General features: G+C 39.8%; 2 protein-coding genes across 2 annotated transcripts in view; one reads left to right on the plus strand and one right to left on the minus strand.

The window, feature by feature from the left end:
* Window positions 1-3,974: 3,974 nt before the first annotated feature.
* On the plus strand, window positions 3,975-44,757 carry SCG3 (secretogranin III). The gene is made up of 12 exons (XM_075207998.1): window positions 3,975-4,499; window positions 4,966-5,018; window positions 5,733-5,772; window positions 5,868-6,083; window positions 7,403-7,545; window positions 11,091-11,252; window positions 14,247-14,412; window positions 14,597-14,713; window positions 32,215-32,298; window positions 37,007-37,138; window positions 41,210-41,290; window positions 42,625-44,757. Exons 1-12 carry the CDS (start codon window positions 4,412-4,414, stop codon window positions 42,741-42,743), a joined length of 1,401 nt encoding a protein of 466 aa, XP_075064099.1. The 5' UTR covers window positions 3,975-4,411; the 3' UTR covers window positions 42,744-44,757.
* A 5,358-nt stretch (window positions 44,758-50,115) lies between these two features.
* Window positions 50,116-72,089, minus strand: part of LYSMD2 (LysM domain containing 2) — a 27,760-nt gene continuing 5,786 nt past the window's right edge. The window contains exons 2-3 of the mRNA XM_075207996.1: window positions 63,778-64,118; window positions 50,116-50,692 (exon numbers count right to left, since the gene is read on the minus strand). Of these exons, the coding sequence (XP_075064097.1) occupies window positions 50,647-50,692; window positions 63,778-64,118 (387 nt within the window). The 3' untranslated portion in view covers window positions 50,116-50,646. The remainder of the gene's footprint in view (window positions 50,693-63,777; window positions 64,119-72,089) is intronic.

Here is a 72,089-nt window from a genome sequence, read left to right on the forward strand (position 1 = left end):
GTGGGCTATCCACTGAGCCTACACTTAACCACTGGGCACTGCTTGCAAAAGTCACCCTGGCACAGGTGATATTGTTCAGTCAAAGAAGTGAAGGGGAAGTTTCCAAGATGTTGCTGACTAGCTTCTCTTCAAGAGATACTTCGGATCTCCACAAAGATGTGGCCCTAGTGCTTTCCAAGGTTGAAATTAAGCTCTGTTGGCACTTCACTCGCATTGAAATCCGGGAAAACAAGGGAGAAAAGTCCCCATCCTGCTGACACCAGCCATGCAAGTTGCAATAGAACTTCTCACAGAGAAGCGAGTAGAATGTGGAGTTGATAAATGAAATGTCTACATGTTTGCCAGACCAGCTGCCTTGTCACACTTCAGATGCTCTGATTGCATACGTCTGTTTACCCAAGAGTGTACGACCAAACATCCCCCCCCACACATGCTGTCTTTCATGAAGTTTCAAAAGCATGATGCCAACGATGCCAACCTAAATGACACAGAACTGGATCAGTTGGTGGACCTCCTTGGGCAGGACATCAGGGTGCACCAGCAGTATTACTGCTTCCCAGATGGTACCCTCCAACTCTCCAAGATCAGCAAGCTATTAATGGTTCTCGAGAGGGGCAGACTGTCCAAATTCAAAGGCAAGAATTTGGATGAGATGCGCATCGATCGGGACGGTAAGTAGGAAATCTTGTGTCTGATGTATGCTTTTGAATTTTACCTCGGTCATTTACATATGTGTTTCTTTTAAGCACCAGTCCAGCTAAAGAGCGACATGTCAGATGATGAGTAATCCCTGTGAAAGAGGGACAAGTGGGAAAGCGTTCAGTCGACACTTCCACTTCAGAAGAGAAGCGGTGTAGAGACCAGGCAACATGGGACCAGTGCCCAGCCATGGCTTCCACAGTTAGGTGAGCACACAGTTCCGTTAGGAAAAAGCATTTTGCCTTCTCTGTATTTTGCAGAGCCGTATTGGACTGCTTTGGGACAGAGAGGAGGTCCAGGCTATGAAGAAACACCTGGTGAAGTTTATACAGACATGCCGGGTGCCCGGCAACCGTGACTGTGGTGCGTGCCTCATGGCTGAACCATCCTGTCACAACCACGAGTATGAAGATGGTGACACCTACCAGCAGTTGGCGCTACTGAGTACTGAAGTGCAGAGTCTAACACACTTTTTCACCAGGGACCCTCCCCCCCGCAAGAAAGTATGGACTCCGCTGCAAGAGGCGTGCAGGTCGCGGACCTTAGTATCAGTTAGCTGGAGAGGTGACCAGTGAGGCAGAGGTGATGTTGCAGCAGAATACAGGATTGAGGCCTGGATGCAGCAATGCACACACGAAGGATAGTTAGCAGAAATGGGTCAAAACCAGAGAGACAGTCTACAGCCAAAATCAGAAGCAGCAGAATGGTCTGGAAGCCAAGTCAGAACCAGTGTATCACTCTAAGCCAGAATCAGGAGCCAAAGGAGAAGTCAGGAACAAGCCAGGGTCAGAATCCAAATGAGCATACAGGAAGCAGGAACAAATGCTGGAGCAAGGCAAAAACCAAATACTCTGGCACCCTAATGGTGTCAGAGTGATCTTTAAATAGAGGGAAATACTCCTTGATTGGTGCTGAGGTTTTCGGCGGTAAGAACGCAACCAACCGCTAAACAGAGAAAGAGTTTATGTTGTCACTATGCGAAGGAATGCGATGCTCTGCGCATGTGTGCGGATCAGGACCGAAGAAAGTGTTGTTGCTATGCAATGGAATGCGATGCTCTGTGCATGCGTGCGGATCAGGAGCAGAGTATGTCCCGGCACTCTGCAACGGGACGCAGGCATCGAAAGGGGGCAGGCGTCCATCTAGAAGCAGATGCAGGACGGCGCCTGACACATCCATACTGAAAGATCGGAACTGGTTGGGATTCTACATAAAGAACCGCATAACAGCTTTGAGGAGGGATCAAACTTGTTGAAATGATAAGCAACGGTTGAATAGGGTTGTAATCTCCATGGCTAGGTGTCGGTGTAGGCGGGCATGTGGATGTCCTCAAACGGCCAAGATACATAAAACTTTCTCCGGGCATTAGAAAAGAGGTGTCCCTATGCGCTCAGGATGCAATAAAAACAAGTGTGTGTGTGTGTGTGTGTGTGTGTGTGTGTGTGTGTGTACTTGCATTCCTGTGCTTGTGGGGACAGTGACCTGTTTACACACTAACACTGTGAGAACCTTAGTCGAAGTGAGGACAAAAAAGAGGCCCCACAAGGCTTCCCAAGGCAGGGGACCCTGCTGATATGCTCGGCCAAAGAGGAGGTCCAGGCTATGGAGAAACAGCTGATGGTTTATACAGACATGCCAGGTGCCCGGCAAGCGTGACTGTGTTGCGTGCCTCATGGCTGAACCATTTATACTGACAGATCGGAACTGGTTTGGAGTGAAATTCTGCATAAAGAACCACATATCAGCTTTAAAGAGGGATGAAACTTGTTGAAATGATACAGAGTGGATGCACAGGGCTGTAACTTCCATGACTAGGTGTTGGTGTAGGCGGGCATGCGGATGTCCTCGGACCGTCAAAATACATGAAACTTTCCCCACATGCAATAAAAACAAGTCTGTGTGTGTGTTATGAAATTTAGACTGTAAGCTCCAATGGGACAGGGACAGATGTGAGTTCTTTGTACAGTGCTGTGGAATTAGTCGTGCTATATAAATAGCTGATTATAATGTATATTTAAGATAACATAAATATGGATAAAATGTCTAGCAAAATATAAAATAGATGGCATTGGCACAAACTACTTGTGTTGCAAAGATTATGGCGCACATAGTTTGTGGCTGTGAACTACACAGTGCACTGCTATCATTGGACATCCCCTGGCTCTCATTAGGTAGTGCTTATGGCATTCATAGTGATTGCTATTTGCACAATGCATGGGTGAGAGGTTTCATATTGTAAAATATCATGGGACCATGGCATGGTAATGCAATTGCACAGAGTTCTCATGATATTCAAGAATGTGTATTCCCACAATCTGGCAGCAGTTTTCAACAGATGCAGGAAGGGGGGTAGTAGATAACTGGGGGAATAGTAAGAGACAGCAGCATTGCCCCAAAGTTATGCTCCTGAGAATCTTGTATGGATCAGATTTAAAATATGTTTTAGGAATATGGTAAAGGGGATGTGAAACAATCTGGCATGTGGATGAATTACTTTACTAGAATTTGCTCTCAAAACCAGTACATATAATATTGACAAATTTCCTCGATCTGGACAGCAATGACCCAAAAGGCCTGTTAGATAATATTCTAATAGTGACAAAAATTATGCATATTAAAACATTGAAGAAAACCACTTGCAACATTTCTTGTTATGCTGAAATATTTCTCTTCATCAGATGGTACAAGGAAGGTAAGATTGCATAATGCATGCAAATTGTTTGAGAAGTGAAAAAAAAGTTAATGCTTACCAAACTTTAAAATAAAATAAATTAAAATATTTTGTCAACATTGTTTTTCTCTGTGGTTGCTATGTTTGTAAGGACCACTTATTAAATAGTGATTGTATTTTTTTCTCTATTGTTCCTTTTGTATTATGATTTGATTTTGTCACTAAAAATTCAAACTGTACTCGATTTGATTTAAAAATATACAATTTTAATATCAGTATGTAATTATGTACACAAAGCAAAGTTATATAACAGCTCTGTACCTGCAATAAAAATATTTATTGAGCATTTGAATAAAAAAAGACCTTGCCACCACACAATGTTGTTTAAGGTTAAGACTATAATAAAACAAAACGGCTGTAATTAGGAAGTCATTTAATACATGTATTCCCACTCTTTGCTTGTAAAGAATTAGACAGATTAACCAGTCATGTGAAGATAAGACACAAACTCGAGCATAGCATCTAAAGAGGTGTGCTTACAATGACCAATCAGACTTCCCCCAGGCTCCAATCAGACAGAGTTTTACATCCCAGGCTCGTATGCAGTTGTAATGGTCGCAATGTCCCGCATACCAGCATTGGTGGTGCCAGGCTGTTCTCTACAAACATCTGACGAGCTCTTGGGCAGGTGACGCACACTGGAGCATTGATTCTTCATCTCCAAACACCTTTCTTCTGCTGTCAGCAGGAACATAGAGAGCACATCCCATTCACACGATGCTGTCTGCTGATGAAAAATAGAGAGAAGCCAGGCTCACTCCTCAGTCATCCCAGCTGAATACAGGTTCAGCACCACAGCTGTGGACAGCTCTAGTGTCTATTCTGCCCTCAGCACCAGCGCTACTGCCCGCTCCCCTATAGTGATAACATCGATTTTAGGTAAATGTACTGCTCATTGGCACAAGAATAGCCGCATCCCCTTAGCTTAGAGCAGTTTGTGTATAAAGCAGGGTTGGACAAGGACACTAGTCCTGGTGGCAAATGGCTCTCAACTATATATTTTTCTCCACTGCCCTCATCGGGGTAATGTGCTGTGTACAGGGATTTCCTAAACCCGACAATACTCAAGGTAAGATGACTATTTCCTACTAAATACATTCTGATTATTATCATTAATTTTGTGATTGCATCAGATATTGCATGCATGGTATTTTAAAGCGTTATCGTTATGTACCGGGTGTACTGATTACAGATATCATGCAACAACAGGACAGTTAAGGTGAAGTGTTTTATAAGGATAAATTGAGCCCCCTGAAGATGCAATGGATAATGGTTTTGAATAGAGTGCAGCAAAGATGTTCCATTTAATCCCCCGATTAAAGTAAATCCGATTAAACATGTTTCCCCGCACCAACTCTTAAAGGAATATCATATTATAATGCATTCTTAGAAACGTGAACATTGACTTATTAACCATCAATATTCACCTGTAATTTAGAATTTTCATCAATGTTGTCCTTCTCTCTCTATTAAATACATATTTAGGAAGTAGTAACAACTCTATAGTAATTAGTCTGTCTCTTTATCCACTCTAGACAAAGCTCTGCATAACAGGGAATTAAGTGTAGAAAGACCATTGGAAGAGCAGGTAAGGTAACACATTTTCTAACTTTACATCACATCTATTTTGTTTGTCATTTCTAAAAGAGACTATTTTGTAAGCCATGTAAAAAAATACAGCAAAAAATGTTTTGAACAGAATAAGTATCATTGTATATATTTAGTAATATATGTAATATTATTAATGAACACAGTAAATATCATTCTGCACAATTAGTAAATATTGTGATAACAGATGCTTATTATAAGTGGTTTGAAGGTCTGAATTCAAGCAGTGTGTTAGAACAGATGTTATAGCTACAATATCAAAGGATTGTAGATGCAAATTAAACATTTTCAACAGCTACATTCATACTCGACATAGATTGTGGAATTAGTAAATTATCATTTGTTGATCTTTGATATACTATTAAAGACAGAAGTGCACTTTTTATGGTATTTCCTGCAAAATGTACATTATCAATACAGGTGTTTTCAAGTATGTCAAACATTTTTCTAGCATGCACTACCTTTAAAATCTGATATATAAATGTAGTTATATAGACAGTTTCTTACAAGAAGAGGATACAGTTTGGATTCCGCATGTGAGCATTGCTAGTACATACAGATTTTTAACATCTCATGCAGTTAGCTATGTTAAAGAACGGTTTAAGTCACACTGAGAGATATATATGAAAAGCAAATAAAGCAGAAAATTCCAGAATATACAAATAATTTTTTCTTTCACTCATTTCCTCAAAAGATTGCGGAGGCTGACACTGTCAGCAAAGGAACAAGCACAGGTAAGTCGCTATGACCACAGAAGACATTCATTGTTGCTCCTATCAATAAGAGGGACCAGGAACTGCCATGTTTGTTACTTTCTATTACCATGCAGATACCAGAGAAAAACTAAAAAATGATTCCCTTGTGGATGACTTGAGCTTCTTGATGTCAGTAGCTGAGAAAGAGAAACATGTGAAAAGAAGTGGACCTACCAAGAGCACAGTCAGTGGCCACAGGACCACTCTGGATGATGCAGATTCAACAAAGAATATAAAACCAGTGGAGTATTTTGACTCCACTAAAAGTGGATTGGATTATAAATATGAAGGTAATTTTCTGTTGATTAGAACCATATCTTGAGAGCAGTCCATCATTTGTATTTTAACATGTAGTTCTGTATTCATCCAAACGTCTTTCCATCTAACTGTAATACAGTATTTTGAATTTCTGCTTTGATTATTAATCAACAAATTTCTAACCCTGCCAACAAAGAGTATTTTTCCCTGTGAGAGCGGCACCCGTGAGTGTTAGAGAACCAACTGCCTTTTATTTTTTCACACATTTAATGTCTAGGAAGTTGTAATTCCCATATAATGACTTAATTTCCTACATGAAGACATAATTCCATTGATCTTCTTTTTCCTATATGCTACCCTATCATCAGGATATTCATTTCTGCAGGAAAGTAATTTAATGAGTAAATACTGTCCACATGTATGGCTTCTCTCAAGAGCACAACCCAGCCAAATCTCAATAAGCATCTTGTAAAGTATAATTATATTTTATTTTTAGAACTAATAACCCTATATATTATGTGCATAGTTTATGACAAGTACAGTGGTGCAGAAACGTTTAAGAACAGCACACCAGACTCAGTCTGCACAATCTACAACCCAATATGAAACTATTTTATGAGATGGTCTGAAATATTTTTACTGAAAAATGTACAAAGCTGTACTACCAACCATCACTTTTCACCAACATTAGTCATGTAATATGTTTTTTTTATGAGCAAACATATCCAAATGTGGAAATCTTGTTTTCACAACTCTATTAACAGACACTTGTACATAGACAGCTGAGTTCAACACAAATGTTTTTAAATAATATTTGTATGTAACTTAGTAAAAGTAATGCTTGATACATTTTGGGACCACAGATGGGATCTTTTGTACCCCAATCTATACCTAGCCATACATAAAGTGACCAGGTTGGGCAATTAGGTTGATTTTGCCCAATTTGCCCTGATCTCGCTCCATGTGGAGGGACAAATCAACTAGCTAATCAAATTGGGAATGCTGGAAAAGTTGGTTGAAACATAATCTCCAAGCAATGCTGTGTATATGTTTGCTTATTGAATAGCTTCCAATTTTAAGCTTATTATTTCCTAAATGCAAAGACGTTATTTTAGATGTATTCCTTTCTACTGCATTATCTAATGAGCAATACACTTGATCTCTCAGATTTTGCCTTTATGCGGGCTTGTGTGTTTTAGGAATGGAAGTGAACAAAATAATTGCAGTAATAGGGACTTAAAGTTAAAATATGCACCAGTAATGATTTTAGTATCATTAAACCTGATGTAAGTTATCTTTATAATTAGTTGGCTGAAAGTAGGGCAGATTAAAATTTGATTTATTCTTTTAGATGATCCTGATGGTCTTCACCAATTAGATGGAACGCCTTTAACTGCAGAAGACATTGTTCAGAAGATTGCTATGAGAATTTATGAAGAAAACGACAGAGGGGTATTTGACAAGATTGTTTCCAAGCTCCTAAACCTTGGACTGGTAAGTGGAACGTTATAATATACATAGTTTACTTTCCATACTCTCAAATCTGTTTTTCTCCAAGCTCTGGTGCTACATTCTCAGACTTAGGGGTATATTTATTATACCGTGGGTGTGAAAAAGTGGAGATGTTGCCTATAGTAAGCAATCAGACTCTAGGGGGTAAATGTATCAAGCTGAGAGTTTTCCGGCAGGTTTGAAAAGTGGGGATGTTGCCTATAGCAACCAATCAGATTCTGTCTATCATTTTGTAGAATGCACTAAATAAATGATAGCTAGAATCTGATTGGTTTTTCAAACCCGCCGGAAAACTCTCAGCTTGATACATTTACCTCTAGCTGTCATTTTGTAGAATGTACTAACTAAATGATAACTAGAATCTGATTGGTTGCTATAGGCAATATCTCCACTTTATCAAACCTGCAGTTTAGTAAATATACCCGTTAGTACATTATAATGTCTCTTCATTTTGGTTGTGTTTGTTGTTACAATTCAGCCAGCAGTGGTTTTTGACAAAGCATGATGCATTGGAACAGTGACTTACATTATTAGATAATTAGCGGTATATTCCAGATAAAATAAGATGGTACTCAGCATAAATACAAGCGGCAATACATATCAGTGAGTCAAATTATGCGACTCCTTAATGACAGTTGATGCACCAGATTGTGCCACACGCACCCCGCCATAACCCCTCTATAGTTACACCTTGGTAGCGCAATGTGGTTAGAATTAAATGGCACAAAAGACGTCATAGTGACAGGTGCGTGATTGTTCTTTATCTATGAGAAGCATTCTTTATCTGTAGGTGATTATTGACTGAATAAATACAATCTGTTGCTGTGATATATGTATTTCAGCAATAAAATACCAAACAATCAAAGTGCATACAGTTGTTTCTTATAATGTATAATAAATAGTGGTAATACTTCTGTTATTATTAGGTGAGCATTAATTCCGACAGGAAGAAGGGGATTAAGTAATAACTTTCAGTTAGTCACTGTTACAGTCCTCTGGCTGCAGGAAATCTTAAATGTATCAGAAGTAAACAGAAGAACAGACAATTTATAATAGTATTAACGTTACATTTTTTAGTGATGAGTTTTATCAGTGACCTCTCTGATTTCAGAGGTGACAGAAACTTTGCTAGTTCAATGGACAGTTACTTTCAGAATGATACATATACAGTTTAAGTTACAGTCAATGGGTGAAACTATAGAAGCAAGAGGAAAAAGAGGCAGCACGTCTCAGCTAGGTCTGCAGACAATACATGAAGATATTAGACGCCAGCAGGCTTAATAAATCAATTCTACCAGCAAGAGGGAGATGATAAAGTCAATGCTGATCCTAACATGGAGAAAATGAGCTGGGTGACTAACACAGAGGAGGGAAAAACATAGGAAGCAGCTTTATTAATGGCTACATTAATAAAGCTATAAAAAAATATATCAATCACTCATGCTCTCCTTTTTTTGTATGCAATAAAAATTTTGAGTTAAAAAAAAAATATATCAATTATGTACATTACACAAAATAAAATATGCCCTAATAATATATTTTTCCATTACCTCCAGTAAAGACATACCTGTTATCATCAACTCCAGTTGGCAGAGTTTATATCTAGCACTATGGATGCAAAGGATTTGCAGCAAAGATTATCCTATTTCTCTCTGTATTTATATAAGTTGTGTAAATACCTATTTGAATTACCTAAGTGCAGGGGGAAATGGCAGTCAATTGTTTTATCACTGGAATATGATGAAGAAAATGAGGCATGATACTAGCGTTCAATTTATTTTTTTCAACAAAAGATAGTTTCTTTACAGGGTTAATTCAACTTCTAAGATATGGCCTAAATTTAACTCTACTTTGTATATCCTTTGTGTTAAAAATGTTTCACTCTTATATATGAGAATAAGACACCCCAGACCTACCAACTCCTACTACCACCTCCTACTATCTCAGTACCACCTCTGGGAATAGGACACCTCAGATGTGCCACCTCCTACTATAGCACAGGAGTAATTCTGGGAAAATGTCACATCAGATGTGCTACCTCCTACTATTCCAGGATTAACTCTTTAAATAATACACCTCAGATGTGCCATCTCCTACTATCACAGGGCTGCTTCTGGGATTAGGGCACCTCAGATATGCTACTTATTACTATCCAATGATTACCTCTGCCACTTCCTATTATCACAGGTTTACCTGTGGAAATAGGACACCTCAGATGTGTTTGCTTCAATTATCCCAAAACTACCCCTGGAAATAGGACACCTCAATACCAATCAGACCAAAGTAATAATCAGCTGTAGTCAGAAATAACCGAGGTCAAAATGGGATGATCCAAAGATGCACAATCAAGAAGGTGATGCAGAGTAGGGTCAGAAGCAAGGATCAAACCAAGATCAATCCAAATAGCAGTACGAGTGCAGAAACAGAACCTGAGCACAGACAATTGATACTCTGGCACGGAAGTACCAGAGCAGGGAAGGAGGAAAAGGCGAACAGCAGAGTCAGCTTAGCACCCTGCTTCCGCGCTGCACATAACACATAAAGTGTCCCGTTGCTTAGCAAAGAAATGCAACAACAGGATGTTATGATCTACAAAGCAGAAGGAGCGTGCAGTTGCCTAGCAATATGGCATGTCAGTGGGTATAAAAGGTGTATTTCCCAGGGATGGTGACTGACAACAACACAGTTGGGTGTCCATTGCTCAACATACCATGTGCATCTATTTACTCACACTTTTATATCAGATTATGGGAGTGGGCAGAACTAGAGCAGCAGGGATCTAAGCACTTCTGTCATTTCAGTGGGTTCCTGAGTATCTGTATTTATGGCAAATACTCCAAGTTTGGATCCACGAGGGAATGCCCATATCTAAAAAGATAAATAATGTAAAAAAAACTCCATCAGGAGGATACATATATAAATAATTAATGTACTATTGTTCCTGTACCAGAAATATGTTAAGCTGTAACCCACTGTACAAGCCTCCCTATTATTATTATTATTATTATTATTATTATTATTATTATTATTATCGTAGATTTGTAAGGTGCCACAGTGCTCTGCAGCGCAAACAGTAAACAATTGTTTTTATTAAAAGTTTTAAATCATATAATAAATGTATTGTAAGAATGCATCACATGTCATACACACATATATGTATATATATATACATATATATATAAAATGCATATAACCACTACATTGTACTATAGCAAAGAATGTAGTGCAGTAGAGTAAATGAAGTGGTGTTTTATATGCTGGTGAATCAAATATAAGCTGATGTCATAGAATAAAACCTACAAACACTTTTGACCTCCATGAGTTTGCTGGAAAGTTGTTGTTTGATTATTTCTTATTTGGCAAACATGTATAATTCTATGGTTGTATTTATAAAGATACTAAAAGGAATGGGCTATTTGGCTTGACCTGCATTTGGCAGTACTGCCGATGAAATCAGGATTGACTTGATTGGACTGTATGATGTAATGAACTAAGTATAGTTTAATGAGCATTGTCTTCTGTACCAGATTACAGAAAGCCAGGCATACACATTAGAAGATGAAGTGGCCCTTGTTTTGCAGCATATAATTGCTAATGAGGCTAAAAATCGAGAAAAAGAATCAGAAGGTTTGGATTATCCTGCCGTCAGAGCGGACGTCAATGTAGAGGAGAAGCAAGAGGAAAGAATGGTAATTTTCTTTACACATCCTGAACGGTGAATGCGGAGACTGAGGAGTCTTTAGCCTCAGGAAATAATTACTTTGCTGTAGCGCACTATACATGATGTTTAATGTAAGGGTATGTGATAGTGGCCAGAAATTCAATTAAGTGATGGAAACTAAACTAGACATTCTTATAATAATAACAACTCATATTTTATTTCTCCAGCGCATTGTGATACAGTATGTGAAAAGAAACAGCTGATTATTTCAGTTTCTTTATTTTACTCTATACACTTGTTAATCTGAAAAGAATATTTGCCAATGCATTCAAATAATTGGGGCAATTTTTAGAAAGCAGAGTTAAGCCATCACGATGTTATATCCCCACTGAGTATAATGTATCATTCAGGACAAGAAATATAATCGTCCAGAAGTTCACAATGGAGGTCTGTCTATGTTAGAGTAACTCCAAAGAGTCCTCTGGTATTTATTACGCCCTTGCACATAGACTTCATCCTAAACAGCGCTCCACTCATCAAGATACACTCAGGGGCAAAAGTTTGTTCATTGGCACCCAACTGAGACTCACTCCCAGGGGGGAGGGTCAAGTATATGGCCACTCCCACATTGTTGTAAGCTCAATACAGTTTTTATTCTTTTATTATTCTGTGCTTTATTGCGGTACCACATTAACTTTGGTAATGTGCACTCCGTGCGTTACCGCGATCACGGAACCTAATTAAATATGCCCCTATGTGTTCTATGGGGCATAATCGACTAGCTTTTTGGTCCACGATTACTCGTAGCTGCGCGTGTATAGTGACAATACGGTACCGCAACATAGCGGATTTCCCTTTGCAATCCTATGGGGTGTGCACAGAAATGCACCATGTTGCAGTATCAGGACTTGTGCAGCCTCGCATAATAGTGGAACAAAAAGCTAGTTAAATATGCCCCTATGAGTTAATAATTATAAAAGGGGGTATTACTATTAAATAATATTAGTAGTACTCTGAGGTAGCTGTAGTGTATTATTGGGGAAAATCCGTCAATGCTTTTCTAAACAGAACTGTCCAAAAGAGTCAATATCCAACCCTAACCATTGTTTTTACAGCCCCATTACTGGTGCTTGGGCTATTGTCCTGTTCAAGAGGAAACGGTGCAGGCGTTGTGATTTGAACCATGACTTTGATAAAGTATATTTTTATGATGTTGAACATTTCATTTCAGTACAGCTACTGATACAGGCATAGGCACCATATGTCATTGCAGGTGGTGTTATAGCTTTAAACTGGGACTTATAACTCAATAACAGCTGAACACACAACCAGCATATCCAAGCACTAAGCATATATACAGGGGAGTTAGTAATACGATAAGCATGTCTGTTATTACAACAGGGACCACCCTGAGCTCTACATAAACATATGTTATGTGTAAATAAACAGAATTTAAAATTTGTATTTACTTTTTATATGATCCCACAAAACAGTGAAAGGGACCACCATTAATTTTTTTTAGTGTTCCCCAAATATATATAAATGTATCTACCATGTCAGCCAAACTTTGCTAATCCACCCACAGCCCTTTGCTCAATTACTTCTGTGAAGATACCGGGTTTTCTGGCCCAATTGTATCCACGTCACGCTGGCTTGCCACCCAGGGGTGCTTCCTATGCCAGGGAAGCCTACCTCAGTACCTTCTAAGGTTCGTATAGTCACTCAGGCAAATGCAGTTAGAAAGTAAAACAATACATTTATAAAAACAATCGCTAGAATATTGTATACACACAGTAAATAAATGCCAGGCAGGTTCACTACATCATCTGTCCCTTACCCCACTAGATTAAGGAGCTACAGTCACCTGGGTGTCCTAGCTTGACGATCCATGAATCTGCAGATGTATTTCACTTGTAGAGAACGGCAACTCAACACCAATCTTGCACCTTCCAGGAATCAAATCACAGAATGACCAACACCTCCCCCCTGTAGTGGCTCCTTATATCTAGGGTCAAATTTCCAAAGTGTTTTTCCCTCCCTGGGCAAACCCGTGGGTCTCTCCTTATTAAACATTGGGGAGTACTGGACTAGGGGGGTTGAAGGGGGAGTGGAGATGAGCTGTGCTTCCACAGAAGCTCCTTGCTGGGTTGCAGACAAACTGGACTAGTCCTGTGGAGGAACAATAGATACTAATTGGTCTTCCCCTCACCTGTATCTGCAACCTGATACTTACACATAACCCCCCCTGGCTTCACTTTAAGGACAATGAATAACAGCTTCACTGCAATCAACAATATACATATTTATAATGAGCTACAATGTCCCGTTATCCACATGTAATTAGACACTGCAATTGTACTCTGTTAAGCTGCTGAACAAAAGAAAGGGCTATAAAAAGTACATACTATAATCCACATTTTGAGAGAAAAAAGAGGACTAAGGTGGTTAAGGTGTTATCAAACTCATTTTGTCACAACTTCTATCTTAAAGGTTTGTGTACATGGCAACTTTGGTCTATGTATTGTTATGGCATCACATATGTAGGGGGGAAAACATTAACATAAAAATTTAATAGCTTTGTTTTTGGACACATAAACTACATACATTGAGTAAAGTATATGTATGTCATATGCCTATAATCAAATCAACGACAGTAGTTGAGTATATTTTGCAGTATATTTCCGCTAAATTAGTTAGAATATACATGGACAGAATTCTGTAAAAACTGTTTTTGTCTTCTTTTGTCTTAAACGTGCCTGTTTTTTCCACTATATACATTATTTATTTACACTACCAAAAGAAAGCACTATCAGTTCTGAAAATAAAAACATCATTTCAGAATGATCCCTAAAAATGTTATTCCAACACATAAAACATATACAAGTAGTGTTCTAGTCCTGAAGGACTGCGTATAAAGGGATTGATAGAAAAATATCTTCTAGTTTTAAGAGTTACTTAAAATTGGATGGTTAATTCAGTGATCGTGAATTATTATCACATATTTTGCATCATTTTAATATAGGAATCTCAAGATAAAAAATTGTCTGAAGGGAACAACAATATAGGAGAAAATGATTGGACCCCTGTAGCTAATTTGGAGAGGAGGAATGAAATGTCAGTTGAAGAAAATTTTGAAGATCTCCAGTATTTCCCAAACTTCTACCGACTCATAAAAAGCCTAAATTCAGGTATATATAGAAGAAAATAACACCCATCTTTCCAAAATGTACAAACCTGTTGAAAAGAGTAAATAAAAGATATCATCATTTTTATGTCACAATAAAAAAAGGTGCTGTTTTTTTATTTGCATACTTTATACTTTTATATATGTACTTTTTATATATATGTTTCTCCACCTTTTTCATTTTATAGAAACTGATGCTAAAGAAAAGGAAACATTGATAACCATAATGAAAACTCTTATTGACTTTGTGAAAATGATGGTAAAATATGGAACAATTACCCCTGAAGAAGGAGTCAATTATCTGGGTAAGCAATATACAGGTTTTTTTTATTAATATGTTATTTTTGTTCTGACTGTCTTTCCTGGTTCCTTGTAATCTGAAGAGGAGCACATCTCCTAAAAGGTAAAACAAATTTTGAGAATATATTGCAGTAAACCTGATGGGTTTCTGTTTTCAAAACTGAAAAAAGAGAGTTGTCAAATACCATTCTTTCCACAATTTTTTTGTAGATGATTATATTTTCCTATCTTCCTTTAAAAATATAAAATATTTTTTGTAAAATACCAACATATTCCACAGTCCTGCATTTTTTTCTTAGATATAGACATTATCATACTGAATGCTGCAATATTATGGTATAGTGGGAGTGATTTTTTTTTTTAGGCAGTGATGTCCCAAGTCATCCAATCAGATTCTGTGTATTTCTTTGTCAGATTTTAAGATTCCAAGATTGGAACACTGTGTGCCAGAACAACAACGAATTGCAATAGTGGGGAAATAGATTAAATAAAGACTGCTGTCTGCATTTTAGGTCACTTTGAAATCTAGGACAGCTTAGTAGATAAAGATTTTAAAGGCTTTTAGAGGGAACAGTTCTGATTATTAAATTAAATTAAATGAATCTCATTAACTTTTCTTTGATTAGAATCACTTGTAACATTTAATAAAATAAATGGGTACACTCATTATATTGCTGAGGTTTGCATTATGAATTACAGCACTTGCCATTACTGCCTGCAATAAGAGTGTATCAGCGCTTGTGTGACAGGAACCCAGTGTTTACACCACTTGCTATGTGCAGGCAAATCAGGGATGCTGACCTTTGTTACTGACAAATTAATATAATCCAAACAAGAATCAAAACTCTATTTAGACCCAAAACATTTGGTGTGTTGAATACTTGCAAGATTTAGTATTGTCATAGTGTGTCATATTTCTACTTGCAAATAAATCATATAAGTTCAATACTTAGAAACAGAAATCACTCATGTGACACTAGTTTTATAAAATCTGACACCAGCAACTGTATAGTATATAAAAAGTGTAATTTATGTTTGCATTTATTTGTTTTTATTAAACAATAACCAATACACTTATTATTAGTTTTTAAATGTTAGTGCAGTGTCCCATTTAAGGAAATGTTCATTAAAAAAAGCAATACTTCTTCCTGTTCATTACTGTAACATGTACACTGCGGCAGTAAAACTGATAGTGGTAATCATATTGTTTCAAAATCACACAATTTAATATGCAGAACAAACACTAGTGATTTGTTTCTGTTCATTAGAATTGTCATAGGTAAAACCAGCCTGTAGGATTAGGACATAATTGCTCAATCCTTTCTTTAGCTGGTACTCCACGTGTCAATATACCATTGTTTTGGGAACCCAATAAAGATGCCTCACAATAAAACAAATATGTATATTTAACAATCAAGGCAGGGGTGCACACAGGGGGGGTTTCTGGTTCTCCAGAAACCCCTCCCCTCTGCGAACGAACGGGGCTAAACATTGCCCCTACACAGCAGCACTGTACTGTACAGTGTACAGCAGTCGCGGCACTGTCAAAGAAGTGTCCACGGCGGTGCTGTATTGTACCACAATACCACAATACAGCACTGCCGCGGACGCTTCTTTGACAGCGCAGCGGCTGCTGTACAATTCAGCATCAATTAAATGGAGCTGCTGCGCATGCGCGGCCGCTCTATATATATTTTTTTCAAGTTTTGTTTTGGGGGGGGAAACCCCCCCTTAAATATTCTGCGTTTGCCCCTGCAAGAGCATCCAAAAACAGATTATGGAACCTCACTTGGTTGCACATCTATGGGCTAGACCAACCTGTAGCCATTCAGAACATTAGAAAGTACATCTGTAGTCAATCATTACCGATTGTATTAGAAACAGCAAGTAAGTATATGAATGAATTGCACCTCCATATCAATCATAGTTCATATATCCAACTCTTTTTCTTCCTTGTGATCTTTTTGAGTTTGTTGATCCCTGGTTTCTACGTGACAGCCTACACTTAGGGGTATATTTACTAAACTGCGGGTTTGAAAAAGTGGAGATGTTGCCTATAGTAACCAATCAGATTCTAGCTGTCATTTTGTAGAATGCACTAAATAAATGACAACTAGAATCTGATTGGTTGCTATAGGCAACATCTCCACTTTTTCAAACCTGCAGTTTAGTAAATCTAGCCCTTAATGTATCACTATGGAACGTTTTTTAATTTGTTTTTGAAGTACACGTTTTACTTTTGCTAGAATCTTATTTTGCCTGTAGGAAATTATACAGGTGCTAGAGGAAAATAAATAATGTATGCTACAAAGGCCTACATATTTACATAGGATGGTTATTGATTCCTTCAATCCCAGAAAACAACAGATAGATGTAATTTGATGCCATGTGCATAATGGAAAATAGTCTGCAAAGAGCACAGCAACTGTGATATGGATATGAATATCAATAAGAAAACACCTTCATCTTTTTGACTGCACAGCAATATTGTAATGACCCACTAAAGCTCAAGGTCTCTCCTCTCCCCTTGTCAATTTATTTCTAACAGAAAATTGTGATCTGAACAATAAATACCAACTGTGCTGACTGAATGATGGAACATAGAATGTCCTTGTCAATCTCCTTTTATAACCTGGGTTTCTTTTCTTTCCACACAAAGCATCTGCTGGAAAAATATTTATCTGTATTTCAATAAGTTATACATATCTAAAAAAAACTATTTTATGCTTATTATATACAGAGTGGATTTACTGATACTTGTCAAAAATACTCTAATTTTGCTCAGTGAAGTGATGTTGGCATAACTGGAGGCACAGACTCAATAAGAATTCTATTGTCATTGGGAAAGTGGTGTGAAAGTGTACCATTCATACAAACAAAACCAATTTTGTGTGTTTAAGGATTTGTGCATTTGTAATTTACTACAAAGTGGAACAGACACGTCACCCCCCCAAAAATATCACACTAGTGTTTTCCGTTTTACTAGAATACTGAGGCATTTTCAGCCTTACACTTGCCACTTGCATTCTTTAATTTTATCTGACTGGTGGAAAAACACAAAATTAAACCTTAGAACTGAGTCACTGGCAACTTCATTTAATTTCTTATTCCAGAGTACCTTCAGTTGTAATCAATTAGCTATTCACTTGCCCTCGGGGTGATATATAGCACTTATGAGTACTTGTTTTTGTAGCAGGAGTGATTCAGTGGGCCAAGGTCACTTTAAAACATTAGTTTGCTCTATTCAAAGAAAACATTAGCTTGTTCTATTCAAAGAAAACATCAGACCACTGTTTAAAACATGCAAGCATTAATCTGTACCACAAACTACAAGGAGTAGAGTACACATATATGAATAATTATACTCTGCAAGTTTTCTCATGCATTTTTTTTAGAGTTCAGGTATGAGATCCCTAAACTTTTATAGATATGGATACTCGCTTAAACTACTTTGATGACTAGTGCTTGAATTTGGTCCTAGGCTGTGTGACCTAATATTATGTATAAGGTTATATTGTCATATAGTTTGGGTTAGACTTAGGTTTCAGGCTGGTGCTTGAGCTACCGTTAGTGACAGAATTATGACTGTGTGTCAATGATGTATCTAGCACATGAAATAGGGTTAGCAGAAGTAGCTTTTATTAAAAAAAAATGACCCAGCAGTTCTGTGAATGGGATGGGTTAAACAACCTATATGCCACTTCTATACAAAGGAAACCTCTCTTTGATTATTGACCAGTTATCTAGTTTTCATGCTGGGTGGTGAGATATAGGCTTCTTTAAAGCTCTCCCAGCAGGTTCCATCTGGTGGTCCGAAAGCAATAGTCTTTTTTTTCCCCATCTATTGAAACGGACATGTCCTTTGTTCAGTCCTGTACCTCACCTGCTCAGTTCTCATTAATAACAGTTGTGGGTTTCTGACCTATACTGTAATAATGGAGTCAGAGCTGAGAAGGAGTTAGAGGGAGAATTTCAGATGATGAAGGTCCAGTGAACAAATGTGGGAAACAGCATTTATAAATGCTACATTTTACCTATAAGTAACAAAATGTAACTAACATGAGGAATATTGATTAAAACAATTTGGTTTGGGGATGTCAGTTAAGATTAAGTTAAATACATGACATGAAACTCCCTACTTTGTCCTGTCACTTGGGCATGTCTTCCTATGAGGCCCCATCAGAGTTACTGAACCATGGATATAGTGTTTACTGGCAATGTTATAATCATTTACCGACAGTGGGAAATTGTACAAACACATTATTATGTTTGCTTTCAAATTTACCCAGAAGTAAAAGTAGAAGCAGCTTCTACAGCAAAATGTGACTCAGGAATTTTAAATAAAGCGTTCACAACTGTACACAATCCCAAAATAAGCTTGTTAAAATGATGTGTGTATTACTGAGATGGCAGTAGGGGGTCTGATATTTACCAATCAGTGTCCAGGAAGTCACTTCCCTGTCCTTATATTTAGAGGCCATCCATTCAGCATAGGGATTAATCATCTCTATTCCAAGTATCATGCATTCTGTTCACTACATCCAGCACAGCTCAGACAGTGCTCTATGATTGTTAGGATATATATTCCTTTAATGTTATTTATCAGAGCAGTCATAGATAACACCATCTTGTTATCTTTGGACCACATTAAACCTACATGTACATTTAATAGTCCTAAAACCTGAGAGATCATTTCCTGTAACTATCTTCAACTACTGTAATTAATTATCTAAGAATGAGAATCCAGCCAGATGAAGGCAGTGTATTAAAAATTAAGCACTGTATTAAACAATACTATCAATGTCAACACTTCTCAAGTTTCATATCCATTACCATTACTAAAAGAGTATGGCTCAATGTATTTGGTAAGAGAACAAAGAATGAATCCATTACTAGAAGTGCTGTCTCCAAAGTATATTTACTCTTGTATTTTTTGAAAATATATTCTAAGCACTGTTTGTTAGATTACCATTCACTACATCCTTCTGCACCATTATCATTACCATTTATCTAGTACCGTGGCAGGCAACAGCCAACCCTAGGGCCACATGCAGCCCTCCGAGCCACATGCAGCCCTCCGAGCCATCACCTGCCCCCCCCCCCCCCCTCCCCGGCTCCATCCTGATCCACTGTCAGACTTGTTTGTTACAGCTTGTAACATTTGTTTAAAATCCCTGCTAATGTGTTATTACAGGTAGGTGGCTATTTCTTAGATTAAATGTATTGTTTTAGCTTATTATAATGTAGAGCCCTCTTGAAGGTTAGACGGCTGCACCATGAGAATCCTGAAGAGTATCTTATTGTCCATACCTTATCTAGTACATTCCAGACAATGACACCTAGAATCTGATTAGTTGCTATGGACAACATCTCCACCTTTCCTTTTTAGAAGGTTTAATAAATCTACCTTCATGTCTGACTTGCATTTTTGCACTTACAAACACAGGAAATTGTGGAAATGCTGTTTATTCTTTTTTTATATCATATGCCTATTGCTGAACATTTTTATTTATTTTATAGGTCCATGCATAAGATAATATGGCTATTTACTAACACATAGCAACCAATCAAACACTTCTTTCATTGTATAACTTGCACTAGACATATACAAGCAAATTGCTGATTAGTTGCTGTGGTTCTGTGCAAATTTTGGTCCTAAATAAATTAGCCAAGATGGTGGCTACTGCAAATTATTGCTGCTTCTAAAAGAAGGTGATGAGCCGATTGGGCAGTTCTGTACTGAATGTAGTTTATACACAATAATTCAACTCTCTCTGCCACCAAATAAATACAATATTGTTTAGCAGCAAAAGATGAACTTTAGGATGGATACTACACAGTTTGGTTGCGATAGTGGGCACTGGTGATAGTAGGCAGTGGTGAAAACATGCATTGGTTATATAGTAGGCACTGGTGATAGTGGTCACTGGTGACAGTAGACAGTGGTGATAGTGGTCACTGGTGACAATATGCAGTTTTGTCAGTAGTCAGCATGAAGATAGTGGGTACTGGTGACAGTAAGCACTGGTGACAGTAGACAGTGGTGATAGTGGTCACTGGTGACAATATGCAGTCTTGTCAGTAGTCAGAATGAAGATAGTGGGCACTGGTGACAGTAAGCACTGGTGACAGTAGACAGTGGTGATAGTGGTCACTGGTGACAGTAGACAGTGATGATATTGGTCACTGGTGACAATATGCAGTTTTGTCAGTAGTTAGCATGAAGATAGTGGGCACTGGTGACAGTAAGCACTGGTGACAGTAGACAGTGGTGATAGTGGTCACTGGTGACAGTAGACAGTGGTGATAGTGGTCACTGGTGACAATATGCAGTTTTGTCAGTAGTTAGCATGAAGATAGTGGGCACTGGTCACAGTAAGCACTGGTGACAGTAGACAGTGGTGATAGTGGTCACTGGTGACAGTAGACAGTGGTGATAGTGGTCACTGGTGACAATATGCAGTCTTGTCAGTAGTCAGCATGAAGATAGTGGGCACTGGTAACAGTAAGCACTGGTGACAGTAGACAGTGGTGATAGTGGTCACTGGTGACAGTAGACAGTGATGATATTGGTCACTGGTGACAATATGCAGTTTTGTCAGTAGTTAGCATGAAGATAGTGGGCACTGGTCACAGTAAGCACTGGTGACAGTAGACAGTGGTGATAGTGGTCTCTGGTGACAGTAGACAGTGGTGATAGTGGTCACTGGTGACAATATGCAGTCTTGTCAGTAGTCAGCATGAAGATAGTGGGCACTGGTAACAGTAAGCACTGGTGACAGTAGACAGTGGTGATAGTGGTCACTGGTGACAGTAGACAGTGGTGATAGTGGTCACTGGTGACAGTAGACAGTGATGATATTGGTCACTGGTGACAATATGCAGTCTTGTCAGTAGTCAGCATGAAGATAGTGGGCACTGGTAACAGTAAGCACTGGTGACAGTAGACAGTGGTGATAGTGGTCACTGGTGACAGTAGACAGTGATGATATTGGTCACTGGTGACAATATGCAGTTTTGTCAGTAGTCAGCATGAAGATAGTGGGCACTGGTAACAGTAAGCACTGGTGACAGTAGACAGTGGTGATAGTGGTCTCTGGTGACAGTAGACAGTGGTGATAGTGGTCACTGGTGACAATATGCAGTCTTGTCAGTAGTCAGCATGAAGATAGTGGGCACTGGTAACAGTAAGCACTGGTGACAGTAGACAGTGGTGATAGTGGTCACTGGTGACAGTAGACAGTGGTGATAGTGGTCACTGGTGACAGTAGACAGTGATGATATTGGTCACTGGTGACAATATGCAGTTTTGTCAGTAGTCAGCATGAAGATAGTGGGCACTGGTAACAGTAAGCACTGGTGACAGTAGACAGTGGTGATAGTGGTCACTGGTGACAGTAGACAGTGGTGATAGTGGTCACTGGTGACAATATGCAGTCTTGTCAGTAGTCAGCATGAAGATAGTGGGCACTGGTGACAGTAAGCACTGGTGACAGTAGACAGTGGTGATAGTGGTCACTGGTGACAGTAGACAGTGATGATATTGGTCACTGGTGACAATATGCAGTTTTGTCAGTAGTTAGCATGAAGATAGTGGGCACTGGTCACAGTAAGCACTGGTGACAGTAGACAGTGGTGATAGTGGTCTCTGGTGACAGTAGACAGTGGTGATAGTGGTCACTGGTGACAATATGCAGTCTTGTCAGTAGTCAGCATGAAGATAGTGGGCACTGGTAACAGTAAGCACTGGTGACAGTAGACAGTGGTGATAGTGGTCACTGGTGACAGTAGACAGTGATGATATTGGTCACTGGTGACAATATGCAGTTTTGTCAGTAGTCAGCATGAAGATAGTGGGCACTGGTAACAGTAAGCACTGGTGACAGTAGACAGTGGTGATAGTGGTCACTGGTGACAGTAGACAGTGGTGATAGTGGTCACTGGTGACAATATGCAGTCTTGTCAGTAGTCAGCATGAAGATAGTGGGCACTGGTGACAGTAAGCACTGGTGACAGTAGACAGTGGTGATAGTGGTCACTGGTGACAGTAGACAGTGATGATATTGGTCACTGGTGACAATATGCAGTTTTGTCAGTAGTTAGCATGAAGATAGTGGGCACTGGTCACAGTAAGCACTGGTGACAGTAGACAGTGGTGATAGTGGTCACTGGTGACAGTAGACAGTGGTGATAGTGGTCACTGGTGACAGTAGACAGTGATGATATTGGTCACTGGTGACAATATGCAGTCTTGTCAGTAGTCAGCATGAAGATAGTGGGCACTGGTAACAGTAAGCACTGGTGACAGTAGACAGTGGTGATAGTGGTCACTGGTGACAGTAGACAGTGATGATATTGGTCACTGGTGACAATATGCAGTTTTGTCAGTAGTTAGCATGAAGATAGTGGGCACTGGTCACAGTAAGCACTGGTGACAGTAGACAGTGGTGATAGTAGTCTCTGGTGACAGTAGACAGTGGTGATAGTGGTCACTGGTGACAATATGCAGTCTTGTCAGTAGTCAGCATGAAGATAGTGGGCACTGGTAACAGTAAGCACTGGTGACAGTAGACAGTGGTGATAGTGGTCACTGGTGACAGTAGACAGTGATGATATTGGTCACTGGTGACAATATGCAGTTTTGTCAGTAGTCAGCATGAAGATAGTGGGCACTGGTAACAGTAAGCACTGGTGACAGTAGACAGTGGTGATAGTGGTCACTGGTGACAGTAGACAGTGGTGATAGTGGTCACTGGTGACAATATGCAGTCTTGTCAGTAGTCAGCATGAAGATAGTGGGCACTGGTGACAGTAAGCACTGGTGACAGTAGACAGTGGTGATAGTGGTCACTGGTGACAGTAGACAGTGATGATATTGGTCACTGGTGACAATATGCAGTTTTGTCAGTAGTTAGCATGAAGATAGTGGGCACTGGTCACAGTAAGCACTGGTGACAGTAGACAGTGGTGATAGTGGTCACTGGTGACAGTAGACAGTGGTGATAGTGGTCACTGGTGACAGTAGACAGTGATGATATTGGTCACTGGTGACAATATGCAGTCTTGTCAGTAGTCAGCATGAAGATAGTGGGCACTGGTAACAGTAAGCACTGGTGACAGTAGACAGTGGTGATAGTGGTCACTGGTGACAGTAGACAGTGATGATATTGGTCACTGGTGACAATATGCAGTTTTGTCAGTAGTTAGCATGAAGATAGTGGGCACTGGTAACAGTAAGCACTGGTGACAGTAGACAGTGGTGATAGTGGTCACTGGTGACAGTAGACAGTGATGATATTGGTCACTGGTGACAATATGCAGTTTTGTCAGTAGTCAGCATGAAGATAGTGGGCACTGGTAACAGTAAGCACTGGTGACAGTAGACAGTGGTGATAGTGGTCACTGGTGACAGTAGACAGTGGTGATAGTGGTCACTGGTGACAATATGCAGTCTTGTCAGTAGTCAGCATGAAGATAGTGGGCACTGGTGACAGTAAGCACTGGTGACAGTAGACAGTGGTGATAGTGGTCACTGGTGACAGTAGACAGTGATGATATTGGTCACTGGTGACAATATGCAGTTTTGTCAGTAGTTAGCATGAAGATAGTGGGCACTGGTCACAGTAAGCACTGGTGACAGTAGACAGTGGTGATAGTGGTCACTGGTGACAGTAGACAGTGGTGATAGTGGTCACTGGTGACAGTAGACAGTGATGATATTGGTCACTGGTGACAATATGCAGTCTTGTCAGTAGTCAGCATGAAGATAGTGGGCACTGGTAACAGTAAGCACTGGTGACAGTAGACAGTGGTGATAGTGGTCACTGGTGACAGTAGACAGTGATGATATTGGTCACTGGTGACAATATGCAGTTTTGTCAGTAGTTAGCATGAAGATAGTGGGCACTGGTCACAGTAAGCACTGGTGACAGTAGACAGTGGTGATAGTGGTCTCTGGTGACAGTAGACAGTGGTGATAGTGGTCACTGGTGACAATATGCAGTCTTGTCAGTAGTCAGCATGAAGATAGTGGGCACTGGTAACAGTAAGCACTGGTGACAGTAGACAGTGGTGATAGTGGTCACTGGTGACAGTAGACAGTGATGATATTGGTCACTGGTGACAATATGCAGTTTTGTCAGTAGTCAGCATGAAGATAGTGGGCACTGGTAACAGTAAGCACTGGTGACAGTAGACAGTGGTGATAGTGGTCACTGGTGACAGTAGACAGTGGTGATAGTGGTCACTGGTGACAATATGCAGTCTTGTCAGTAGTCAGCATGAAGATAGTGGGCACTGGTAACAGTAAGCACTGGTGACAGTAGACAGTGGTGATAGTGGTCACTGGTGACAGTAGACAGTGGTGATAGTGGTCACTGGTGACAATATGCAGTTTTGTCAGTAGTCAGCATGAAGATAGTGGGCACTGGTGACAGTAAGCACTGATGATAATTTGCAGTGGTGACAGTAAGCAGTGGTGATAGTGGGCACTGGTGATAATATGCAGTGGTTATATAGTAGGCACTGGTGATAATATGCAGTGGTTATATAGTAGGCAATGGTGAGAGTATGCAGTGGCATTTTTAGTTGTATGTTTTTTGATATGTACGTTCTTACTACTTACTGTAATTCAGCAAATCGTCTTGCAAGTTGTTTGCACAGAAGCACTTAAAATTGGAATGTTGGTATTTGTGTAAAAAAACATATATGTGATATGTTATCACAGTGTGGTCAACATGCAGCTTTGGGCTTACAGAAGGATCACCTTATGGCCTGATGGCTAGACAGGTCCTGAATGAATACAAATGTCACATATAGATCTATGGAGTTCAATAGCTTACTGTAATAGATATTTTGCCTGTGCCTGTCTATTGTATATAATCTATTTTAGCTCTGACTGCTCTCAGTGACGTCAAGCTGTTCTTTGGCTCAGAACCCACTACAAATAGCAGCAGAAAAGGAAGCTAAAGTAATGTCTTGAACTTCCGTTAGTTAATGTCACATTAACCATGGTGCTTTGAAAGGCCGGTGTGTGCTCTCATTGCCAGCCACCTCCTCAGTGGCTTCCTTTCTCGTTATGTGCAGAATTCATCTTGATTACAGTTTGTGGCTTTGTGCCTCTGTAGACTTCAATGACATTAGCAGCTCACGCAAAGGACAAATGATCCAGTCTATAAAATCCTCATCATGATGTTTAATATTTATGTTGGTGGAATGGCAAGGCCATGCACATGATAAGGATTTAACAATAAACTTACAGCAGAACAAATGATACAGATACAAAATACGTATAATAAAAGCTAAATGTTTAAAGTGAAAGACCATTGTGGCTAGATATATTGTAGAACAGGACAAAACGCAGGCATTGGTACAGGGCCACTGTCACTAGAAGGGTCTGATTTGTCCAGGTTTCAGTATACAATAATTTACACATTGTTATAACTGCGTTTATTATGTCATATATGTTTTATAAATAATACAATTATTTGGTGTTTTTGTTCTAAATGTCATTTTTAGCTTTGTTTTCCTCTCTGACCATAGCCCTATATAAAGTAAAGTAATAGACATTATTGTAATGTTTGATTTCCTTTGCATGTTGTTTATTAAGGCTAACATTTCTGTATGCTTAATGTGAAATAATAGCTGCTTAATTATTTTTCCTTTACAGAAAAGCTTTATCTAACATACGAGTAGGTTCATATGAAAGTGCTAGCTGGGGATTTAAAACTTATACGTTTATAGACATTATATATTTTAAACTTTTGTACATTTACTATTAGGTTGGAATAAAATAAAAAAAATGTTTACAATACTGAAGGTATAACTCTCCTTCTCATGTACAAATAAAAAATAAATAAAATAAAACATACACTCATACAATCAAATAATATATGCACTAAATAAAGAAAGCACCTATCAGCTTAGGAGGTGAATCTGCAATCAGCCAATCAGAAAGGGCTAACCTGTACTGGATGGTGATGACGGTTGCCGACAAGCGTACATGGATCTCTGTGCAGTTCTGCATCTGTTTGCATTTATGCAGACACGTCCTTACTGTACTTAGACTATGTTAGACTGCCCCTTCCCTTCCCTGTCACACCTCTCCGGATGCACGTGTCAGATGTGAGCAGATCTAAATACACGCATAGATGTGCGGCTTGTTTTGTGCATATGTGCAGTACTAATTCGCGGGAGTTTCACTATGCAAACTGGCATACGTCACACTCAGCATCAGACACAACATGTCTTAGTGGAACCTATTGGATTTGTGGATGACAAAGTGAAATCTATCTTACACGTTCTCTTCGGCTGGGGATACACTACAGGTTTTTCACCCGATTACCAGGCCAATCACACAATAAATGACCATTCGGCCCGATATCGCATTAGTGTGTACGCTCCCACAATCAACGATTATCGTTCCAAAGCACTTTGTATCGTTTGACTTTATTTTATAAACAGACTAAAAATCTCGGTAAAAGATGGAACAATGTTGTCCCAATTCTGCAGTGTGTATGCACTCAGGACCAGCAGTGTAGGCAGATCTCCATAGAGTTTACAGAGTCACTATCTTTTCAGCCAATGGTTATAACAGATGAAGAGCACAGATCTGAAGGTAAATCTTGTAAAATCGTGTAAGTGTGTACACTTGAATCGGCCTGCTGATTACGACTTTCAGTCGTTAGTAAAATCGTTAACGATATTGCATTGGGTGAAATTTTCTATACTGTGTTCCCAGCCTTACTCTCAACTCATTAGCAATACTTACATGATAGCTAATTGGTTTCCGCAGGTTGTTGCACAATGCAAGTTTTGCTCCTATGTCAGTAAATAACTTCCATTATCCAGTAGGAATATATTGTGAAGCTAATAAACCACATAAATGGTTGAAGCTTTAAAAGTTTAGCAACAATTAACAGTAAATCAGGGGTTAAAAAAGAGATGTATCTGGAACTCTTTATACTCAAAAGAATTTAAAAAAAAAAAAAAGTAACATAGAATATCAGAATGATAAGATCCTGCAAAGCCATTAGGGCAATCAGTTGCTTGGAAACGAGCCACAAACTGAAGCCTGGTGCCTGGGATGAGTCACCTCCAGCTTTGCCTTAATGTTCCTCAAAGCAAACACTGTCCACCTGTGCAAAGATGACTGTGATCCTATTATGTGTCTGATGTAGAGACAAATGAGGTATTTTGTGAGCTGTATTTAGAGAATACAGCAGCTGTTTTTTCCATTCTTGAAAGCTTTGCAACTACAGTGGAAAAACAGAAATAATCTGTATTATAAGGCCAAAATTCTAAACTAAAATTGTTTTTTATTTTTAGCCAGAGGTTTAGTACTTCTAGTCTCACATTCACATCATTGCTTAAGTCTTCACCAGTCAATTATAACTTAAAGTGTTGATACATTTCACAATCTCAGTGCTGGGATAAGTGGGATATGCCTTTTTTTTTTTTTCAAATAAAGACAATGGGGGTCATTTACGTTACTTAGGTGTAATGACCCCAACTCCGCTGCCTGGGTGTCACTCTTGACTCCTCTCTCTCTTTTGCCCCCCACATTCAATCCCTCGCCCAAGCCTGTCGCTTCCAACTCCGTAACATTGCCCGCATCCGTCCCTTTCTCTCTCAGGATGCCACCAAAACCATCATCCATGCACTCATCATCTCCCGCCTCGATTACTGCAACCTTCTCCTTACTGGCCTCCCCCACTCCCACCTTGCCCCCCTCCGCTCTATACTCAATGCGGCTGCAAGACTCATCTTCCTCTCACGCCGCTCCTCCTCCGCCTCTCCACTCTGTCTCGCCTTACACTGGCTCCCCTTCCCCTACAGAATCCTTTTTTAACTCCTTACCACCACTTACAAGGCTCTCTCCCAGTCTACTGCCCCTTATATCTCTAACCTCCTCTCCATTCACACTCCTGTCCGCTCCCTGCGCTCAGCCAATGATCGCCGCCTCTACTCCACACTGATCACCTCTTCCCACTCTCGAATCCAAGACTTCTCCCGTGCTGCCCCCTTCACTGGAACGACCTCCCTCGCTCCATCCGTCTCTCTCCCAATCTGTGCTCCTTCATACGGGCACTTAAAACTCACCTGTTCCTCAATGCCTACCAACCATCCATTTAACCTCTCATCTCTTCTGCTCATCCTCCCTTGACCCTCATCTCTCTCCCCTTTGATTCACTGGCTCCCTTTTGTGCCTGACTTTGTTTACCCTCCCTTAGGATGTAAGCTCGAATGAGCAGGGCCCTCTTCCCTCTTACCTGTTCTTCTGCTCCGTCTCTACTGTATCTGCCCTCCCGGAGTTTCTGAAGTACTGGTACTGTGTGTTTATTGTTCTGTACTGTTCTACCCTGTATAGTCTACTGTATAGTCTACTGTTTGTACAATGTGCGGCGCTGCGGAAACCTTGTGGCGCCCTACAAATAAACGATGATAATAATAATAATAATAATAATAATGACGGTGCATTGGGTATAGAACAACAGGAGAGTATTTGTGTGTATTCAGTTATAGTCCTGTGCTCCCTAGCTTCTATCTACCAAAGGCAGCTTCTATATCCTTTGTCCTAGTGGTGCTCTCTGTTTCATTGTACATCCATACATCAGTCCTTAGACGTATCTATTCCTTATACATATAACATATTATGCTTTCTGGTTTCATTCACTATAAGAGTTCAAGAATGCCAGGTCTCGTTCACTGGTGTTCTGCAACTCTTATAGGGAATAGTCACGTTAAATACTTTTGTGTCAAAAAACGGGACTATAAAATCACTGACACATTCTCATGTACATCCTCCAATGTGGTGTACATGATACAGTGTACAACGTGCCCTGAGGGAATTTAGATTGGAGAGACCAAGCAGGAACTACTACGCAGGATGAATCTACACAGACACACAATAAAGAAAAGTCTGGACACTCCCGTGGGTAAACACTTCTCTGGACCAGGACACAGTATGACAGATTTAAAAGTCCTAATACTGAAAGGTCTTTTTAAAAATGACAGGGAATTTAACCACATTTAAGAACATTCCAGTCATTGACACAAGGGCTCAACCTAACACCTGGATTTATGACCCACTACTTGGACACACTTCACACCCCACAGCAAAATGACTCCAGGGGGTAAATGTATCAAGCTGAGAGTTTTCCGGCGGGTTTGAAAAACCAATCAGATTCTAGTTATCATTTATTTAGTACATTCTACAAAATGACAGCTAGAATCTGATTGGTTGCTATAGGCAACATCCCCACTTTTCAAACCCGCCGGAAAACTCTCTTGATACATTTACCCCCAGATCTCTGAACTCATAGGACTTTACACTTCCATCCATAACGAAAACCTCAGTTTTATTACTTTAGCTTATCTTAAGGATATATTCCCCTCCTCCCTGTACAGATTTCTTGATGTAATGGCTCTTAAATGTTGTGCCTGTTTCTTAGCCATTCATTTGTAAAGTTACCTGATGAAAGGGCCTCTGTGCTCCGACAGCTAGCAAATATAATAATAATTTATTTTGGTTAGCCAATAAAGGTATCACTCCTATAATACTTTTGTCTTTTTTGACACAAAAGTATTTAACATCACATAGATTTTTCTGGCTAACACGGTACTGCAATCATTTTTTATTACACATCCAGGGAATAGTCACCAAACACTCAGCCTGAGTTAAGCTGGTATTCCCCTGCAGCTTTGTTAAAAAGAAAGCTATTTCCTCTCCTTATAAAACTATTGTTACACTTGCTCATTGATGTGTCTTACTACGTCACTCTGTACATTTTAGCTACCCTTTATTGTATTGTCAATATAAATGTATATTTGTTATATTTATAGTCCATTGCATGTAATGTTAAATATTTGTTGTCGTCATCTTCTTTCTATTGTATTATAAACTTTAAATTGCTGCTGCCACGTTTGATCAAATTCTCTGGCCAAATAATAAAAACTCTGTGGTAATATTTGCAGCATGTGTGTGAAGAATCCTGTGTAAAAGTCTGTGTAAGTACAATACTTCAGACATTGACTTTTGTAATGAGATAGTAGGAAAGGTTTACTTCTGCAGACTCTTTGCAGGGATATGTCAGTTGTGCTTTGCTTAAATAACAATTTACTAGAAATTCTATCACAGATCTTGCCTTGACGTCACTCTGACAATGGTGTTTATAGCCTTTGTCTGCTTTTTAATAGTAAATTATTATTTTTCAAGCCCCCAGTCTGCTGTTTAAAGGAACCCATGGTTGTTGAAAGTAGGCACAGGGTCCAAAACACAGACCAATGGTTATATTTACTAAGCGGCGATTCCAACGAACCAACGATTCCCGGCGCTTTACCGTAAAAAAAAAATTAAATGCTAATTTTATTGAAGACAAAACCTGATGGGTTTTGTCTTTAATAAAATTGCCATTTTAAAAAATTACAACAAAGTGCAGAGAATCGCTTACTAAATAAACCCCTAGATCTTCAAACCAGTTCACACTTTAGGTATCTCTGAAAACATTGTCAATTCATACAGTAAAGTTTATTTTGCTGTTTTGGGAAAAAGAATCACAAAAAAATAAAATTTTTACATTTTTCTGTAAAAATCTAGTTAACTAAAGCTAAAAATATTCAACTAAAGTTCCAAAGGAACAGAAAACAATTTACAATTTTCTTGGGTGCAGTAAAAAAAAGTTCTTCCCGGTGAAGCTGATGCAGTGCAAGAAAGTAAAAGACAATATGAAATCAGATATAAATTTGGCCACTAGCAGCAAAGGGGTTAAATAGGGGGAAAATGAAATGTACTGCAATGACACATTTTTTCCTGGTTTCTAAATGTATCCCAGTATGTGTTAAACACGCCTCTATAGAACACAAACAGTTGTACAACCAGCTTGCTGTTACTCATTAAAGGTTGATGAGCTGAGTGGTGGAAAACAGTGAACATAGTTTAAATATGTATTTGACAGTGAACAGAAAAAACAGCATTGAGACTTATTTGTGCCTATCCTGAAATATTCAATTGCACTCAGATTGCTTTGATTGGAATAATTGGTAAAAAAAAGTAAAGAATTTAAGTCTAATAATATTTCTTTGACCGTGATACTTGTCTATTCTCCATCATAAATCACTTGAAGGGAGAATTGTTTTTTATTGTAATTTTAAAAACATATGTAAATAAATCATAAACACTTCATTGTTATATGTGAAGGATGAGCAACACTACCACCATATAGCAGATACCAGAATCTCAGACCCAAATCTATTTAGTTTGCACCATGCAGGGGCGCACGCAGGGGGGGTTTCTGGGTCTCCAGAAACCCCTCCCCTCCGCTAACTAAGTGCCCCACATAGCGGCACTGTACTATACAGCAGCCGCGGCGCTGTCAAAGAAGCGTCTGCGCCCCTGCCATGAAATATAAAATTACTACTAAAATTGTCATGAAATTATTAGTATAAAACACATTGTACTGAAATCATAAAACGTAATACTAACTTTTAAAAAATGTTTTATCTGCAGAGAACCTGGATACCATGATAGCCGTACAGACAAAGAACAAGCTTGGAAAAAATGCAGTGTATCAGAGTAACAAGGTTTCTGCAGGTATTGTTACTTTCAGCATGTTCTATTTGTCAAAATTGTGCCATTAATGTTGTAATTAATGTTGTAATGAACAGGACACCCAAACAATGATGTGATTGGGCTGCTTCCCTATTCCCTTCAAACTATTATTAACTGTGGAGACATCATTTAAAGTGTCAGAGCAGGACAATGGCAACATTGCATTTGCAATTCTTACCAGTCCTTTATACCGTAGCCAAAGAGAGAACAGTTATCTGCATCATTTGCAATTACTGAAAATACATAAATCATAAATAAATATAATAATGCAACCTTTAAGGGATATTAGTACTCAATAATGAGTTCCGTGACCATGTAAAACAAAGCTGCTATAATAGTATTAGTTGTTTTATGACAAAGAAAACAGTGTAGTATTTTAATTTCTCTTGTGTTACATTTTGCTTTGGTATACTTCCTTTTTTGTTTAATTATGTATTTATTATTTTATGCGATGAAGACAAGGACTATCACAAAGATGTGTGTCTTGTCAGGAATCTATGTGTGGCAGGATGCTATACGGGGGGAGGGCTGGGAGGACCAGGTGCAGGGTTGATGTGAAGTGTATTTGTGATCAATACAATCTCTAAAAGGCAAATTTGAAGGACAAAGATATGAATGAAGGAGATAAACTGCAAGTATTGTTCAAATACAGCATATGTGAAGTATATTATCTCTGACATGGCCAGTGTAGTGGAAAACAGTATCTTTGATACATAGTGATGCCATAATTTGGCAAAGATAAAGATATAGGGCCTGATTCAAGACTCATCCTGCCCAGACACAAATATTACACAACTGCAATTGCACAGAATTCATATCAGCACGCATCTGACACTTAGGACCTCTTGCGACTTCAAAGGTGGAACGGGGGAGAGAAGGACTAACATAGAACATGTACACTAAGGGGCATATTCAAATGTTTGTTTTCCCGCGCCGCGGAAAAACTATTACCGGTAATACGGTAATAGTTAGCTGGATTTCAGCTCGCGGCTTAGGAAGCTGCGAGCTGAAACCCAGCGAGTAAATTACCGTATTAACGGTTTTTCTGTGCACAATTACCGGAATAATGGTAATCGTGCGCAGACTGCGAGATTCTCTGCGTTTCCGCCGAGAATTGAATATGCCCCTAAGGGTATGTTCACACAGTTGAAACTAATTCAAGTCCTGTGTGTAGAAGAAATATGCCTGTTTTCAGCAGTACAGGACAGGGGTAAATGCTGGATGATAGCGATGACCGACATGACAGTGTCTTTGTATACTGCCTTTCACATGTGTCTCATTAGCTAACACAGAACCACTGTACGCACTGAAGATTTATTTTAAATGAGCATTGTATGCACTGTTCACATTGAAGAGTCATTTAAATATTTTAAAATAATAGATAACATTTTAAAAAAAATCTTAAATAGTCTATATGGATATTGAAAAAAATTATAATTAAATTTGTTGTATTTTTTTTTTAGTTGGTTTGTTATTATATTGTTACTAATTATTATTTTCATTTATGATCATATAAAATTTATGAGTGTTCTGATGTGAATTCATTGTTAATATGCGTGTAATAAACATTTGCTCCTAAAATACTTCAGGCTGTTGTGTGTCTACGCTTATGGAAAATACACACTGTTTTTATATATATATATATATATATATATATATATATATATAGAGCATACTTCCAACCCTAATCAAATCATGACATATCTTAAGAAACTTTTGGAATTGAATACGGGCAGAACTATGCCAACCTTGAGTCCTCTTCTTTAACACAGACATAATGCCCAGTTTGCTTTCTGACTTGAATCAGGTCCACAGTATCGATCTATCTATATATAGTATCCAGGTGCTTGTCACTCCAAAATAACAGATGTACATTACCCTTTTGCCTTTCTCCGTACTTCATTGTGTGGATAGTACAATAAATAGATTCCAGGTGAGGCGGCATTCAAAGATTTAGGACAGACTGTACTTATATAAAAAAAAAAAAGCTGTATTTAATCCATTCCCAATGGATTAAATACACCTTTTTGATACAACTACATTCTGTCTTAAATCCTTGAGTGCTGACTCACCTGGAATTTATATAATATATAATATAGTGCAATTGGACCAAATAGTTATTGTCTCTGTTTTGCTAAAGGATTTGAAAGTATTTACATAATTGGAATATCAGCACTGATCAGTGGTCTTTATTGGAATTGTAAAATCAAATCTATGTGTAATGTATGGTATGATAAACTACAGCATTATGTATTATTCATCTCTCTGACTTCTTGGAAGCAAGGCCAGATTAACAATGGGTCTGATGGAGCTCTAGGCCTCCATACACAAATAGGCCCATCAAGATTAGTGCCTTATTTTATTAGATGGAGGTTTCTGCGTGCGATATTTGACTGGCAATGCAGATATCAGTGCAACATATGATCGGCTATACAGGTAGCTGTGCAATTTATGAGAGGTAATGAGGGTATCGCTGTGTAATATATGTCTGAGAATTGGGTATCTCTGTGCTACTTATGACTACCAATGAGGGTATCTGTGCTTTAGTTGACTGTGAATGGCCATATATGACTAGAAATAGGTATATCTATGTGCAGTATATGGCAGAGGGTTATATCTGTAATATACATGGCTGCCAATTGGGGTTTTTCTGAGCTATTTATGACAGACAGAGGAAGTATCTCTGTGTAGTGTGGCTATCAATTGGGTTAATATAATTTATGGGTGGCAACGGGGATCTTTGTGCAATATGAGTTGAGATGTCACTATGAAATGTATGGATGACAACTGTGGGAAAGTTACCTCTGTGAAATAATATGGCTGACAATGGGATATGTCCTCAGCACACTTTTAATAGCCTACGAATATAGCTATAGTCCAAGCCTAGGTATACATAATTTTTTAGTCTCTGTATATAGCTATATGCCTGGTCTAGAAATATGAGGAATTATCCTATAATTAATGTGTGCAGATGGAAAGACTTACGGTACAAGGAAGATGAACGTTTATTGTATAGAAGCATGGCAGACATTTAACAGGGTATACTGCTCACCAGATGATTGAACTCTGCCTAGTATACTGATAACCAGATGGCGGGGCTCTGTATGGCATCCTGGTCACTAGATAATGGCGCTGTACCCAGTATAGTGCACAACAGATGGTGGTGTTACATTATATACTGTTCTGATGGCACAATGTTGTATTTAATTATAACTCTTCAAAACAATAATTTGTCGTTACATTTATTGGGTGTGTAAAACCACACATACTTCCAGAAAGCCACAACCATTGAAGCATCACATGACAGGCCCTGCCATCATTTTCACCTCCAGGCCCACAAAGCCCTTAACCTATCATTACTTGTGAGGAAGGAAACAGTGTTCTATTTGGTCATTGTCTGGAACAAATCTATTGAACTACACTATGCCGGGAGAAATAGTACAAACCTCTCAATGTAAATAGATGACTATCTATAATATAAAAGCCTTGCGGCGTGTGTTAGTCTGTGTGTGGAAATAACTACCGGGTGACAGAGTGCTCAAGCTGCAGCGCCACCTGCTGGGCGGAGTTATATACTACACCGACCTACTAAATTCTTAACATTATCTAATATATAAAAGTAAAAGCCTAGCGGCTTGTGTTAGTGTGTGTGTGTGTGTGTGTGTGTGTGTGTGTGTGTGTGTGTGTGTGTGGAAAAAACTATTTCCTCAGAAAGGGCTCATCCAATTGACCTGAAATTTGGTATACTGACATTATTTGACAAAAAAATTAGAATAGTGAAGTCAGTTAACTTCCATCAACCCCCTTTCCCCCCGTGGGAGGGGTAGTAAATGCTAAATTTATGAGTTGAGGGGTCAAACTCATCGTGAGGTAATTTTACCTCATGAACACACATTAAAAAGGGCGCTTGCATCGGGAAGTAACGCTCTTCCCCTGAGGAGGCCTGGGCTAGGCTCAAATGCATGACAAGAACCTTTTTAAGACCTTTAGTAGCTTGATTTGACTAGAATGCATGAGTATCATGCACGGGTTAACTTGTTCTTTCTATAAGTATGGTATCAACATCAAGCAGTGATTTTGGTGGCTTGTTTGCTCCTCATGAGTGTTTCTTCACACACCATTTCTTATTATCATGCATAATCTGTCATTTCTCATGTTCACCAATCACTCTTCCCATGTCTCAACGCTCAATACTCATCACTAGTTGTTCATTAATCATTACTTGTCAGACATCAATTCTCCTATTCGCTCTTCACACACCACACAATTTTTTGATTGTGACAAATGATGATGTCCAGTATAATTCTGATTCTTGACTCTGGTAAATGATGATGTCCTAAAATGTAAATTTGTACGTTAGTTATTATGGACATTTAGATGACAGCTAAAAGTAATATAAGTTACCTTACAGAAAAGGGTACAAATGACTCTCACAAACATAAACATAAAAGTTTCAGGAACTGAAGATCTATGAAATACAGTGGCGATCATGGGAGCAGTTGTTTGACACTGCAGTCAGACAGAAGCTTAGCATACATAGGGCATTAGGAGACCATATTTTCTGGCATCAAATTAAATATTTTAAGATAAAGGCTTGACAAAAGTATGTGTTCCTTGCCAAGAGCTGAATTATATAATTATATAGTCAACAACAGTCTCTCAAGATAAGTCCTGTCATTTCTCCACATAGCTGACAAAACAGATGAAGAATCTGATAGCACGAAAGAAGCTGCAACCACTATGGAAAAGGAATACGAAAAAGTCAAGGATTCTACAAAACTACCGGAGTCAAAAGATGCTACAACCAGTGAGAAACCCAAAGGTAATTATAGTGTGTGTGTGTGTGTGTGTGTGTATACACATACACACAGTGGTATGCCTCTCTTCCTACTGGCTTCATTGTAAATCAATCAAATTCCAATCACTTACACCTTCCAGTCCGCCACGTCTAAAGTTCTACTTTGACCAATGCATGCATATATATATATATATATATATATATCTATATCTATATATATATATCTATATCTATATATATATATATATATATATATATATATATATATATATATATATATATATATATCTATATCTACATGCACACTATTGACAGAACAAAGATACAAAACAAAACTATAACATATATACTATTTTGTTTTGTTCTGTGAATCATATCAATTCTTAATGTGTTAATAATGTATTTTCACCATTGGGGGTGCGTTTTAACTATTTTTTTTTAAACCAAAGTAAATTTTATATTGTTTATTTTAAAGTCTGTTATGTAAGGTAGAATGTGCCACATTAGGGAAAAATACACCTTTTCACAATTCTATTATTATTATTATTAATATTTATTTATAAGGCGCTACAAGGCATCCGCAGCGCCGTACAGAGACAAACAAAATCACAATACAATGGGAGACAGCACAGTACAGTAAACACAGCAACTCAGTACGCTCAATGCACAGCTAGAGAGGGCGGGGAAGGGGGAGGGAGGATCCGAAAATGACGGGGCCCAAGAAGGGGGGCGTGGAAGACAGGGAGACCCCCAGGGGGGAGGAGGGAGCGAAAGTGGATGTGGGGTGGAGGACCTTTGAGGAGGAGGGCTAAGTAGCTGGAGAGCAGAGTTAGAAGTGGTGGAAACAGGAGGAGAGATGGCCCTGCTCAGAGGAGCGTACAATCTAAGGGGAGGGGTGGACAGACAGAGAGACGCAGGGGAGAGAGGGAGAGTAGGGGGACAGAGGCAGAAGATAAGGTAGGAAGTTAAGTGGGAGACAGAAAGGCTTTAAGAAAAAGGTGGGTTTTTAGGGCCCGTTTGAAGCTGGACAGATTAGGGGAAGTTCTGATGGAGGGAGGGAGCTTGTTCCAGTGGAGGGGGGCAGCGCGGGCGAAGTCTTGGATACGCACGTGGGAGGAGGTTATAAGGGGGGAAGAGAGGCGACGGTCAGAGGCAGAACGGAGAGGGCGGGATGGAGCATGAATAGAGAGGAGGGTGGAGATGTAGGGCGCAGTGGAGTTGGCGAGGGCCTTGTAGGTGAGTGTGAGGAGCTTAAAGAGGATTCTGAAGGGGAATGGGAGCCAGTGAAGGGCTAGGTAGAGGGGGGAGACAAAAGAGGAGCGGCGAGAGAGGAAAATAAGCCTAGCTGCAGCGTTAAGGACGGATCGAAGGGGATCGAGATGAGAGTGGGGGAGGCCAGTGAGGAGGAGGTTGCAGTAGTCCAGGCGGGAGATGATCAGAGAGTGGATAAGGCATTTGGTGGCATCTTGGGAGAGGAAGGGCCGGATGCGAGCGATGTTGCGCAGCTGGAAGCGGCAGGATTTAGCAAGAGAGAGGATGTGGGGGCCAAAGGAGAGAGAGGAGTCGAGGATGACACCAAGGCAGCGAAGTTGGGGGACAGGGGAGATAGAGGTGTTGTCGACAGTGATGGAGAGGTCAGAAGGGGATGGGGTATGAGAGGGAGGAAAAACTATGAGCTCAGTTTTGGCAAGGTTAAGTTTGAGGAATCGAGAGGACATCCAGGAGGAGATGGCAGAGAGGCAGGCGGACACCCTAGAGAGGAGGGAGGGAGAGAGATCAGGAGAGGAGAGGTATAGTTGAGTGTCGTCAGCGTAAAGGTGGTAGCTGAAGCCGAAGGAGCTGATGAGTTCACCCAGGGAGGAGGTGTATAGAGAGAAGAGTAAGGGTCCCAGAACAGAGCCCTGAGGGACCCCGACTGGAAGGGTGGATGGGAGGGAGAGAGACCCAGAGGTGGTGACAGAGAAGGAACGGTGAGTAAGGTAAGAGGTGAACCAGGACAGGACTGGGCCGGAGAGGCCGAAAGACTGGAGGGTGTGAAGGAGGAGGGGGTGGTCAACGGTGTCAAAGGCTGCAGAGAGGTCAAGGAGGATGAGAAGGGAGAAGTGGCCTCTGGCTTTTGCAGAGAGGAGGTCATTGGTGACTTTAGCCAGGGCAGTTTCAGTGGAGTGGAGGGGGCGGAAACCAGACTGGAGAGGATCAAGGAGGGAGTATTCAGAAAGGTAGGAGGTGAGACGGCTGCAGACGAGCCTCTCAAGAATTTTGGAGGCAAATGGGAGAAGAGATATGGGGCGATAGTTCGAGAGAGAAGTGGAGTCGAGATTAGGTTTCTTAAGAATGGGGGATACGAGAGCATGTTTGAAGGAGGAGGGGAAGATGCCAGTGGAGAGGGAGAGATTAAAGAGGTGAGCGAGGTGGGAGCAGGTGGTGGGGGAAAGGGAGCGAAGAAGGTGGGAGGGGATGGGATCCAGGGGGCAGGTAGTGGGGGGGGATGATAAAATGAGAGAGTGGACTTCCTCGCCGGTGGTGGGACGGAAGGAGTGGAGGGGAAGGTGGTTGGGGGGGGAGGACAGAAGAGTGGGAGGGGTGGAAGAGAGAGTGGAGGAGGAGATTTCAATTCTACTTTTGTTTACGGTTGACAGTTCGTGCACGTCCAGTAAAAACCTTAACTTTTATCAGCATCATCATGTGTACTTTACTTTACATTTATAGGAGTAATAGGACTGTTAATACAGGCTGTATATTTTAACTTTAAAAATAATATATGGAATTTTTTTTTAATTATCCTTATGTTTAAATTGGAGGTTTGTTGGAGGGGTATTTTCTTTGGTCAACGCTAATGGATTCAATGCAAACTGGATCTAATAGAGATTCTAGTTTACATGGATCTGGAAAAATACGTGTACAGAAAATACATGATACAGTTCTCTCCTGCACTGCATTGGGAGTATCCTCTGCTCAGAGAACTCCTCTGATGTCACAAGATCAAGTCTACCCTTGGACCCAATGATTACCTGATGATTGGAGACATTCTTTCCTGTTTTCCATCATGAAGAGTGCTTAGCTGTACATGACTGGCATGTAATTCAAAATGTCTAGTGCTGGGAACAAAGAAGTGAATATGGCACATGAGTAGAATGCCATGCCATCTGTCCAGTCAGATGGTTCACTTACTTCCTCAATTCCTTTCATAGCCATCTTGAAATACCGGTCCCATCCAGTCCTCCAATATGCAATGTGAATACTCTCCATGCCACAACAGAGCCTGGAGTGCCAACAATTATCAGATAAGAAGGGGTTTCAGGATGGTACCTTTATCATTGCTACATGGGGGACATGACTATAACTTAGGGGAAGGGAGTGGGCTCAATAGGCAACTGCTTTATTTTATAATAATGAATCAGAAATGCGGACAATTCATAATAAAATTAAATTGGAATCTGATTGTGCCAAAGAATAGCTTGGCTGTATAGCTTAGAGGAGGTGTGCATACATTTTTAGATTTTTCTCCTGCCCTAGAATGCTTACAAAAAAAAGTTACGGCCCACCAGACAATGGTTATTTTTTTAGTTTTCTCCCATCTTTCAGGGGCTGCTGTGTAAAGAACACAATTTAGTGTTTAGTGTTTTAAACTTTCAATTATAATTTCACACCGGGGCAAATGACCAGGCATACTTACTTTTGATGTATTTAAAAGGAAGATGAACTGTATAGGACATGTCGGGCAGACCAATAACAAAGTTAATTAGGAACTGAGGCCTTGTGTGCATTTAGTAGATTTGACACTGGGTTATTAATTCTTTAAACTGTTTTTTTTTTTTCCTCTGTCAAGTAAGAGTTATTAGCTTATGTTTAGATGTTGCTGGGAAGGCAAAAAACATTACCAATATCTGCCTGCAATATCCGCAAATATGATAACATCATACTTATTGTAAACACCATATAAATCACAGCGAACAATTCCTAAAACAATGTTATTTTCTAGAGACGAGGAAGAACACTTTTCTATTAAATGCATGCTGAAAATAGAATAGCCGCTTCAAACTGCTTTTTATCCAAGACATCAATTATTAATGATCTCTTTTTTTTTACCCCCAGGGAAAGCAGAGGCATATCTAGAAGCAATCAGAAAGAATATTGAGTGGCTGAAAACCCATAACAAACAGGGAAATAAAGAAGGTAACACAAACATTACAATATTAACCATCATTAAATGATCACCTAAATTTATATTCTAGACAGTGGCTGTCCCGCTGACCTACGGCAGTTTTATTAGAGGAAGAAACATTAAAAAGATTTGGAATAGCAGACACAATTGCACGTTCTATTGCTTAAAATGGGGTGCATTGTTTTTGGTATTTATCACTGTATGACTTGTGTTTTTTATAGCCTATTATCGTCTCTTTGCTTACCAACATAAACAGGTTTAACCTAGGACTAAAGTGTTTTCACAGTTATCTAAATTCTAAAGATGGATATTATATTTCATATAAACCGAAAATTGCTATAAAACACTAATTTTACATCAGTTTCTTTGAAGCAATGGCTTGTTGGCTGTTAAATGATCAAAACCCTGTTATTGACACCTATGTTTTAATGGATTATTACTTTTATAATATGAAATTATATACACAGTTAAATTATGGTTCATCTAATGGAACAAGGAGGTACAGAAATTGTGGGCTCACAATACTACAAACCACTGGTGTTGTCCATGTTTATATACATTTAAGTAGTTTCAGTAAGGGACACCTTTACCAATCAGGGGCAGGCTGGGCTGGGGGGCAACTGCCCCCAGGCAGGTCCCATATTGGGCTACCTTGAGCTGGGTCATCTGCATTTTTTCCCATTGAAAACAGGCTGCTGAGTCGAGTCTTGACCCCAGGCCAGTCCTCCCGTTACCAATGATCAGCAATGTAACGATGGTTGGTCACATTGTTCACGGACACATATAATTCATGTAGTAATAGTTGAATAACATATATGTTTATGTTATATACAAACCTGACCCAAACAAGTCATATATTTGGAATAACTTGATTATTTTATTATTATTATTATTATTAATATTTATTTATAAGGCGCCACAAGGCATCCGCAGCGCCGTACAGAGACAAACAAAATCACAATACAATGGGAGACAGCACAGTACAGTAAACACAGCAACTCAGTACGCTCAGTGCACAGCTAGAGAGGGCGGGGAAGGGGGAGGGAGGATCCGCAAACGACGGGGCCCAAGAAGGAGGGCGCGGAAGACAGGGAGACCCCCAGGGGGGAGGAGGGAGCGAGAGTGGACGTGGGGTGGAGGACCCTCGAGGAGGAGGGCTAAGTAGCTGGAGAGCAGAGTTAGAAGTGGTGGAAACAGGAGGAGAGATGGCCCTGCTCAGAGGAGCGTACAATCTAAGGGGATATCATATCCTTATTATCATATCCTTCATGTCCCATATACTGTATTGGCAATTATAGATTCATCAGTAAAGGTAATTTGTAAACATCAACACTTATTTTTCCAGATTATGATCTTTCAAAACTGAGAGACTTCATTGACCAGCAGGCAGATGCCTACGTAGAAAAAGGAATCCTGGACAAGGAAGAAGCCAATGTAATAAAGCGTATCTACAGCAGCCTGTGAGGAAGAATTGGAGGAATGCTCTTTACTACCATGGGAAATAAGCTTTAGATTTAGAAACTAAATCCCATGATCTGAAAACCACTCTTTTCCAATGTATTTCAGACAGGTTTATTTACTAAAGACGTAACTTTCTTCACAAAGGCAGCATAGGCCTTGATTTTTTGGACTCTTTTCAGTTGCATTCGTTTCCCCCCTTCCCCTAAACTGATTGTAGGGATAGAGGGGAACACGGTTTACACTGGCTGGAAGGAAGTTATACATTTAAAGTGCACCTGTCATCTCCACATAACGGAGGCAGCTATTTTGTGAGCTAAACAAGTGTTCATGAAAATGCAGTCCATCGTTTAACTAGGAACTAGTGGTCCATGAATATTTGCCATGAATTGGCTCATCATAATCATCATTTATTTGTAAGGCACTACAAAATTCCACCTTGCTAGACAGTCATTATAACAGATCATGCATAAAAACTGCAAGTACATATGAGGTTGACGGAGAAGGTGCAGAGGTGAGAAAGAGGATAGAAAGGGCTTGTGAGAGAGCTTACAGATTGGAGGGAGAGGGCAACACTAAGGCGATATGAGCTAGGAAGACTCGGAGTGGAGATTGGGACAGTAGCTGGTAGTAACACTCAGTGGTGACTAGTATGATGTGGAGGAAGGAGAGCCTATAGTGACAAAACGCTTAAAACATTTAAGGTTGCCAGCAGAGTGGTTATGAGGGGTAAGGACTTCCATAAGTGGAGTGCAGCATAGGAGAAGTTTTGAAGGCAGGAGAGGTGGTAATCAGAGAGGAGACAAAACGTAGATCTGAGGCAGACCCAAGAAATCATGAGGAAAAGTATCTTGTGACAAGGTCAGAGATGTATGAGGAAGAGGTATAGGTGAATGGCTTGAATTGGATTTTAGCATTATGAAGAGTCAGTAGAGGAATATACAGTAGTAGTGTAGCAGATGTGAAGCAGTGAGAGAAAAAGGCCAGTCTTGCAAGAGAAGGTCAGATAGGGGGGAGTTGCAGTAGTCAAAGCAGGCAAGGTTCATTGTGAACTGACCGGTTGCTTTCTTGTAAGCATTGGTTCAGCCTACACAATGGCTGCCTTTATTATGTGCAGGTAAGTAGAGCACTTTAGTAAATAAACCTGTTAAATTCTACTCTATCAGTCTAATTTGTAGGTGCAACAGACCCTTTGATAGGGCAGTACTTCTCTGTTATCACCATCCCATGTGTTTGTGTTTACAACGTCAGTACACAGATTCCTCAGAAAAAGAAATGTAAAGAGCTGAAGAATCCTGTATTTTCGGAAGCATATTGTATAGAAGGCCAGCACACCACTGCACTTGTCTTGATCTAACCTTACATTTCTGATCTGAATTAAAGAATCTTTGCTTACACAGAAACATATCAGAAAGGATGATAAGTAAACAGGAACCCTTTGTTATCACTAACACAAGAAAATGTAAAAGAAAAGACCAAAAAGCATTCAACATTTAAATTCTAAAATATCTTGGTATCTCGTAGCAGAAATTGTAACGCTAAGCACCCAATATAAGAGTCTATCTGGAGATGAATGGATAATCAGGAGGCTCCCTTAAAAAGCCTATCTACAGGGCCTTTATGTTAATTTGAGCCTTTTGTGACACCACCACATTCTAGAAGGTACATCACCCATAGATTAGTAGTAGACTACAAGAATATTTGTATACTGCAGTAGGTTTGTCACAATATATACAGTGTTATACATGTTAATGTGCACTTGTTGAACACAAGCGTGCAGATACAGCAATTTTGTGGGGTGAACCAAGATGTAGTCTGTCAAATAACTAAATACATGGTGCTCATGCCTCAGAGGTGTGACTAGTTCCTAGTACATTAATAGACTGCATTCTCAATTTCTGGTTTGCTAAAAATTGCTGCCTTCATTGTAAGTAGGTAACGGGTACATTTTAAGGTTTAAAAATGTTTTTTCTTGGTGGAATAAACAGTCCTATACTACACAACATTTTATACTCTACACTCCAAATGCAGCTTTACGCATCTCCATGCTATTATCAGTTGTTTGTGCTTTGAGTTTCATCCTTAACATGTCTGTGCCATGCAGCAGGTCACTGATTTAGATCTATGCATAAGTAGAATTCATTCTTTGTCTAAATCTTGATAAAGCCTAGAAGAATAGAATGGTAGTTCGCCATATGATGAAAGCCAATCCTTTTTCCATCATACTGTACATTGTATTGAAAACTGCACTTTTCAGAAAGGATTCTTCTGTAAAAGCATCGATTTATTAAAATTTTAATTATAGTTATGTTGTTTGCTGTTATCCTTTGCTTTCTTGTAATTTGTATAAAAAAAAAAAAAAAAAGTAAAATAAACAGTGTGGAATTGTTTATGTGCAATAAATACATGAAGCTATACAACATACTTCAACACCAGAAACCATTACATATTTACAGTACCTTTCAACCTATACTATACATTGGATCATTTTGGAGGCTTTTTTTTTATATTATATGGTTAAGTGGTGAATTTACACCAATCAATACATATTTTCATATTAAAAAAAAACCTGCATATTTGAAATTAAATCAACCTTTCTTTACTCTATCAGCAGTGCTATTTATTTACACATTGTTCAAGGTATAAAACATGGCATTGGTTTTATGTTATGTACTGCTCATTTGCCCATGGTGTGTTGGCCCTGAACATAGCATGCAATGAATGATAAATATAGAAATATAGGGGCGTATTCAATTGTTCCTCCGGCCGCCGGAAAGACGAGCGCTCTAAAACTATTACCGTTTATACGGTAATTACTCGCTGAATTTCTAGCTGCGAGATGAAATTCAGCGAGTAAACTACCGTATTAACGGTTTTTGCGCGCAATATTACCGTATAAACGGTAATAGTTTTAGAGCGCTCGTTTTTCCGGCGGCCGGAGGAACAATTGAATACGCCCCATAGAGTGAGAACTGAGTGTGTTCTATGGTGTTGAATCACTTTTTTTGAGGTCCACCCAGGCTGTGCTCACACTGCAGTAAATACAAGGCAGAATGCCACAAGAAGATGTAAATCTGCCTATGTCTTTGTTCCCCAAATGTAAACGAGATAGCAACATGATTTCATTAACATAGGCATCATTAGCATACGGAGGATTGGTAGGCACTGAAAAAGATAAAAAATGGGCAGGCAAATAAGGTCTAAAAAAGACCAAAATAAAAACTAAAAATACTATAATTTCAGCACTAAACATAAAAGAACACATTTCTTTATTAATGACTTTCTTTACTAAAAAAATAAAAGAGAAACAAAAAAATGCAAGTCTTATCAATGAACAACATATTTGCTTAAGTTTTCAGTAGTAAAATCACTTTACTACTGAAAACTTAAGCAAATATGAATTTTACAGCTCAAGGCATTCTTGAGTCTTGGACTGAAATGAGTGGACAGTTGTTTCGACTAAGCCAACTCTGCCCTGCTATTACCACTTGAAATGGCTTTTAGAGAGGGCCGGATTTCCCTATAGGAAAATGGCCATGCTACTAACAATTAAAAATAAAATTTTGTTGACCAGGAATCGACTAATAGAATTTAAATTATTATATTAAATTTAACAATAATTTATATTTTTACTGTAATAGAAAAAATATATATTAAACCATTTCATTTAGATTCCAGCTACTAATGTTTTGCCACATGCTTGGCAAAAGAGGACTTTACCATCTGTAGTAAAATTCTTGTCTACAATTATCCACTGTTTATAGAGTATTTTTTTAGAAGGCTTTTCATTCAGCATTATGTGCAGTAAACTTCGTTTTTAGAGCAGGCGAAATAGCGACAACTTAAAACACTAAGGGGCATATTCAATTAACTTTCCGGAAACCTGCGCAGTATTGGCGGTGATACGGTCCCGCAATAACGCTGATCTTCGTACGCAACCCTATGGGGTGCGAACGAAAAATCCACGTTATTGCGGTACCGTGGATTGACTTCGCGGCCTGTTCCGGCGCGATCCCCCAGACCGGAAAGCTAATTGAATATGCCCCTAACACTTGATCACTCAGTAACACCTATTCTGAATCCACAGCACTTCTGATGTATTATGCTGTGCTACTAGGATTTATGATGATTATTACTAGTGTATTGCGTATTCTGCTAGTTTAGTATGCTAAGTATCTGCAGCCATGTTATGTACCATGTGACTGCTGTATCGGAGGCAGATTCCATTACTGTTTAGTATCTCTCCGATATCACACTAAGATTTAACAAACAAAATAGTAAACACAGCTATTTTTGCATTTTTTATGATTTTAGGCACTTTAATGGCAAAATATATTAAAATAGGCACTAGCAGGTGAAATAGGCAAGTATTGGCAACATAAAAGTTGCATATCCTCTTCATAAATCATCCAAAACGGATTTTTACCTACATTTTCCGCTTAAGGAAAAAAAAAAAAATAGGCAATTAAGGCAAAATCTAATCATTCGTTTTAAAGTTAATGTTTTAAAGAATTTAGTGCCAGATAACCTGAAACATGATTATTCAGTATATCTTGCATCAATACATCATTCTTTTCATTACCTTTCTGTTGGGGAACAGCACCTTTATGCTTAACTTGTATCTGGAACACATTTTATGCGCAGAATTTTAACGCATATGCACAGCCTTAATCTGCAGTTTGCATTCACTCTACTTATATTTACTATTGCTGTAGTACCTCCGAGGATAGCACTTGTTACAGCAAACAACTGCCTGAGACTAAAATCTAAGGGATCAGGTCTCAAATCAGCAAAATTATCTGGAATATTAGTCATGGTCACAATGTTGTACTCTTAATGACCAAAAAGTAATAGAACCACTGCTAAAAATGTACAACTAAATCCTGAAGGGAGAGGAGCCCCGCAAAATGTTGTCACCTTAAAACCCCACCTGTCTTTGTAAAATAAACCAGCTCAGATGAGCATCTAGGAAATGACTTGTCCTCTTGTGATGCGTTGCCCTAACTGAAAGTGTGATCATTACAAATTTCTGTCAATGTTTACCACTGTCTACTTGATCATTTGGGGCCGTGTTCAGTGGATCTATTAGCGGTTATCCCTTGGACAACCTCCTCTCATTAATTTAATTTAAATGGAACAGAGAGCATTAAATAAAAATAATAAAAATGATTTACTATTCACTAGTGTTTAGCAAAACATAAAAGGCAGAAAGAAATTATACATGATTGAAAGTTGGTAATATGTCCACTGATCATAACACTGAGATAGTAATTTCATTTTGTGATAAGGAAGATTAAAGCAGAGATAAAAATACAATACTAATTGAATCAAAATTGGTGAAAGCTTCCAGATTACTAAAGCTGGGTACACACTACAAGATTTTCAACCAATTATCGTGCCAACCACACAATAAACGACCGTTAGGTCCGATAATGCATCAGTGTGTACGCTCCCACGATCATGTTTTTTATCGTACCAAAGCACATTGTATCGTTTGATTTTATCAACTTCCTAAACATCACGATCAACAATGGAACGATATTGGGCAAATATGGAATTGTGTATGAACTCACCAACAGTGTAGGCAAATCTCTAGAGTGCGCAGATCCATTATCTTTTCAGCAAATGGTTATGACAGATGAAGAGCACAGATATGAAGGTAAATTGTGTAGGTTTGTACACAGAAATCTACATGCTCCTTGGGACTTTCAGTCATTGGTAAAATAGTTACAGAAATCGAATCTGCAGTCATTTTCTGCAATGTGTACCCAGCTTAAGGCTATGCTGACAGAAGTGTCCAGAAAAATTACAATTATTTCTGAACCAGTTAGCAATTACCTTTAAACAATTGAATACAACCGATTTAAAAGTGTGACATTCTAAAATAACAATTGATGGGCACCTGTCAGCCTTCTCTCTCTTTTATTGGACGAGCTGCATCACACATGATATCAGTTGAAGTCGTCTAACTAGGCAGCTTTTAACTGATTAAAGGAAAATTCACAATTAAGGGATCTGCCTTGCGAAACAAATGGGAGCAGAAAGTGTGGTAGTCATGTGCAAGGAAAGGAAATAAAATACGTTTAATTTTGGATGGCAGTTTGGCCAGTGTTACATGTAATGCCAGCAGTAAATCGTTAAGACCTGAACATTGTTTTAATCCACCAAAAGAAATTGAAGTCCTCTATATGACAGACTAGTTCCACGCTGGAGTTATTGCTTTGACACTAGAAGTCAAACTAAATTGGCTCCATACTGCTGTATAACAATAACAGGATGTGAACAGTAATTTCACATTCCATCCAAATGTTGCAAGGTGCCGTTTATCAAAACACTGCGGGTATATTCAAAGAGTGACAGGTGACAACCTTATTTTTAGTACCCTTCAATTTCACATGTAACAACATTAAAAGAATAGAAAGGAGTTTACTTAAATCATCACGACATTTGAATCCCACTGACTGTTAAGAATTTTTTTAATACACAGGGCAAGGACAAAAATTATTTCCTAAAATATCAACCTTAAATAATATTTCCATAGAATTCACATTATTTTACTGTACTGTATTTTATTAAAGATCTGTGCTAAATGCTTTGGTTTATTGATTGGTTGTTTTTGTACAAATAATGAAGAATATATTTATATGATCCTCCTCTTAACGCTCCTCTCTGCCTTGCCTTACACTGGATCCACTTCCCCATACAGAATCCTTCTTCAAACGGCTTACCCTCACCTACAAGGCCCTCTCCCACTCCACTGCCCCATAAATCTCCAACCTCCTCTCCATTCACACTCTCTCCCGTTCCCTGCGATCGGCCAATGACCGTCGTCTCTCCTCCAGTCTGATCACCTCGTCCCACTCCAGAATCCAAGATTTCTCCCGGGATGCCCACCTTCACTGGAAAGACCTCCCACGCTCCCACCGACTATACCCTAATTTCTACACCTTCAAATGAGCACTTAAAACTCATCTGTTAATCATAGCATACCACCCTTACATCTAACCTTCTCCCCATGCCCGATATCCTCACCTCTCATCCCGTCCTGCTACTCGCTCCTCTTGCGAATATTCCCTCCGACTCCCCATTGTGCCTCCTGTCTGTTCCCCTCCCTTTAGGATGTAATCTCTTACGACCAGGGCCCTCTTCCCTCCTGTCTCTATACCTATTCCTCGCCTCCAACTCCACTGTGCTAGTTATGTTTAGAGCTATTGAAGTACTGCTATATTTGTTCACTGTTCTGTACTGTATTACTCTGTATGGTCCACTGTCTGTTTTCTGTACGACGCTGCAGAAATTTTGTGGTGCCCTATAAATAATAATAAATAATTTGGGTAATAAATGGAACTGAACAAAATAAAATCAGACTCAGAAGCAGTAAATTTATGATTTTTAATCAAGTGAGCATGTACACACAATAATATAACGACATCCTCTCTGCAAACTTAAAAGTAACAGTAAGAAAATAAAACTACCAGTAATTAAATGAACAAACTATAGTTAAAATGAGCAAAACACGAAAACATTCACACCATATAGCAAACTAAGCACTGCCTGCTCAACAGTCTTATTACAGAAACAGTCTTAAGGAGGTACATCAGTCATGTCCCTTTCTAAAAATACAGTAACTCAAAAGACACAATGAATTCTGCAAATAGTATGCTGCAAGATATGTCAGAAATAAAAAAAAATGCCATTTATATGGATTTAAAGGCTGGCATTTGCTCGTTAATAAGGGCACTGAACAGTTGTAAATAAAACAGATAATTTAATTTCAGTGCAATTATAGTAATAAAATATCAGCTATGAATTTGTTGACAAATAGGAAGTCTCTTAGATCTTCTGTTTGGTCAGTTTTCACTGTGCTTCCATTTTATTTAACGTCACACAGGAATTTGATACTTATCGTTCAGTGCTGATAGGAGGAAGTTGCATAGGAGTTCTCCTCTTCATATCTAGAAATAAATAATTAAAAAGACATTCATTAACGTTTTTATCTTTCTTTTTTTAAAGGAAATTAGTAACAGAGTATAAGAACACACACACCCACCAAGACAAAAGTAATTCAGAACACAAATTAATAGCCTGCTAACTCTCAATGGCAGACCAAATACTTTAACCTGCCGGGAACCCATTTTACTGCCAAGCAGGAATGTCTGCACACACCCTGCTATACTCCCCCCTCCCACTGTAATTCACTCTCCACCCCCCCTCCCCCCCTCAAATACAAGTGGCGGTTAGCGTGGCGTATGTCGCTGGCTAACACACACCAGGATGCTGCTCAAACATCATTGAATGGCTGTGAGCAGAGCGCTCCGGTGATATCACAACTGTGCCGAGTGCAGGGACTGATGTGAATGACAAATATTCTCTGTATAGCGGTGCGGGATTGGTGGCGCTATATAAATAAATGGTGATGATGATGACTATACAAAATGCATGTCATTAAGACATATAAATAATTGTAAATGGTAATAACTATTCTAGTTACACATTACAATACAACTGGGGAAAATGAAGATGGAAAAGCTCTTAAGCAAACAAGATGACAGAAAGCAGAGTAGCAGCACACAATGCCAGTTAGCAGCCGCAAAAGCAAATCAAAACCAGGGGATGCACAAGAATGGTGATAAATGCATATGATGCAAAATTATAAGCTGCTATATGCATGATATACAGTTTTTAACACCTTCCTTAATAAAAGAAATAAAAAGGTTTCAATGACAAATAAAAGGTTAGAAAACTGTCCTTGTTTACTTTGGCAGACAAATATTTGCCTTAGCATTGATCAAATTAATATAATAATAATATAAAATATCCAAGGTCAATACAAATATATATCTAATTAACATTTAGTACCTAGGAGCATACAGAGAACAAGGTGATTAATAAGAAATGGAACAACAAGTTTCCCCAGGAGCATAGGAAGAGGTTCCTTAAGGTCAGGATGGTGAAGCTGAGGAATTCCTTACCACATGCATGAGGTGATAATGGCTAATTCACTAACAGAATTTAAAAATGGAACGGCAGCAATCTTAAAGAAAAAGGTATCGATAGCTATAATAGAGGACATTTTTGGAGTGATTGATTGAGGGTATTTCTTAGCTTGACATTTTTCGGTGCTAGAAAGAGTGTTATTGCTGTTTTGCGCAAATACAGCAATAACCATTAGTTGTAATACAGAATTTACATTGCTCAAGTTCCCGATGGGATTTAGTAATTATGTAAATAAAACATTTACATATGAAATTGCAGCTGCTGCTTCAATGTAAATAGTCTCTTGTGCGTCTACGGTAATGTCCTCTTGTGTAGTAACCCATTTGTATGTGCATGCAGCTGTACTCCACTCTGTGCCAATTAACACAAGGTTTAGTAATAATAGTTTATACAGTTTCATTAGATTAATAAAAATCTTTCTCACAAATCTAAAAACACATTCTAAACATTACATGCAACAATTTGGATGGATGAGCTTCATTTGTTAAGTGCAAGAGAGTATTTTTCTTTAGCAAATGAGAAACAAAGGCTATTGATTAAATAAATGAATGTGCTAATACGAAACCCAATAACAGAAGTGCTTAGACCGCTTCCCATTGCTTCGTGTATGTATCTTCCCCCAACTACCTCACCTAGAAAGGATTTGTACTACTGGACTCAGGTAAGTCCCATGAAGGTGGTAATTTGAGGAAAGTGCTAATATGTATAATAAATACATGGCAATATTTGTAATAGAAAAACATGTAAATCTTACATTAGGAAATGCTTTGCAGCAATCAGCATACACATTTCATTTCAAAGGACTATCGTGGATCATTAAATGAAAGCATTTCAATGAGTTTCAATGTAATAGTGTAGGATCCCACAGGGCCACTAGTTATGAGATGACTTTCTAGTGTACACAATCTATACTATTGGTAAAGCATAATAAGAATATAAGGGTCAGTCTCAGTGTGGAATAAGTGACAAATACAAGAGTAGGGCGATATGCTTGACTTCTGCTGCAGGGTTAAGACTTACACCCGTGTGATATGTATGCCTCTGGGGAAGAAAGGGGAGATTAAAACAAATATTAAGAAATTAAACACTGGTAAATGTTTTTCAGAGTCTCAGCCTGTAACAGAAATCCACATAAAAAACCCCACACCCCTAGAAACTCTGACATTTACACACAGCTTACAATGTTTATTTTTCAGGACCTTTATAAACTTTCATTTTTATTCATCCCGTCTAGCCTTGTAGTTATGTTTACAGATTGCGTTATTGCTTTAGAAATGAATTCAGAAGAATAAATTCTGTACTTAATAATGGTTGTTTTTCTTAATTGTAGTCTGACAGTTCACTGGAAACTATAATATAGTTATTGCAAATTTTCCATATCTTATTATAGTTTAAGCTATAGCACAGCATATACTGCTGTTGCCAGTGGAGGTACTGCTCACTCTTACACCACTATCCCTACACCAAACACTACCCCATGGTGCCACTTCCCCGATACCACACACAACCCCATGGTGCCACTTCCCCGATACCACACACAACCCCATGGTGCCACTTCCCCGATACCAAACATAACCCCGTGGTGCCACTTCCCCGATACCACACACAACCCCGTGGTGCCACTTCCCCGATACCACACACAACCCCGTGGTGCCACTTCCCCGATACCACACACAACCCCATGGTGCCACTTCCCCGATACCACACACAACCCCATGGTGCCACTTCCCCGATACCACACACAACCCCATGGTGCCACTTCCCCGATACCACACACAACCCCATGGTGCCACTTCCCCGATACCACACACAACCCCATGGTGCCACTTCCCCTATACCAAACACAACCCCATGGTGCCACTTCCCCTATACCAAACACAACCCCATGGTGCCACTTCCCCTATACCAAACACAAGCCCATGGTGCCACTTCCCCTATACCAAACACAACCCCATGGTGCCACTTCCCCTATACCAAACACAACCCCATGGTGCCACTTCCCCTATACCAAACACAACCCCATGGTGCCACTTCCCCTATACCAAACACAACCCCATGGTGCCACTTCCCCTATACCAAACACAACCCCATGGTGCCACTTCCCCTATACCAAATACAACCCCATGGTGCCACTTCCCTGATACCAAACACCCTGGGACCAGTTAGTTTCCCCCACCTTCACCACAGTCTTCCTAATAAACATGCTCACTATGATACTTTTAGTAATATGATATCCTTGGGTTTTCAACAGATGTTACTGATGTTTATTACACTGCAATGACTGCATGTAAATGTGAGCAAATCCCAATCAGAACACACACACACACACACACACACACACACACACACACACCCCAACAAACCATGGCATACAAAAAAAATGAAATAAAAGCAAAAAGGGACAAAGAATTAAAGAGAAACTACAGATTGACACCATATTTCAATGACTGCTTAACCCAGGGTTTCCCAAACCCAGTCCTCAGGGCTCCCTAAAAGTGCAGGTTTTCCAGATCACATGTGACAATTAGGACCACCTGTGGATCTGTTACAATGTATCAGTCAGTAATGAATACACCTGTGCTCCAGCAAGAAGATATGGAAAACCTGCACTGTTAGGGAGCCCTGAGGACTGGGTTTGGGAAACCCTGGCTTAACCCATTCAACTCAAACAGTATATTAATATGGACTCTAGGTCCTTTAAAGTCTAATTCCACCAAAAAGTAAGCGTTTAGTTTTAGGCAAGATTTAAGCAGTTCATTCTCAAAACAAATGGGGCTGGCGCTACCTTTAGGTGAACTTCGACTTCTGCCTAGGGTGCAAATGGTTAGGGGGCACTACACCCAGTATGATGATTTAAGGAAGCCTCTCACCTGCCAAAATAAGAGGCAACATGGGAGGGGGTGCCACTTCTAGGAAGGGGGGGGGGGGGGGGGCGCTTCCTTCTTGGCGCACAGACCCTGAAAACAAAAGCTTGCCTACCTTGAACACACCAATTACCAAATCCACCAGGGTACCTGATGACAGTTCCACACCACAATTCTCTCTCTCAGCCAGTCTCAAACAAACAGATTGTGTGTTGATGCTCCCATGAACTTTCCATTTGTATGAATGTGAAGTTGTATGGGGCAGATGGCCTGTATCAAGAAGTCAAGAGGTAAGCGTAGAAATAAGTTCGCTGTTCAAAATAGTTGAATTCCAAAACATATAGTGATATTAATAAATTATCTAAAATCACTGCCACTAACACACATGGTCTACAAACCTATAAGAGACTGTACAATACAAAGATAAAAGGTGAAGGTAATTACAGGAAGGCGACTGTGGATATATCTGTAGAAATGGGTGCAAGCAGTCCTAACTCCCACCTCATAGTCAAACAAATGTCCCAAATAGTAATGTGATTAACGTTACAGGCAATTCAAAATTCACACTGATAAAGGCTTAGGGAATACACCAAGTTAAAGCAGCTGTTGTTCAAAAACAGAACATAAGTGCTGATGATATTTCACAAACTCATCTTACCTCCTAAACCTGTTGCTGCCGAGTTGTGCTAGCTGCTAAGAAAATAGATGAACATGTTTGCACTTAGCTTTCCCGATGCCGTATAAAATAAGCCCATGTATCGTTCATCATTTCCTATTGCTGATCCAATGTTTATATACGTCCTAAAACCAAGAGCTTCTGCGCCAGACAGGAGTATGGAAACATTCTATAAAAATGGCAGGGTTCCACCACTGTTGGATCCTGTGAAAGATACTCTGGAATGGAGTATGTCCACAAAAAAGACTTGGAAATAAAAAGGGCAATCTTTGGCACACCAGATGATTACCACAATTGACTAAAATGCTCTGATAATTAAGGTGTAAAACACCAATTGTCATTCAAATCTATATAGCATGCATTAAGGAGCTTAAAATCAGCATATGAAGCAGGTACTCTAAATCTATCCAACTGCAGGGGGTAAATTTATCAAACTGCAGGTTTGAATAAGTTGAGATGTTGCCTATAGCAACCAATCAGATTCTAGCTGTCATTTTGTAGAATGTACCAAATAAATAACTAGAATCTGATTGGTTGCTATAGGCAACATCTCCACTTTTTCAAACCCGCAGCTTGATAAATTTACCCCCAGGTCTTGAAAGTCAAACTGGAACTTCATCAGCAGCTTTGTTCCTTAAGTGAAGAAATTGACTCCTGAAAAAAAATATGTTTTTATGAACAGCTTAATCACTAAAAACTGCTGGTTTAGGAAGTAGACATTTTATTCACTATGTTGTAATTAATATGGATCTTCCCGGGACATAACTTACAATGTGATAAAGCAGTAAATGCACACAGATAATTGTACTGCTCATCCATATTAAATGAAAATATATACAAATAAGAAGATATCTGGGTATATTCGCGTATAAATAAATTTGGATTTGTGAGAGAGCTTTTATACATGTTCTAATAAAGTAAAATAATAATTAAAAAAAAAAAAAGAATTTATTTCTTTACAGCTGTTTGGATAAAGATTCCATACAGCACAAAGTCTGCACCATAAAAAAGCAGATGGAGACTGAGCACCCAATTCACAATGGAGAAAAAAAACCAACAACGGATGAGTGCATCTTATGACAGTTAGTGGAAAGGATGAGGGGTCTAGGCAGCGAGCCAGGAAACAGTCAGCCAAATATTATTATGGGATTTCCAATAGGAAGCACAAGAAAGGAGATAAGCGAATTGCTTTGCGCATTGCACTCATCTGTCCTTTCTTTGCAAAGTGATTTAAATTATCCTTATGTGAACATCTATATACAGTAAGTGTAAACATATAACTAGCATCATTTGACCTGTCTGGATGGTGCTCTCAAATATTCAGTCATCCCAAGGGACAGTGGTGGGCCCACTGCCACTACAGTGGGAGCGGCCATTACAGGACGCAGAGGGGAGGGGGGGCCACTCTCTCAAGGCCCTCACTTTGCGGTTTTTAGCAGGCGCGGGGCCATCACATGCACAGTGAAGCCCTGCTTGGACTGACATTGCTAAGCCCTCCCCTAAATTTAGCTCTGGGGTCTAACAATGCTGAGTTCTGCCCCTGCCAAGAAGGTAGTCCCTTAATTCAAATTCAAACAATGCAGCACTCTACAAATATTTTAGACTCTAAAAGCCATCCTAAAAATGTAGATGCCGGGAAAATTTTAAAGTGTTTTTATATGGTATCCGCTAATAAATAGAAGACCACACACAAGCCCCCACCCTCTTTATACATTCCCTAACTCCTTCTATCCCCACCTCAAATCTTTCTCTATTCTGCCCTATCACTCATGAAACCCACTGACCTCCCCTGAACAGTATCAGCCTGCTCAATCCCCTTCTCCAATCCAACCCCCAATCAACATGTACCCTTTATCACTATTTCCATTCTGTCCTCCTCATCATCATTATCCTGGGACCATCAACTCCTCTTCATTCATTATAATCATAATTATCACGTTTGCATTTACACAGAGGGGAACTGATCATACATTAGTTCTTCCATGTCCCTGCAAACCTCTAGTGTAATTTATCAAAGGTAAAGTTACATTGCTGGCAGTGACACAGAAGTAAACAATATCTATGTTAACAGTAGTGTCTGATGTCATCACTTACATTTTTATAATCAATATCCATGTTTCAAATTGAACAATGCATCCCATGCTGTCAATTATTATGGCCATTAGAAGTCACCTCAACATCTGTGACCCTAATAATGTATGATCACAGAACTCCTTATAAGGTGACATTTAGCGTTTCAGGTTAGCATAACAATGGTTTATGAATAAATACTGTGCTGGTATGAGAATTGTGACCCCTCCATTTATCATTCTGCGGATTGTCATAAACAAAGGATTTTCTAGAATTTAAATGAGAAAACCCACAGGTGATGTATGGGGCGGCTCCTGTGAAGGGACTGATTCCTATTACAGAATGCCATATAAGCATTTACAGTTCTGCTGCTGTAAATGATAGAACTGTAGAGTACCGCAAAATGGTTTAAACAAATAACTGCTTCCTGCACCGCTCTTATTTATGTACTTATATTATGAATTCTTGCTGCTTTGCCTTTGTATTTTGGGTGTGCTTTATACATTTCCTCCAATTGTTTCTCTGCAAGAAAAAACAAAACGATTTAAACTTTTTATTCTGCTGGCCACACACAAAACAGTACTGTGTGACAAGACCAGTGTCAAATTGGACCAAAGCGGACAAGACCCCACTGTTGCTGGTCACTGAGGCCTGTTAATGCAGTGGGAAAATACACACACCGATATTGCAGTATGCATGTAGCACGAAGGGTAACATTTTTAGTTTTGTAACTGCAGTGCTCACTGGGCCAACATTGGAATCATTGGTGCAGCAGACAGTCACTGTACTTGTGTTTTCAGAAAATACATAACTGATCAGTACCGTGGTATGAACGTTTTTGCCATTATTAATCCACCATGTCTTTTATTAAATACACATGTACACCGACCATTCATATTTGCATAGGTATCAATTATTCCCTATGTTGTGTTAGTTCTATGTTCACACATGGGTCAATGCAGCTTTTAAAATACAACTAAATACAACATCACCAATTATTTATAGAACGCCACTAATTCCGCAGCGCTGTACAGAGAACTGTACATCAGTCCCTGCCCCATTGGGGCTTACAGTCTAAATTCCCTAGCACACACAGACACGGGTCAATTTTGTTAGCAACCAATTAACCTACTAGTATGTTTTTGGAGTGTGGGAGGAAACCGGAGCACCCGGAGGAAACCCACGCAAACACGGGGAGAACATACACACTCCACACAGATAAGGCCACGGTCGGGAATTGAACTCATGACCCCAGTGCTGTAAGGCAGAAGTGCTAACCACTTAGCCACCATATGACCCCAGTGCTGTAAGGCAGAAGTGCTAACCACTTAGCCACCATGCTGCCCAAAAAATACAGCTTGTGTACCAGAGTCTTGCTCAGAGCCCAGACAATATCAAGTATTGTGTATACATTACAAGATTGAGAGGCCATGTGCTAGAGACCTACAGAAATTACTGACTACCAGAGGTTGGGGCTCCCCTAATGGCAGAACTTATAGTTTTGCAATGTATACTGAAGGATAAGGTTGCATTTAAAAGTTTACCTGAAAATGTACCAATTTGCATAGTAAACCGGGAACAAATTAACTGTGACACTGAGTTTGTGGGACTTGTATGCGAGTCCCAAGATCTGCTTCATCTAATCTTGGGGAAGTGTCTCTGGAGCATATACCAGTAAAATCAAAATGTAACCTCTGCAGGACAGAACGTCCCTTCTGTGTACAGTGTGCAGAGTACCACATCAGCTCTGCAGAAGGAGGAAATTATAATGATGGTCTTTTTATGTCCCTCAGGAATACTAAATGTATTTCAGTCTTGAAATAAATGTGCTAGTTTGCTTAGCCTCAGTGGAATACAGCATGACTAGCAATGACATATGTGAAAAGCAATCATAGTCTTGTCTGCGCTTGTAATGGATGCATTAGGTTTCTAATTCAGTTGCCACTCATAAATCCATCTTTTTCTGAAGATAACTAACAGGCGTTCATACAATGACAGCTATCAATGTCATACTTCATGAAATAGGAGTCACCAAATGTGTCTCATCTCTGCTAGGGTCTCCCCAGTCCTGCCATATACAAACCTATACGACACAGAGCATGAATTTCATCTTCCAACAGGAATATCCATTTAAATAAACAATTAAGTAACACACAGCTTGTATTCTCTTTTAGCAGTGTCTGTTTTTATCCTACATACGCATGTCATGCTCCCTCTGGTGGTGAGAAAATGAAACACTGTTACATACTAAAGATTTTTTATTACAAAAATGATTTATCTTCTAGGCCAGTGGTTCCCAAACTTTTGCAGTTCGCGGCACCCTTAGCGTCTCCAATTTTTTTCAAGGCACCCCTCCAAAATAATTACTGAGCAGTCCTGTTTTAGAAGTAGTTGGGTCAAAAAATTGTATTAAGTATTTAGGTCAGGACAGAAATACTTATTTAGTTGTATGCAAAAATGCCCCCTCTGCATCCAGACACTCTGCCCCCCTGGCACGCTGCCCCCTCTGCTGCCTGCTGTCCCCCTCTGCTGTCACGCTGCCCCCTCTGTCAAGCTGCCCCCCCCTCTGCAGCCCTCTGTCAAGCTGCCCCCCACTCTGCTGCCTCTCTGTCAAGCTGCCCTCCACTCTGCTGCCCCTCTGTCAAGCTGCCCCCCACTCTGCTGCCCCTCTGTCAAGCTGCCCCCCTGCTGCCACTCTGTCCCCCTCTGCTGCCACGATCCTCTCACTCTGCCCCACGCCAGCCATAAAAAAAATATATAACAGAAACTTACCAATCCGCGCGGTGCCGGGACCCAGCAGATTCCTCTCTCCCGCAACTGTCACTGAATATCGACGTCAGTGACAGCTGCGGGAGAGAGGAGTCTGCAGCGTCCCGGCGCCGAGCGGATTGGTAAGTTTCTGTTCCTTAATTTTTTTTTTGGCTGGCCCGCGGCACCCCAGTGACAGCGCCGCGGCACCGCTGGGAGCTGCGGCGCACACTTTGGGAACCGCCGCTCTAGGTAGAGGTGCCTAAACTCAGCCCTCAAGCTTTCATGTCTTAATCACGTACAGTTGGGTCAATCTACAAGTGTGGTTCAGTACAGAAATTTATATATATATAAATGTATATAAATAGATGGAGAGCTATATAGTCCTAATGGAGGTAGTGTGATTGACTAGTAGGTTTAAAGTCTGAAAACGAGCTAAGAGGATTCCTTTTACATGATATGAACATAGATTGTTTATAGGAACACGGGCAGTGAACGCGGCATCCGCCGACGCGCGTTTCGCTAGTAGCTTTATCAAGGCCTTGATAAAAGGCCTTGAGCTCTCCATCTATTATGCTCTTACTATAATGAGAACCCATAACTCGCTGTGCCCATTGCAAGTGCTCATGCTCCCGATAAGGGGACTGTATATGTGCCAATAAGCATGGAGGGCTAAGCTAGCGATAGTTATACTCATGCAAGCTGTTCGGTAGGAGTCTATGTTTTTTCATAAGAACCTTAATTCTTAGTGTGGCTTATAATCAAGTGACCTAGATCAAGTCACAATTTATCACTAGGGGGTTTAAATAGTTCTGAACGCTTTTTGCATTTTACCCAGAAACCATCTGTATATCAACATATGCAAATTAGTGTGGCAGATTGACGTTATGTCTGCTCATTGATTCATATGCTGCCTGTGCAAATGTGAACAGCCATACAGCGCTTCCCTCAATTCAATTCAGTGTAATAATATTCATTATTAGTTAAACCCATCTTAATAAATGGGATAACTTGAGGATGATACACTCCTGCTGTACAACCTTACCTTACATGTTCATATGATCACTCTGATTAAACATTACATTGGTTAGCAAGTGTGAGAATGCATGAAGTATATGCTGCTTGTGTTTCATGAACAAACAGCATTGATTATCTCTCTAGTTCATAAGGAGCATTTAGAATCCACTAGCGAAGGGTTTATCACAGTGGATTATAACGAAAGATGGTATATCCCTAGCATATGAGGATTTCAATAATAAAATTAATACTGATTATTTAGGACACGTATTCATGGCCAAATATATGGTACTAATATGATTGAAAGCAGTGACGCGGCTTGGCAATCTGTATTGTCTATTTTATCAGTTTACTGTCTTCTCAATTGTATTTCATATACACTTTTTAATATTTCGCTATTAGGATTTTTATGATAAGTTTATTCAATAAAGAGATATTTAACAGTATTTTTCAGATATCTTCAGGTCCATTCGAGTGCCCCATATGATTATTCTTGTTCCTTTTTGCTATCTATTTGTGGTTACTAATATTTATGATCGGGTGCACCCTTCCCACAAGTGGATAGTTATCACTATCCTAGCCTTATTAGTGCAGTGATTGGAGTGGAAGTGTATTGGACAACCTAGTGCGGTCTTTTCCCTTTTAGTTTGTACGTTATAATGAAACTACTTTACAAAGCTTTGTATATTGTCCGTAGCTGCATACTTCCATTACCCCCTCAACAGCCCGATAGAAGCGTCGCGGATGTAAGTGACGTCATCAAGTCACGGTGGAGTCTTCATTCATCGGGATTGGTTGCAGTTGCTTCCCACAGCAGTCACCGATCCTATATATATATATATATATATATATATATATATATAAATATAACTAGGTCTCTCTCTCTGTCTATTTATAGTTCAACAGCGGCTTGGGAAATGGAAAGTTGTAGTGGTCAATTAAAGTGACTTCTTTCCATGGAACATAGAGTTTACTTAAGCTCCCCTATGTCAACTTAGTACCAAAGCAGGGGTGTAAGTGCTGTGAAAAGGGTGCAAAGCCGTAGAACACAAAGTACCAGCAGATCAATCCATAGATGGAAAGGAAAATGCAGAATTTAAAGAAACTAAAACATAAGACACACACTGGTCACTGGAAAGACTTACCAAAGCTTCTGCATGAATCTAGATAACACACAATAGTGAGCACACAGGACCATGTGGCCCCTCCTGCACCTCTGCTCCAAAGCTTGGTACCAGAAGGCTCAGTGGGGGGGGAATTCAATTCCCCCCAGAATAGCACCGCAATAAATATTCTACCGCTACTACGGTAAATTTAAACTGGATTTCTGCTCGCCGGCATTGAAATTACCGTAATAACGGTAATCGTGCGCAGGCTGCGTTACTTTTTACAGTAACACGGCCAACTGAATCTGCCCCAGTGAGACCTGAAAGAGCAGGTAAAGTGAAGTGTCATCCTAATAGCGCACTCAAAAGCATCAGAAGTTTGAGCAACTAATAAAGCAGATTATTATTGCTCTGACATTCTCTGGTACATCAAACAAGAACAGAGCGTTGAAATTAAAAACTGACTGACACATGCAACTAAGCAAAAGGACCATGTCCTAACATGAGATGAGAACGGTAGAACCAACATATTACCACATTCTAGTTGAAAGTTCCTGGTTAAATAAAAGGAAGAATAACTTACGGGGCAGAGCAATTAGCATTCAAGCTCCCCTGGCTGACGTAATGGCCACCTAATAAGTAAAGTACTGGCACGGATTCAAAGACAAACTTGAGCAAAAGATCAAGTCCCAATGAATAATTTCAATGTGGGGGCTCAATCTAGAACATAAAGAGAATTAAAAGATTAAAAAAGTGTAGAAACTCTAACAGTCATAAAGGTGGGGGGTTAAAAAGAGACCCCCGCCATTTGGTAGATACGCACCCCTAGTTCCATGGAAACAGTCAATTCGCTGGCAGGAGAATTCCAAATATTGTCTGACACTTTTGTCCACGTTTCAGAAATCTATTCAGCAGCCAGAGAACTGACTGTTACCACAAAGCTCCCAAATAGTAGGAATCACAGACATAGGACCCATCAATGTTTAGCAAAAAGGGAGGGGTGATTTAAAATAAACCCTACCATTGGAGAGTTCTCTAAAACCCTTCCCCCCAGAATCCAAGAGAAGAAAACAGTAACTGACAGAAAATCTCAGTGTCTAGCAAGCTACCTGTTAACTGTTGCACATGCTCTGATAAACTCAGAAACAATGTTTTCATTACTTCAGCTCAGGCCAGGAAATGAAGCAGCAAAAAGAAAAAAAAAAGAAGCAATAAATGGGTCTATGTCATTCTCCTGATATGTATGGGACAGTAGCCTTTTGTTGTGTACAGCAAAGTAACGCCTATACGGAGAGGTTATGATGGTAGATCCAAGTGAAGAGTCCATAAGACCAGACTTAGATCAGAATAAACCACATGTGCATAGATGGTGTTTTAAAACTAGTGTTTTCAATTATTTGTGCTTCGTTCCAGTTTAGAAGGAATGTTTTTCTTCAGTTTAAAACAACCAGTTTCCACTTGCTCCATTCAATCAATTATTCTAGGCACAAAATATGAATACTCCCTTAGGAGATATATTAAAGCACATATACACATTACATGCATGGTGCCTTTGTACTCACCTGAGGTATTCTTCTTCTTTTAGTCTTTTGGCTGCCTGTGTAGACCTCTTTATCTGCAAGTCCAGTCTATGAAGGAAGTCTTTGGCAGACAGCTCTTCCTCTTGTCCTACCAAAGGTTGGTTTGTTTCCGGAGAGCTCGTCACAGAGACATTTACTGGAACGGACGCCGTTTCTTCACTCTGCGTATTGCTATCGTCTTGAGATTCATTTTCAGGCGAGTCCAATAAGCTAAGTCCATTAAATAAGGAGTTTTTCTCCGATATAACTGGAATATTCAGCGACTTCCTCAAGAAGATACAATCAGTAGAAAACAGTTTGTTGGCCCTCTTAATCTGCTCCATCTAAAATACAATGATGACACAATACAATATGTTAGGCGATTGGTATATAAGTATATGCACAGATAACTTTTAGGATGGTTTGAAGTCATTTTATTGTATTTAATTAATCAACATTTAGACATAACATATAAGTTGTTGCCATGTGTTGCACTTTTCAATTCTGGAATGTACATTTGAATGAAGAATAATATTTTATAAAGTGCTAAGGCGCACTGCAAATTAACAAGGAAATTCAAGGAAGACCTTACTGCCCCAAGCAGGTACAAACACACTCAGCTTTGGTAATGTCAGTGGTGAACTCAACACTACATAAATATTAAAATATATGCCTACCTCACTGTGACAACTTTATATAACAAAGTGTAACTAAATCTGATAAATAAAATAATATGTTTAGACTGTATTGTCTTTCATTCACAGTCATGTCAGCTTTGCATAGTCATAAAATCGATAAATTGTTCACTGCAAGCTACCATAATTTCAGGAAAGTCCATCTCAAGTCACTGACCTGGATAAATTAATTATCCAGTAAATTAATTATCCAGTTAACAGCAATTTATAATAGGAAGCTTTCCCTTCTTTATCATGTATGAACACGAAAAAAGTACTCAATTTGATAGACAGAAACATAGCAGAACCCATGCAGGAAACTGAAATTTAAAAATTATATGAAATGACTTTCAAAGACAAGAATATAGTTTTCTCTGACATAGAAAAATAAAATAAGTATATACTGTGGCTTAATTCCACTTAAAGTTAAGACTTCAAAATGAAATCAGTTTACAGATGACCCAGCAATATGCAATATGCCATTTAGGTAGTCTTGCCGTCTAGAAGATGGACCACATGACTTTGGTTTGCAGAGTGACTGCTTTTCTCCCAAGAACTCCAGAAAGGAACAAAAAAAGAAAAAAAAAAAAAAGAAGAAGAGGAAAATAATTGGATTTGTGGAAGAGATCATCAGAAAGATGCTTCATAGCCTCAAGTTATGTTCTGCTCCTTTCTTCTCTTACACAATCAATAAGCATTTTCACTGACAAATGGATAATAGAAGCAATGGCGTCATTCCACTTAGGACGTACAAGATAAGGTGATTGGGTCAGGCTACCGCTAGAATTACAGGGATTACAAAATATATATAATATATATATATATATATATATATATATATATATATATATATATATATATATATATATATATATATACACACATACACACATATAAACATACACACACATACATATACACATATATATACATACACACATTTTTGCAAGGTGTGGGCTTTGGAGTTTAAAAACAACCAATGTTAACTTGCATAATTATGCAAATATTCAAAGATACAATTACCAAAAACTGTGTAACAGGAAATCTCCTAATTCTTATGTTTATTTCATGTCTTGGGCGGAAACACTGACTGCACTGCAGCTACATCCTGAGTGTAAATTTAATTCCTGTAGAGACTATTACATTTCCCTTTACAGTAAATATGGTACTAAGGCAGTGGTTCCCAAACTTTTGCAGTTCGCGGCACCCTTAGACTCTCCAAATTTTTTCAAGGCACCCCTCCAAAATAATTACTGAGCAGTCCTGTTTTAGAAGTAGTTGGGTCAAAAAATTGTAATAAGTATTTAGGTCACGACAAAAATACTTATTTAGTTGTATGCAAAAATGCCCCTCTGCATCCAGAGACTCTGCCCCCTCTGCATCCAGGCACTCTGCCCCCTCTGCATCCAGGCACTCTGCCCCCTCTGCATCCAGGCACTCTGCCCCCTCTGTCCCCTCCTCTGCCCTCTGTCACACTGTCCCCTCCTCTGCCCTCTGTCACACTGTCCCCTCCTCTGCCCTCTGTCACGCTGTCCCCTCCTCTGCCCTCTACCCCCAGGCACGCTGCCCCCCTCCTCTACCCCCAGGCACGCTGCCCCCCTCCTCTACAACCAGGCAAGCTGCCCCCCTCTGCTGCCCACTGTCCCCCTCCGCTGCCACACTGTCCCCCTCCGCTGCCACACTGTCCCCCTCCGCTGCCACCATCCTTTTCACTCTGCCCCACGCCAGACATAAAAAAAAGAGAACACAGAAACTTACCAATCAGCGCGCCGCCGGGACCCAGCAGCCTCCTCTCTCCCACAGCTGTCACTGAATATAGACGTCAGTGACAGCTGCGGGAGAGAGGAGGCTGCTGGGTCCCGGCGCCACGCTGATTGGTAAGTTTCTGTGTTCTCTTTTTTTTTTATGTCTGGCCCGCGGCACCCCTGGGAGCTGCGCCACACACTTTGGGAACTGCCGTACTAAGGTAAGTTTTCATCAGATTAACTACTTCAATAATACTCATCAATTTACACAGAGCACTGACACACCTTAATGGGGGCTGATGGAATCAACTTCACCAAAAGTTATATTAAAATACAGATACTAGAAAACAGTAGCACCACAGGGAAATAACACTCAAATAAAAGTAGGTGTTGCTATATATGTTGACAGCAGAAAAAAAGGGTATATAATAAAATAGTGACAAAGGGTTGTTTGCTCCACCTCCTACGTGGAGAGAGATGAAATCACAGGTACAGGTTGCAGACAGGGTTAAATTCCCACAACACACAGGTGCGCTATATGGGTTTAATTAGTTTGTTATTTTTATTACTGGTTAGTAGTACTTGGGAGTAGTATATAAGGCTAGTTGTGTTGTGGACGGGTCAACCGATGCCAGCTAGTGTCAGTGACGAGGCAGTAGGATTGAGGTTTAGTCAGAGTTAGGGCTGCCTGGTGTCATCCTGACAAAAGAATGAGGTGTTATTTACTATGTGAACTATATAAACAGTTATCCATTTGGTTGTGTACGTCACCCGTGTGTCAGTATCACAGTGGAGTCATTATAAAGGACAGCCAGATCTTGCAGTCCACCCAGTCAACAAATGGCGGTGAGTGAAACATGTTGAATACCACTCTCAAGTAACAAACTGTTATAAACTGTCAATGACAGTGGGGAAAAATAGTGTGTTGCAGTGAAAGCAAACATTGATGTCTGGGGAGAGGCAAAGAAAGCAAAAGTTTTTTTAAAAACTGTTTGTTATTGTAGTGCTGCACCTGCTGATTCACTAAGATGTGAGTTGGTTGTGGTCGAACAAAATTGTATAATTGTCTAAGATCTCCACTTTCCAACCCAAACTTCTGTGGAAATGGAAGACATACTACTAATCTTCTCCTTAAGGAGACTGCTCAAGGGAGACAAGACAGGGAGATTCCAGCGGCACCCACACTGTAGAAATTAACTTCCTACAATGATGTGAAAGCATGTTTGAACATCTTTCGTGGGGGGGGAGGGGGGGGAAGCTCCACGTACTATATAAACCTGGTCTAGCACCAGGCTGGTAATTATCAGCAGCTGAAACCCGCTATCATGACTGAAGACAGTCCAAAGATTTGCCAGTTCATGCGCAGCTTGCCGAACTTCGTAAAAACATTTAAAAAGTAGAGATGTTCACTAACCCCCTTGTTCTGGTTTTGGCAAAACCGCCCTTGCGCGTTTTGGATCCCGTTTTTTTTTCTAAAATCACATATTTTTGCCTTTTTTCCCCCTACATTATTATTAACCTCAATAACACTAATTTCAAGTAATTTGCTGTCAATTTTGACCACCTCACAGGTCACAATATTATTTTCATAGACTTTCAAACAAAGACTGCATCGACCTGGCTGGATGCTAAGCGACAGAGCAATGACTCAAACACACGGCAGTTCCTAGTGCATCTAGGAAACATTGTCACACAGCAGTGTCTGTAAAGAAAAGTGGTGCAATTAGCAATGGAGCTCTCCTCTTTGTGTTTTACCTATATAAACACAGTACAATGCGACTGCAGGTTAGAAGACCAAGCCTGCCAGACCTATTATTTGTATTTCAGCAATGACAATTAGCAATGGAACTCTCCTGAATGTCACTGCTACCCCACCTCTTTCTATTCTACCTATGACACTGTCCAACTGCACTAGAGACTGCCAAGAACTGTGCTATCCCTTCTGTGTCCTTCTGTGAAATGGCTCTGGATCGCCGTTGAGGGCGGTACTTATAGAATCCAAAGCTTACGAGATCCGACAATGTAACAATGACATTTTACCACATTTTTAATTCCGAGGGCACACAAAAGTACCGTTCGGTACTCGGATGTGCCAAGTTTGGGTGTGTTCGGTTCTCGGGGTACCGAGCCTGAGCATCTCTATTAAAAAGTGGTTTCAGCCACAAAAGAACACTGTAGGCAGGATGATCGAGATTCTGACTACTAATCACTGTATCGGAGGTATGGATCTAGAGCTCCAAAAAGCTCAGATGTATGAGGAATTGGCCACTGCAGTAGAGATACAGTGCCAGTCAGCTTATGCCCAAACCTCTGTTGCCCGCTCCAAATTTTGTGCCTCAGCCAAAACCTGGTACATGGAAAGGTGGACCAGACATTGGTGAGAAAAGTTTGCCTGACAAAAAAAACTGAGAAAACTGCTTTGGATCCAATATGCGTTGAGTGTGAAGAGCCTGGGCATTTGTGTGCACAATGCCCAAAGTTAACTGAACCTATGGATTGTTTGCCGGCACACACAAACAGATCTACCCGAGCTGCTGTAAAGCGAGCCCAGTCGCGTGACTGTTTTTATGAATCACCATCAGGTTGCTGGTTCTGCTAGGTACGGGTAGTGAACTGACCTTGGTTTCCAGCTCAATACTGCCAAAGATTCTGGCTCACAAACTGCCCAACGTAAAGGTCCTCTGTGTCCACGAGACTACAGAACGGTTTTACCTATTACTGTAAATGGACAATCACAGTAATAGCGACAGTTGCCCCAAAACTACCCGACCCTTTAATACTTGGCAGGGACATTCCCAACCAACCACTTCGTCAATTAAGTCACCGGCCGAAGGTCCAGTGGACAAGCTTGAGAATAAGGGAGGGAAGTGTCATGCTATGCCACAAAACATGGACTGGAGTGCAGTTCGAGAGAGTAAAGCTCTGCCATCTAAAAGGATGATGAAAAAGGTCAAGGCATCACTGAGGTGTCATGGGTCAGACTGGAGTAGCCAAGAGTCACCGTAGCCTATGACCATGCAGAGAAACCTACCATGCCAGTTACATTATGTGACTTTACAACAGGTCTTTAAATTGGCTAATAATGTTGGTGATATTGCAAACCCTTTTGACTCTGCAGGCTGTATGCCTGTGTATGTTGTCAAAAATTATGTTATTTCAAATTGCTACTATTAAGGGTAGAAAGTTAAAGCAATTAGTAGTTCCACAGGTTCCTGTACCCTTAATGTTAGAAACTGCACACACTCAAGTGAGCGGTAGACATTTAGGGGAAGATAGAACTTGCTCTCTAGTTCTACACAGGTTTTACTAGCCTGAAGTCTACGTAACCATAAAAAAAAAAAAAAAAAAAAAAAGGTTCTGTAGGTCTTGTGTGCCACAAAACTCATTTCACAGTTACAGTACAGCTACAGTTGAAAAAGGCCTCAGAAATGTCCTTTTGCAAAGATAGAAGGCCAGGAGTTGAGAGAAAGAAGACTAAGGGGTATATTTACTAAACTGCAGATTTGAAAAAGTGGAGATATATCCTATAGCAACCAATCAGACTCTAGCTGTCATTTATTTAGTACATTCTACAAAATGACAGCTAGAATCTGATTGGTTGCTATAGGCAATATCTCTACTTTTTCAAACCCTCAGTTTAGTAAATATACTCCAAGTTGTTTTAAAATAGTGTCCTCAAGATAAGCCTTCCTTGTCTCGGGCCTTAAAGCATCGGGTGAACAAAATGGTATGCCGGAACTGGGATATCTGTATATCTTTGCTTCCATTCTGGAGTGTGCTGCTTTAAGTGAACCTGAAGTTGTGACCTCATTGGGAGACAGCTGGATTGTTTGTACTGCTCATGAGTTTAAACAGTTAATCAAACACTATCAGTGCAGCGTTGGTTCCGTGCCCCAGGTTTATAAAATTGTAGGGAAGCTAACTGGCAATAGGTATTTGACTACTATGGGTTTATTAGGCGGGCAGGTGTCGGGTTCACGTGATTTGACAATTAAGTTGGGTACTACAGCCCCAAGGTCAAAAGGTTATTTTCAGAAATACTGTTAACAAGTTGTTAAGGCTGCATACAGCCTATGCATCTGCTTAGTTAGTTGTTTTATATTAGGAACGGAGTGTCACACTAAAGTAAAGTGTAGGTGTTATTATCTTCTTTAAGTTCAGCAGGGATGAAAGCTAATCCAAAGAGGCGTGCATTGGTCACAGTGGCGAATCCAGGGGGGGACGGGACGATCGGGGCGATCGCCCCCCCTAGCAGGGGCTTGCTGCCGGCGGCTGCACACTATGTGCAGGTCCGTTTGCAGTGACAGTGTGCTGCCCGGCTGCTCTGATTGTGTTTTAAACACAATCAGAGCATCTGGGGAGCACACTGTCCCTGCCTGTCACTGCTAAACGGACCTGCACATAGTGTGCAGCCGCTGGCAGCCTCAGATGTCAAAAAAAGGGCGGGGCCTAAATCGCCCCCCCCTACATCGCCCCGGGTACAAATATTCTCTAGATCCGCCCCTGATTGGTCATGAAAGAAGCCAAATATTTGGGATATGTCAGACAGAGTTTAGTCAAAACACAATTAGATAAAAGTAGAGGATAGGACAGGTAGTCTGTACAGAGATGCGCTCTCTGTGGTGTCCGCATCACTGAGGTTGGCGACGCTAAGGGGAGGGGTATGTGACAAAGAGTGTTACTTGCCAGACTTCTCCTGCATAGGGACAGGTGAAATAACAAAGAGTCTGCATACAGGATTAAATTCCCACAGGACACAGACACAAAAGTTCACCACATGGGTAGTATAAAAGGCCGATTTTGTTGTGGTCGGAGCGACCGATGCCAGATAGTGCCAGTAACGAGACAGGAGGACTGTGTCTTGCTAGAGTTAGGGTCGCCCGGTGTCATACGGACAGAAGAATGCTGTGTTATTTGCGATGTGAACAATAAAAACATAGTTATCCAAGAAAGCATTAGTTGTGTCAGTCATCATGAAGTGACCGCCATTGATTATTTTGTTACAATGGTACCTGTCAAGGCTTTGGATATATTAGGCAGCAAGTGAATAGTAAGTTCTTAAAGTTGATGTGTTGAAGGTAAATGTGCAAGTGTAAGGATCTGAGCGACTTTTAAAAGGGCCAAATTGTGATAGCGAGACAACGGAGTCAGGATCTCCTCCAAAACAGCAGGTCGTGTGGGTCGTTTATGGTATGCAGTAGTTAGTACTTACCAAAGTGGTCCAAACCAGTGACAGAGTCATGGGCGCCCAAAGCTCATTGATGCATGTGGATGTTACTTTGTTACGTACCACCTACCTAGACATTGTTGCAGATAAAATACACCCCTTCCTGGCACTGGTATTCCCTAATGGAAGTTGCCTCTATCAGCAGGATAATGCACCCTGACACACTGCAAATATTGTTCTGCAATGGGCTGAGGAACATTACAAAGCGTTCAAGGCATTGGCTTGTCCACCAAATTCCACATAGTGCACCTTAATTAAAGCCAGTTAATGTCTTGGTGTCAGATACCACAGGAGTCCATGCCTTGAAGGGTCAGAGCAGTTTTGCGGGCACGAGGGAGACCTACACAATATTAGGCATGTGGTTTTAAAGTTGTGGCTGTTCAGTGTGTGTGTGTGTGTGTGTGTGTGTGTGTGTGTGTGTGTGTGTGTGTGTGTGTGTGTGTGTGTGTGTGTGTGTGTGTGTGTGTGTGTCATGGCCAAAAGTTTTGAGAATGACAAGTATTTGTTTTCACAAAGTTTGTTGCTTCAGTGTTTTTAGATCATTTTGTCAGATGTTGCTATGTTATACTGAAGCAAAATTACAAGCATTTCATAAGTGTCAAAGGCTTTTATTGACAACTACATTAAGTTTATGCAACAAGTCAATATTTGAAGTGTTGACCCGTCTTT

The sequence above is a fragment of the Mixophyes fleayi genome, chromosome 4 (assembly GCF_038048845.1).
Source record: "Mixophyes fleayi isolate aMixFle1 chromosome 4, aMixFle1.hap1, whole genome shotgun sequence".
NCBI lineage: Eukaryota > Metazoa > Chordata > Amphibia > Anura > Limnodynastidae > Mixophyes > Mixophyes fleayi.

Bases quoted from the DNA above. Each gene is read 5' to 3' on its own strand.
- SCG3 (XM_075207998.1), top strand. From the start codon at position 4,412: ATGGCTCTCAACTATATATTTTTCTCCACTGCCCTCATCGGGGTAATG. The intron at 4,500-4,965 runs GTAAGATGACTA...TATCCACTCTAG, and splicing joins TAAACCCGACAATACTCAAG to ACAAAGCTCTGCATAACAGG. The intron at 11,253-14,246 runs GTAATTTTCTTT...ATTTTAATATAG, and splicing joins AGAAGCAAGAGGAAAGAATG to GAATCTCAAGATAAAAAATT.